Source organism: Acomys minous, assembly GCF_964271855.1.
Source record: "Acomys minous genome assembly, chromosome: 2".
Classification (NCBI taxonomy): domain Eukaryota; kingdom Metazoa; phylum Chordata; class Mammalia; order Rodentia; family Muridae; genus Acomys; species Acomys minous.
The window spans coordinates 45013434-45085522 of NC_140484.1; the positions used below are offsets into that span (position 1 = coordinate 45013434).

The window sequence follows — 72089 nt, forward strand, 5'->3', positions numbered from 1 at the left end:
AATATTTTTTAAAATTAAAAACAAAATCCAAAGGAAAAATGAAGACAGGTGGGATATTTATTAGGCAGAGATAAAGTCCTAAATTCCAATGCAGTTTAAAGGTAGGAAGTCTGGATTTTATTCAAATAGTTGTCTTGGGATTTTTTTAAGGTAGAGAGTTCTATGACAAGACGTAACTAGTAGAAAGGTCAAGGCAGTCATGATTCTACACAAGAGTGGAAGGGGCCGCACTGGATACAGGACAGCTGGCTGAGAGGCTGAAAGAATCAAGGAGACAAACGTCTTCCCAGGGGCAAAGTTGGAGAACAGATAGATTCAGCATCTATGCAGAAGATTTCATAGGGAGGATGTGTGACCCATGGTAGGGAGGTGGCAGCCCAGGCTCCTTCACTGGGAGTGACTTGTGCTGTCATGTGAAGTGTGCACCAGAGAGTCACACATGGGAAGTGGACTATAGCAGCCACACATAAAAGCAGTGCTGTAGTTCTTGAAAGAAATCTGGGATGAAAGGAAACACACTTTAGGTCTTCTGAATGCATATTTAGCAGTGCATTGGACAATTGTAGGAGATTGCTTAGGATGAGTGTGAGCTTAAGGATCGACAAAGAAGCTAGAGGAAGAAGAGAAGAGAAGACAGGAAGAGGGCTGTGGGGACCAGCTGCAGCCTCTGGCACTTGAAAGATCTATAGAAAAAATTCTATAGATGATGAAATCCTATAAAGTGAAGCCCATGTTCCCAGCATCTCCTCAACGGTCACTCACTGCCTCTGGTGCTCACCCATGCTAGCCACACCCACACCATGCCTGAATCTTGTTCTGGACACAGGATGATGCACAAGGCAAGAGTTTGCTCTACAGCTACCCAGAGTAGGTTTCTTATCCTCAGCACCATCGACTCTTTGAGTCAGCCCACCCTTTGTTGAGAAAGGATGTCTTTTACCTGGTAGGCTGTTAAGCTGCAACCCTGACCTATCTATTGGGTTTGAATGGAACCCTTCAACCTAGTAGTAACAACTTCTAACATCTGGAACAAAACCACACACTGGAAACCACTCTTCTCTGTTCTTATGGAAGGACTAGGCACGTAATCAGAAGATTACTACATCATGATCCAGATGTGTCAAGGCACTTAGTTGCAGGTGAGAGACTCCATTCTTAGTGTGTAACCAGAAAAAAGCATCGAGTCGTACTTCTAGAAAGGGGTATCAGGTGGCATCAGAACTCTGGAAGATTGAATCAGAAACACACCCAAGCAGTTCTCAGGGTCACTCTGCAAATGCCAGAGCATCCGAAAGCCCTGTACCCACCACCACTCAGCATGGGGTGTGTCTCAATCTAAGTGTCAGAAAGCATCCACTATACTTTTCCATGCACCTGCACCGACAGGTGCCACATGACTTTCCACTGTTGTCTACTCAGTTTCAAATTTTCCATGGGTGTATCTGGTGTGTAGGCCTGAGGTTTCGCACTTGGGTTTTGGTTTTAGTCTAATGGGAGGCAGCGGTGGCCTTGAAGGTACAATGATGCAACTTTAATCAGGCGTTAAAAATACCTCATCAGTGTCCATCTTATAACTTTGGAAATCATTTTCAATGTCAAATTCACAAATAAATCTCCAATTTTCTTCATGCTAGCCAACTACTACTGGATTTTACTTATCTTCACCCAAATATCCCCAGCCTTCCTACAAATTGACTTTGCTGATTCAACTCTATTCTGCTGTGGTTTTGACTAGTTCATATTTACACTACCCTATAGCCCCATCCTTTTTCCCTCATTTATGCTAGCTTTTGGGTTTTCTCTGAATATGTGTAGTCCAGACATTTGTCTCATCCAAACTCCATCTCTTTCTGGCTTCCTGAGTATTGAAAGAAAGAAATGAAATATATTAAAATCCTATGCTGTGTCAGAGACAGTGGCAAGGACTTTGCATATCTAATCTTGTTCCTAAGCACTGCATACTTGTGAGGGGAGGAACTATAAAACCAGATGACTCAAAAAGTAAAAGAAACAAGAGAAAAAGAGATCAAATAGCAAATGACAAAATGAAAGCCTTTGGGCATCAAACGGCAGTAGCACAAGATGAAAAAGAATCCAGAGATGGAGAGAAAACACTTGTAAGTCACATATTTGATAGGGGCCTAATAAGATAGTTATGAGACTCTTAATGCACAGTGAAAAGGCAAAAACCATGTGCAGAATGCTGAAGGATATAGGTGCATGTTTCTCTAACACAGGTCACGGGAGTTCATGAAAGATACTGAACATCATCAGTCCTCATCAAAATCACAGCAAGGTACCATTTCATACTGACTGGGATTTCCTGTGATAGTAGCTGAAAAGTAAACAGGAAGTTGTGAGTGTTGGTGAGAGTTTAGAACAATTGGCACTCTCATGGACTGTGTGCATACAGACATGAAATTACTGCCACCATTGTGGAAAGCAGTTTTGAGAAACGATATTCCCCATGGACATCAAATAGTCTTACTGTGATGTGTCAATCAGCTTTTTATGTCTGAATGACATTGCTAAGATAGCTTAAAAAGAGAAAAGCTTGCTTTGGCTCAGAGCATTGGGGGTTTCAGGCTAGGTTTGGTTTGACCCATTGCTTTTCAGCCAGTGGCAAGAAAATGTGTGGGAAGAAAACAGAAGGAAAGAGACTCGGTCCTCCAGTCCTATTGGAGGACAGGATCCAATGGCCCAAAGCTCTTCAACATCCCACAGTTTCTCCTTAGCATCATAGGATAGGCCCCAAGTCAATAATGTTGGGACCTTTGAGGGCCCTCTAGATCCAAAATACTGCACTATATAACCACAAAATATCACTGTTGACTATATACTCAAGAAACAACAACAACAACAACAAAATGTCAGTCTACTTAAAGCATGAATGTGGGGTCAGGTAACTGTGTGACTGTGGGAGCTGGCCTGGAACAAGAGTGAGGCTGAGATGGGTCCAAACCCTGCAAATCTAATCCGGGGATTCGCAGGGGTAGGCCTGCTTCCTTTCTGCCCTGGGCCTGCATGCTCCGGTGCAAGTAGTCTTATGGCCCCCATCTCTGCCATCCTTGATAGTGGCAGGTTAAACTTCCAGGTTAAAACTTCATCTCTCCTAATAAGGTCATGTCCAGAAAGCACCTGGAATTCCTCTTCATGCAAAAAGTGTAAATAACCTTTGTCCCCCCCCCCCCCCCATTAAACAAGCTGTGACACTGCAGCTGTCTCCTGAGGTGGCTTTTCTTCCAGGAGCACTTACTGCCAACAAAGAATCTGCATTGTATCCACTCACCCCAGCTAAGCGTCCCAACCTCCAGAGTGGTGCACCATAAGCCTGGATACCCCAAAGGGAGAAGCAGAAATGGGGGTGGCACTTGAACTTAGAACTTTGATTAAAATCACCAAAAGATGACACTGTTTCAGGTGTCTATCAACAAATGATTAGTTAATTAAGATGTGGGATAACCGAACTATAGAATATTACTTAGACACTTAAAGGGATGCAGTAGGAACATCTGCAACATGGGTAAGTGAGTGAGAGACATTGAATGTAAGGAACCAAACACACAGTTCACAGAATTGTGGAATTCATCGTAAGAATTGTTCCAAGTGAGGAAATTCATAGCAACAGAGCTTAGGCTGGAAAGAAGGCAGAATTAGGTGGTTGTAGTTTTGGAGGGATGGGAATGTTTTGGGTCTTTTTGTTTTGTTTTGTTTTACTTTTTTGTTTTTACCCCCTCCCAAGACATAGTTTCTCTGTGTAGCCTTGGCTGTCCTTGACTTGCTTTGTTGACCAGGCTGGCCTTGAACTCACAGAGATCTGCCTGCCTCTGCTTCCCTGAGTGCTGGGATTACAGATGTGTGCCACTGCGCCCAGCTGGGAATGTTTTAAATTAGGTAACAGTAAGGATTGTACTTTGGAATTTACCAGGAAGCCCTGAGCTGTGTCTTTCAAGCAATGAGGTTTAGGTTCTGTGAGTTAAATTGCACTATCTTTCTCAATCTTTAAGGAGAATGCAAAAATCCTCAGCCACTAGACCACCAGAAACATTTTCCAACTGAAAAACAAATAACTATAATTCTAGCCCCAGAACCTCTGTTACAACATGTATGATCACAGGCAAGGTATTTGACCTTGTTGAGCCTGTTTCTCTGTAGGATGAGAGATGTCTTAAGAGTTAAGGTAGAGACCATGCCAAGGACACCTGTGAATGTCTTGATCTACAAGGAGTATTTAGTTCATGACAGTTTAACTAGATTTCTCAGCAGTAACATGAGAGGTATACATATCCTTATTTTATAGATGAAGAAACTGAGCTCATTCAGTTTCAATAAAGGCCTGTGACTACTCAGCTGGAATTCAGAGCACAGCAATCTGATCCCAAATCTTGACTGCTTAGCGCATGCTGCTTTCCTGTGTACTCTCTGTGCTGCTTCCTGTCTGTTTCCCCAACAGCTCACCTGCTGAGCTCTTCAGCCATCCAAGAGCACAAGAGACGTCTTAAGATGTATATAGCTTCTCAGTGTTGACTCTGGACCCCCATGTTGCTGGCCCCAAACTTGGACTTTGGTGGGTGCAGACGAAAGCTTTTCTTCCTAGCTGGACTTTCAAAATGTTTCTGTCTTGCTCAGCACAAGTTTTATTTGCTTATTTTGTTTTCATTTGAATTTATATGCTTAAGGCTACAACTATTCTTTCTTTTGTGGCTTAGACCACTTATACACCAATGCTTCTTGAAGCTGTCATGCAGCTCACATAATCCATCAAACAGGGTCTGATTAATGACCTTACTCCACATTAATACAGAGAAATATTGTGCAACTGGAAGAAAGATAAGGTAAGTCTGTGTGTCTAATCTGTAGTGACAAGTTAATAATATGCATGTTGCGGTCCATTCACACAAAGTATACTCTTCATGCATAGAAGCAGTTGAAAGAGCCACAGAGGAGGTTAGCCTTTGGCTCAGCATCTAATAAGTAGGATTCAAGAGGCATTAGGTAGAGGCGGAACTTTAACTTTTGCATTACATCTTTTTGTTTTTATAATAAAGAGAAATAAATGGAATGTGGCTTTGAGAAGGAAAGTGCGCAGCTAAATGGAAAAGTTTCTCCACTCACAAGGTATCGTTGTTCGTGGGGATGATCTCTTTGACCAATGGGCTTTAAGTATTTTCAATTCCTTTGTGAAGATCTTATGAAATTTCCACCACCTGCTTTTCATGATTTCTCAAGACATGCGGAGAACTCACTTTGTAGCAGGTAATGTGATAAGTACACAGACGGATGTTCTATTCTAGTAGCTAATGACCTTATACAGTCAGTTCAGTTCATCCTTTCCCAAAGGTGAGTTAAAGTAAAATGAAACCCTGACACCGCGCGTTTCTGAAGCTCTTCTGTAGGACCACAGTACATGCTAGCTGAGCAACTGCCCTGAGAAGGTTGCAATGAAAACATGTGCTGTTGCTAATGCAATAGTTCTCAGGTGAACTGAGTACTTCAGAATGGCAATTTCCCGGAATCCACTTAGGGATACATGGGCCTGGTGCGATGGGCTATCCCACTGTCGGAGTTTCTGTGGAGAAGAAGGACTAATGGTGCCTTTGGGACTCACTGCTTGCTTGTATAATTGGTGTCTATACTTGAGAGCATTAAATTTTAGGATAGGTAATTAAATAATTCATCGTTTGATGTTATGGAAGATGCTAACTTCGGAGTACATTTGCATGGCCAAATGCACACTGATGTGGATGTTTTCCCATAGGAAGACGAGGCACTTTAATGTTTCTCGTGTGCCTGGCATAATTCTTGATTATTTACTCCCAAACTAAGTTGCCAAGTTCAGTTTGGAGAAGTCCTTGGGATTTTTGTAAAGGTCAAGCTGTCCATGGACACAGCAGGGGCATCCTTTTGAAAACATAGGAGAGGACTATTTGCCGAGATGACGAGAGACCCTGAAGAGCCCTGATAAAGAAGGTGATGAGCAGCGCTCAGCCAGTGAATGCGGTCTACCCAAGGATAATTTTGTCTGGTGAATTTGTTTATGTATAAAGCCCTACAGAGACAAAACTTCATGTAGCTATATTTTCATAATCTGAATTTCCTTTTGCCTGTTTGTGCAATAGGAAGCCTAGCCATGGTGCAGATGGCATTGTTTCCAGGAGCTGTGTTGCAATTGCAGGTGTCCAGGAGTCTTCTGAGAGATGGACTTACAATTGTTCCGTCTTCTACCTACCTGCTAACTGCTTAGGAGAACAAAAGTGCTAACCAAAATTCATATTACAAATTTTAACTGTTCAGCATCAGCGCTTTCCTGCACAATGAACAAGAGAAGACAGAAAACATCCACGGAGCTGTTATTGAGTTAAATTAATTTGCAGGCCAACATTACATGGCACATCTCATTGGAATTTGGGCTACTTTCTCTTTGGCATGTTTACTTTGCCCTTTATAAAAATACATGGTAGTGATAGCTGGTACGATTTCAAGGGTTAATTGCACAGGTTGGAAGACTGATCCACAGACAATTTCTGAGTTGTGGGTATTTCTTTATTACATACAATTCCTAGTTTACTAGAACAGCTAAAATTGTGTTAACAGGGCAGATCAATATGTTACAGGAAAATTAATTTACACCTGTACCATCTCATTAGTGCACTTATGTTGATATATCCCTCATTAATCAATTAAGCTTGAAAAGACTCAAACAATGCAGCGTGCATTGCTCAGCCTCAGAACTGCTCTCTGGAGTAAAAGCATTTGGAAATGGAAACGACATTGGAGCCACCAGTCCTTTAGAACTGACCTTACCCTAAGATGCTCAATAGGATCAGACAAGTGGTACCATTAATCAGCTTAAAAATTGATCAGTTGGTTTCTCAAGCCAGCCCATAAGCTAATGGGTTTCATTATGACATGTTAGTGAGTATACACCATGCATCTTGCTCACATTTCCCTCCAACATTTCCTGTCCACTAAAAGGCTACACCCAAGGACTTTTTCTCAGCAGTCAGGACACTCAGAGAAGAGAGTGTGGACATGAAGACAAGATTTAAACAAAGAGGATGACTGGGGAGCTCATTGTGGAGTCAGCTCTCTGAGTGCAGTGTCAGCAGGCCTGGGAGAGGTCTGGAGGAGCCTGGTCCAGGAGGAGGGCTGGCTCAGCATCAAAGCAGCTTTCCAACCAATGACCGGGGAGACTCAGGCTGTGACTCATTATACTGGCATTATTTCCTGCTAGGCTGCCTGAATACTGATAAAAAGACAGCTTTGTGTGTAGAAATTAAAGAGTTGTGGTTGTGGAGGCCAAAGTCATTCGGTCAGGAATCTTTTTTTTTTTTTTTTTTTTTTTTTTGGTGGTTCTGGCTGAAGCAGATATGACTTTTTCAGTTTGTGCTCTGAGACTAGAAATTGAGAGAGAAGTGAAGAGATCATGGGGGCTTTAGGGTGTCTGAATGCCAGAACGAGGTGCCCGAAGAGCTAGGTGTCAGGGCCTTGCCTGGTGCACCAAGGGGTGAGTTAATGATGAGATTTATAGGCAGAAGCAGCAGGTTTCAAGCTTCAGGTTCCAGCAGAGAGAAGCAAGTGCGCTCCAGGGCTTTTCATCTGGAAGTAAGCTGGATTTTGCATTAAATATACTTTGGGATTCACTGCTGGGCTTCCAGGAAATTATAGAAGTCTCTAAGCACCTATAAATAAACCAAAGCCAAACCTGGTGTTGAGACCAGAGCAGCGAAGGACATTCAAATAAAAGATGAAGTTCTAAAAAAGAAAGTGCTAGCAACAGCTGATAAGGCGAATTAAGCCTTGGGTTAATGGGAGGGAAGTGAATCTCACTAGTAGTAGCTTTGATAAGACTGGCAACTCAGAAAAGAGAAAGCGGCCCAAGGCAGAGAGCATCCTGCAGCAGAAACAGAGGCAAAGCCACCGATCTGTGTTAACCAAACAGATGGAACTCCTAACCAGAACACACCAAAATAAGCTACCAACGTGAGCATTTTCAGAAAAATAACCTCCAATACACTTGAAGCTAAATACTTCAGTAGAAAATATTATATCTCTAATGAGTTACTAACACATTTTACAAAATTAAATAAGCATTATCAGACCACAGAATAAGAAAGAAACCTCCTTTCAAGTTAAACATGTGAAACAAAACATATGAAGCAAGGATTTGCATTTGCATGTAAGAAAGAACAGCGTGTTTCTCTTTCTGGGCCTGAGTGCTCTCTCTCTCTCTTCTCTCTCTCTCTCTCTCTCTCTCTCTCTCTCTCTCTCTCTCTCTCTCTCTCTCTCCTCTCTCTCCTCTCTCTCCCTCTCTCTCTCTCTCTCTCTCTCTCCAATGCGTGTGTACGTATATATATTTCCAGTTTTAGCTATTTACCTGCAAGTTTTATTTCTCATTGAGCATTTGTACCATGTTTTTTTCTTACCCATTCATCTGTTGCTAGATATCTAGGTTGATTCTATTTCCAAGATATTTTGAACATGGCAGTACCAAATCTGGTTGTGCAAGGGTCCCTGCGGTATGATGTAAAGTCTACAAGGCATGTACCCAGGAGTGGTATAGCTGGGTCATATGTCATTTCTGTTTCTAATCTTATGAGAATCCTACAGATTGTTTCTAATTGTGAAATAGTTCTTTATATGCCTTGTAGAATTCTTCTATGAATTCATCTGGGTCTTGACTGTTTTTATTTGTAGATTTTTTTTATTACTGTTTCAGTCTCCTTGATTGCTGTAAGTCTGCTTAAATTATTAATCTTATCTCGGCTTAACTTTGATAGGATATGTGCATCTACAATGTGTCTGTTTCTAGGTTTTCCAACTTAGTGAAAAACAAGTTTAAAATATATGACCCTGTGATTTTCTGTTCTCTGATATCTGTTGCGATGTCTCCTTATTCATCTAATTTTATTAATTTGGTTTTTTTTCACTTTCATTTGATTAATTTGACTAAGGGTTGGTAAATCTTGTTTATTTTTTTCAGAGAACTAATCCTTTGTTTTCAGTGATACTTTTTATTGTTTACTTACAGTTCACTAATTTCTTCCTTAGTTTTATTATTTCTTCCTGTCTACTGCTTTTGAGTTTGGTTCGTTCTCTGCTCCCCCAACTCCTGAGATGCATTACTAATGATTTATTTGATCTCTTTCTGAATTTTTCAAATATAGGCATTTAGGGCTACAAATTCCTTTCTAAGAAATGTATTTTTATCTCATCACAGAGGTTTTTGCTATATTTTTATTTATTTCAATAATTGTTTTATTTCTGTATTGATTTTTGTCAATATCTATTTATCATTCAGAGGTGTGTTTTTTAATCTCCATGAAACTGTGCATTTAATATCGTTTCATTTGCTATTGATTTCAAGCTACTTATGTTATGGTTAGATATATGGAGTGATTTCAATTCTCCCACATTCACTGTGTCCTGTGGTGGTTTGAATGCGGATGGCCTCCACAGGCTCAAGTAGTTGAATATCTGGTCCCTAGTTGGTGGAACTCTTTTTGGGGGACTATGAGGAGGTGTGGCTTTGTTAGAAGAGGCAAATCATGGGGGCGGTGGGCTTTGCTGTTTCAAAAGCTCATGCTAGGCCCAGTCTAGCTTGCTTTTTGCTTCCAACTGGTGAATTAGATGTGAGCTTTCAGTTAATGCTCCAGCATTGTGCCTGCCTGCCACCATGCTCCCTGTCACGACTGCCGTGAACTTACCCTCTGTAAGCCAACCCACAGTTAAATGCTTTCTTTTACAAGTTGCCTTGGCCATGTTGTCTCTTCACAGCAATAAAAAAGTAACTAATCCGTGTCCCAGCATATCTCATGTCTTCTATTTTAGAGATAATTCCATGCCCTGGTGAGAAGAATGTGTATTGTGTAGTGTTTTGGTGGAATATTCTGTACATATCTGTTAGATCTATTTGGTCTATGTTGTTATTCATCTATGATGTTTCTCTTTACTGTTTTTTTTTTTTTTGAATGATGTGCCCACTGGTGAAAGTCACTATTTCTGCTTTATGCCATGGCTAGGGCTTGCTTTGTAAAACTGGGTACACTACAATTTGGTGTATCATTGTAATGTCCTTTTGATGGCCATTTCTGTGAATAAAATGAAGTGACTTTCTCTTTTCTAAGTAGTTTTATGTTGAAGTTTATTTTGTCAGATTTTAGAGTTGTGATACCTGGTTGTTTATTGGTCCTGTTCGTTTAGAATATTTTCTCCTCTCCTTTCACTCTTAGGCAGCCTCTATCCTTGAACTTTAGATTTGTTCTTTATAGACAACAAGATAGATATTATTTTTCTAATCCAATGGGATTGTGTGTGTGCTTTTTGGGAAACTGTGGTCATTCGTATTCAGAGCTATTATTTGCAGTTTTACAAATTATCAGCGGTTTCTTTGTCCTACTTTATGTACCCATCTTCCTATCTTTTAAGCCATCCCCTTCCGGCAGCTTCTTTGCTGTGCTCATCTCTTCCATCCAGAACATTTATCATCCTATTCTCTGTAGGACTGGCTTAGTGCTCACAACTTTCTTTAGCCTCATTTTATTTTATGTTTTTATTTTGTATTAATAAACAGCAATTTCTTCTCTTTTTAAAACAATATATTTGACTATGCTGTCCCCTTGTACAATTCTTCCCAGATCTTTTCTACTTCCCTACCTACCCAATTTTATGTTCTTTTCCTCTATTAAACAAACAAACAAACAGGGAATACTACTCAGCTATTAAAAACAAGGAAACCTTAAAATTTGCAGGCAAATGGATGGAACTAGAAACGATCATCCTGAGTGAGGTAACCCAGACTCAGGAAGACACGAATGATATATACTCACTTTTAAGTGGATATTAGCCCAACATAGATGTCCTCTGAAAGACCTCACCCAGTGGGGTATGAGGACAAATGCTGGGACTCTCGGCTGGACTCCGGGTGGAGCGCTGAGAATGGTATGGAAGAATAGGGGAAATGGAAGGACGCAGAGGGTTCAAGAGCCCCACAAAGAAAACAGTTAAGGCCTGCAGATATGGACCTACAGGGGCCTGCACAAACTGTTTCACCAACCAGTAAGCCTAGACCCCCTTATTCAGATCTAGCCAATGGATAGCTCATTATCCACAGTTGTGGGGAAAGTGGGGACTGCCTCTGACATGAACTCTGTTGCCCCTTGATCACTTCCCCTTGGTGGAGAGGCCCACCAGGCAGGAACAGGAAGGGGAAGCAGGCTATCTGGATGAGACCTGATAGGCTATGGCCATAACGTGGGGAAAGAGGTCCCTTTCTGTCAGAGGTCTAGGGGAGAGAAATAACATGGAAGTTGGAGGGAGGATGGGAATGGAAAGACACAAGAGAGGGGAAGAACAACAGGGATTTAATTAAAATAAATTATAATAACTTAACATTTTAAAAGAGATTCTTAAAAACAAAAATAAGAAAAACATGAAAAAAAACAAACAAAAAAAACTTACCAAGAAAACACACACACACACACACACACACACACACACACACACACACACACACACACACACACATACACACACACCACCACCACCACCACCACCACCACCACCATCACTACCACCACAAAAAAGAGACTCAAAATACATGTGCAAAATATTGATAAGATTTTGGAAAATGCTTCATTCTCCTTAGTTGTGATACATAGTTTTGCTGGGTAAAATAGTCTAAATTGGCATCTGTGTTCTTTGCAAACTTGAAACATATTGTTCCAAGTTCCTTTGTTTGTTTCACTGAGAAATGTACTGTTGTTTGGATGGGCATATGCTTGTATGTGACTTGGGCCTTCTCTCTTAAGCTTTCAGTACCTTTTCCTCATTCTGTACATTTACAGTTGTAGCTGTGATATGATTTGGGCAGCTTCTTCTCTGGTCCTGTCTAGTTGGTGTTGGGTGTGCTTTGCTTGGGAATAGGTACCCTTTTCTCTAGATTTGTGAGATTTTTTTTTCTACTATTTTATCTAAAGTTCTGGTCTATTTCTGTGAAATGGAATTATTTCCTACTTCTAGCCTGTAATTTATAGATTTGGTGGTTTTATGTTTTTGTTTTTGTTTTCATGGTGTTCTAGATTTCTTACACACATTCCACACATTAAAGAAGATATTATTTGCCATAATTGAATGAGCCAATGCTTCCACTTCATCTTCAAGCTCTGATAGTCTGCCCTCTACACAATCTATTCTTTTGGTGAGGATTTCCACTGACAGTTTTTAATTGGACTTAATACAATTTCCATTTCCAGTTTCTTTTCATTTTGGGTTTCCTCAGTATTTTTCTCTACTGAACTCAATTCTCGTATATGGATGTTTATACTAGGGTATTTGTTTATGTTTTCTTGAATTTCAATCAGTTCATTCCTGTCCTCATCACGTTTTCAGGCGTTTATTAATATTCTCACTGAACTTCTTGAACTCTTTGAGCATGTTTATAATAGATGTTTTTTATTCTGAATCTTGAGTGTTGCATGAGTTGTTCTTGCTGGGGACAATGACTATAGCGTTGGTGACATTTGAGGGGGGGGTCATATTTTCTAGGTTTTTATATTACTGGGACCTAGGTATTTAGAATAGGCTGCTGGCTGTGTCTTTTGATAAAAAGCTTTTCATTGATATAACTTTATAGCCTGCTGGGCTTCAGGTAGTTCAGGGCTTGGTGGTTCAGAGATTGTCCTGCAGGATGGAGCAAAGGAAAGTGAGCCTTTAACCAGGGCCTCCTGCGCAGGTAGAAAGAGTCCTAGGTCAGATGCAACCAGGTGGTTAGAAGAAGAGCTCTGGGGGAGCAGAGCTGAGTGAGTGGGATGCCTTTAGCTAAAAATGTCATTCAAATGTAAATACAGGAAACCTTGAAAGAAGAGATGTGAGAAAGGGGCAAATGACAAGTATGGTTTTTTTTTTTTTAAACTACAACAACAAAACCGAAACCATTAATTTCTAAAAGACAAAAAGTGGCTAGAGGATTTGAAACATTTAAGTAAATCAGAGGAATATAATATCTGAACACAATATGCGATCTGGTGCTGAGTCCTCTTCTCCAGAGGCAACAATAGTCTGTTCGTTTGTTTTTGTTGTTGTTGTTGTTTGTTTAAACAAAGAACCACCACTGGATAAATCTGCAGAGTTGAAATGCAGAACGTAGATTGAAAAAGACTTCCATATTAGTGTTGAATCTGCAAAAGTTGACAACTTTAGTCTATGAATAAATGGGTTTATAAGGAAATTTTGTCTAGGGAATATGCCCCAAAATACTTAGAGGCAAAGGACTATGTCTGATGAAACTCAAAGGTTAATGAAAGCAAGTACTAATTATGTGTATGAATATATAATGTATTAGTTAGCTTTGTCATTGCTGTGACAAAATACCTAATGCAAGTAACTTGGAGTTGGGGATTTATTTTAGCTTAAGGTGTCAAAAGCTTCAGTCTACCATGTTTGGTCTCACGTGCTGGGCAGAAGAACATCATGGTGGTGAAAGTGATGGCAGAGACTTTCTCACTCCTCTACATTAAGGACACAGAGAAGGGATACGGGGAGGGACAGGGCAAGACCTAACTCCCAAAGCCATACCCTTTGTGGCCTACTTTTTCCTGCCAGGTATCATCACTTCCTAAACTTCCTCTCCAAATAGCACCACCAGGAGGAGCCTATTGCAGGACACTCTGGATAACATTTCATGTTCAGCCTGCAACAGGAAGCAAATCTGATGTTTATCAAATGAAAATCAAGTGAAGATACATCGCGGGACTTTTTATATTTTTCTTATAAGTTGGCTATAAGTTTGCAGTTGTTTTTAATTTTCATAGAACTGAAGAAGATGGAGGACTTAAAAAAAACTCCCAAAGGGATGTGGCAGAAGTGTGTGGAGACTGATGAAGTCTGGAAATTGGCTTAAGGCCTGCAGATGTCTCTTGGGGTGATTGATGTTAGACTCTTTTTTTTGGGGGGGGTGGACTGTAATGAGTCTTAAAGGCAAATGCTAATTCACCAGCAACATGGTTGTGAAACCCTCTGATTATTCCTTTAGCTTTGTCTATTCAGTAACTGTGCTAATGCACCCTACCCTACCCTGGATTCCTTCACGTGGATTGCATTCCAGGAAGCCAGCTGCATAGTCACAGCTGTCAGTGCCCTTCTTAGTCTGTAGAGAACTGCCACAGAAGATCTCTTCCAGGATGCTGTGGCTTTCTTTTAATAACTGATTTTTATTGCCTTGATGAAGGTCTTTTGTATCTGCTTTGATAGAGTTTAGAAGCTAGGCAAGCAGCCTTAGGTAATAAATCTACTCTAACGTCCTGTTTCCTGATCCTTGATGTTTTCTGTGATATGCCATGGGCTTCTGGAATTTTCTTCTTCATTTTTGTCTGGGCCAACAGTCTTCGGTGAAGTGAAAAAAACTCTTAGATCCACTCAAACTGACACATCAAAGTCACAGTCTTGGCTTGTTATCCCCAGTTAAGGATTTCATTCTTTATCACCTTCCAGCACTGTAGTCCCTCTACCTTGATATGAACCACTCAATCCATCCCCATACCTTCTCTTTAGGTTGCCATATACAGTGGTGACGAAATTTGCAATATTTTGGCGTGATTCACATCTTCTCATGTTCCACACTTCATAGCACACTCTGGTTGTTGTGAGGGTTGTCATGAGAATCAGCACTCCATCCCCAGGCAACCACTTTGGTTAAATGGTTACAGGCAAGAGGGCACTGACTTCAGTGCAGGAAGAGCATCTACTTGCAAAGAGGGATCTGTGGAACTTAGGACTTTAAAGTCTGGCTGCGTGAGAATTTGTCAATGTGTAGCATTTTCAGTCTTATGAGTTCTATTTTTATTTTTATTTTATCAATAACCCAACTTTAATATCGGAAACATGGAAGGTATGTGAATTCAAGTGTCTTTCCATTCAGCCCCTAGAAAGACTAGATTTCGAGTTTGCTTTTCAGATATCATGGCAATTCTTTACACCAGAGTAAGGGTGATATTTTTGGAACACCTATAGAAGTACTCCAAACTTGTATCCAGATTTTCATCTAGGATTCAAAGTGCTGAGCTCATTATTTTATTTAGTCCGGTTCTCTTGCTTAATTGGAAGCAAGTAGCCAATCCCATTATAGACTTTTATTCCAATGAAAGGTTCCCTGGTGTTGTCATTTGTTTGGAGACCCAAAGCCTTGCCTTCTACAGGCAGTCGGTCCGGTTGTCTTTGGGGAACGACCTGAATAAGTCTTGTCACTAAATACCATGCACACTTCAGCTGTCCTTTTCAAAAATGACCATCTACTGTATGACACAGACTCTTTTGGTCCTAGAGATATTGGAATAAACAAAGTAAAAACAGCCCCTGCTCTTGAGTATCTTGATTCTATAGGAAGGATAGATCAATAAAATGTGTATATATATCTATCTATTCCAATTTCCTGGTAATTGAAGACTTTCATGGGCAGTCACAGACATAGGGGAGGGGAATAGGGTGAAAGCAGAAGGGAGGGAGGAACGGGAGGATAAAGGGATGGGATAACAATTGAGATGTAATGTGAATAAATTAAAAAAAAAGTAAAATAATGTATCTATACATATATATTACAGTTTAAGTAATTTATGCAATTTATCATGAAATGAAATGGGATAAGAAGGACAGACATTGAGTGCAAGGTACTGCTAGTTCTGGAAGTGCAAAGTCTTGCCTCGTGTTTTCCGGGAAAGCTCTTGAGACCAGTGATTAGAAAAATCAGCACCCCCAACTTTGGAGACAAAAACGACTTCAAATGCAAGTACTGACTACTTCTATTTTTGATTCCCCCTCGTAGTATGGTGACTTGTTTGGGAAATGATTCAATAGTTATTTGTAGTTCCTAAATTCTCAGCAGCAGTTGCCTCCTGATATGTGTCACTATATATTCCGAGTTGACATCTGCTATCTGAATCACCAAAATAGTGCCTTGTTTTAAAATTTATCCACGATTGGCTTATGTTTTATCTTACTCGAGGCCATGTTATCACTACATGTGACATCTCTGTATATGTGTTTGTGAAACTGGGATAAAGTTGGCAAAACTTGAGAGAGAGGAAACTCTCTATGAAACATGTTTTTCATTATAGAACAGGAGGCATAAGCACATTTGGAATAGAGAGCAGAGAAGGCAAAGCGATGCCGGAAGAAAGGGATCTCACCAAGCAACGTCGAACCAAGTAGAGAAGTCAGCCGGCTAGGCAACAGCCTTTGCAATCTGGACACATAGACACCTTATTATGGTTGGGTCTCTTTCTAGATTAGAAACCCCCTTTTGAGTAAATCCTCTTCCTATAGGAAGACCTCAGTTTAATGGTTGTTGATAGTGATTTTCATGGTTGTGTTCAAGATGGCATTTTATTTGGGGCTGTTTCACAAACTCAGACTTGACTTGGCAAACTTTCACAGTGCTAGGTCACACTCTGTGATTAGCTCTTTCCAAATTGGCAGCTACTTCAGATAAGATAAAATGATATCAGAATGTAATTATGAAGAATAGCTCATTGTTTCTCAGAGATTTGTGTTTAAAACTTTCACTAATGAATACGGGAATGTCTAGATTATCACGATCTTGAAAAACATTGCTACTTATGTCTATAGTTGGGACAGTTATCAATGAAACGTCTATCATACTTAGCTAATATTTGTTTTCTAAATTGAAACACATGTTAATCCATGTAATACTTCTCCAGACTACTAGGTCCTCCCTACATACTGAGAGATCGTACTGTACCACAGGGCTTCTGTACATGAGCAATAATCACCCGAGTTCAAAACAATCACCATTTCAGGACAACTGTACTCACTTTGTGGATTCCCCAAGCTCTTATTAATGACTTAGACAAGTAAGTTATTGACCATCTCTGCACTGCATGTAAGCCAGAAGCTCAGAATTCACTCCAACTAGGCATACATGGATGGCCAGCATTCTTCTCAGCACAAAGTACTCTGCTTACTATTCAGAAGTGAAAGGGAAGGAAGGACATTCCCTTGTTTGTCTTTGAGCTGTGCTGTCTTTAGAAGATAGGGGACCTAGGTCAGGTGTTTGGCCAACCTAGCATTTGGGGCTGGCTCTCCTACAGCCTGACTGTTCCTTCTCTTCAACTGCTTCCAGTGTCTATTCTATTCATCCTTCTGAGTGAGAATTAAGCATTCTCCCTGGGTCCTCCTTGTTATTGAGTTTCATTATGTCTGTGTATTATGGTGTGGTTATCCTGTATTATTTGGCTAATATCCATTTATAAGTGAGTATATATCATGCATGTCTTTCTGGGTCTGGGTTACCTCATTTAGGATGATCGTTAATTTCTAGTTCCATCCAATTGCCTGCCAATTTCAAGAGGAAAGCTATTATTCACAACTGTAAGTTTTGCCAGTCCACCGATAAGATATAAGATGAAGGAACAGTAAGTATTACGAAGTGTGTGGAGCTTCCTTTCAGAAATTGGCTTTATTGGCAGAGAAAGTCCCTTGATAGCCTTGCAGCACTCCCCTTGTTGAAATAACACAAATTAGCATTTAACCATGGAGGAAGAGCACATGAAGTTACAAGTTATTTAACATTTACATAAAATTACAGAGTAAACTCCAAACAGGTCGCCTCCAAAATGTATAATTACACTCAGTCGTCCTGTCAGCACACATAGAAACAATTTTATTTCCAATCATCTTCTCCTTTTATTAACTCAGGAATGTATCATTAAAATTTCCACTGAACAATGAACCTTAATAGGTGCTAATGCAATTGTGAATTATGGTAATTGTTACTTAAATTAATCTCGGTACTTTCCGTTCCTTATTGCCCTGTGCATAAAGAGTGTGAAAAAGATAATGTTGAAACTGACATTTGTATGAATGGTTTAAAAGGTTTATCTTATTTGATAAAAGCTGTATATGAGAACTTTCTACCTTGAAATGTAGTTTTCTTGGGAAAATGATTTTGTTGCCAGAGAAGTTTATATAATTTTGCCCCGTGTGTCCTGCTCAGATGTGTGCATATTCTTGTTTTGTGTTTTTGCATTTGCCCATTTGAGTAAAATAAAACAAGCTTCTATAACTATTTTATTCATCCTTTGGGGATTTAAGGATTTACTAAATTTATATGCTGTTCTGTTCATAGGCACTGTAGCTTCTTCTCTCCAACTCCCCGGACTCTCTCCACAACACATCCCTCTCCAAACTCCGTGCCCATTTCATCTGTTAATGTCCCACTGATGCCAGCGAGTGATGCCTAGGCTCATGGACAACCTACCAGTGGCCGTGTCCCTAAAGAAAAATGACTTTTTCTCCTTCAACAGGCGTCGACTGTCAATAGTGAAACAACTAGAGATGGGAACATATGAGCATGTTCAGCTGTCCCTCTCCAGTTATATTCTAGCTGGGATACAAGGTAGTAGGTTTCCACAGTGCTCTGTCATACAGCCTTCATTTTGGTAATCCACTCTCCCCCTTTATTTCCCTCAGTCCAATTGTATAGCGGAACCTATGCTTTCCGGCTGAATTGTGTCTATAAACTCATATATTGATGTTCTATCCACCCAGGCCTTCAGTAAGTGGCTGCGTTGAGAGACAGGCCCTTTACATATGCACTTAACCAGGGCTGACATGGGTGGGCCCGCTCTGGTATGACTGGTGTCCTTATAAGCATAAATCTTTAGACAGATACACACAGAGAAAAGGCTGCAGGAGGACATAGGGAAAGACCAGTTTCCCACAAGCCAAGGAAGGAGGACCCAGAGGAAACAAGGCCTGCCACTGTTTGATGTTGGACTTTTGTCTGCAAAGCTGTTGTTCAGGCTGCACTGTAGTATTTTGGCACGAGATCCCCAGGAAACTAACGCGTCCATCCAGACTGGAAGTAAACAAATACCGACTTTCATCTTGTTGCTTTTGCTCATGAATTCTATTGACCTTGGGTATGGCACTGAATCTTTCCATCTGTAATGAGCTCTAGCTTTTGGGGGTTTGTAGTTAAATCACTCAACACCATGTTTTCTCCTAACGGTACTGGTGTTTCTCTGAGAAAACACGTACACACACATACACATACACACACACAGTCACCATTCACAGTCTTCTTATTATCTATGTGGCTATCTAATGCCCTAGCTCTAGACATGGTATATATTACTACTTAGATCTGCCCCCAAAGCAAGACCCCTGCGGCCTTCTCACTGTGGTCCTGCTCACAAGTGAGCACAGGACAATGAGATTACACTTCTGGACTTAATTAGAAACCACTGTGCAATCAGACTCTTCCAGACGCTGATAATGCCTGAGGGTGAGGGTGAAAGTCACAGCTGGCTGAAGCCCCAGCTGACGATCAGGCTGAGAATACAGACGATAAGGACACAGATGGAGGAAACCTACTACTGAGGATGCTGTGTGAGTCTTATCTGAAGCCAGCACTTCCCGGGAACACTGACATTTTAAATAAGCCAACAGATCCCTCCCCTTGGTTTTGCTGTCAAGGCAGTTCGACTTGCATGTCTACCACACCGCTTAGAACCTGGTGTAGTAGAGTGGTTCAAAGCTCCGTCTGGTCCTCTGCAAAATGAACGTGTGTTTAATGGTAGAAGCTATCTTTCCTAATTAAATACTATACAGGACAACAATACTTTTTCTGGTGGTGTGTATATGTGGCAGTCTGAATGAGAGTAAGAAATAAATGTGACCCATTTGATATTCCTTTAATCCTTAAATCCTGGGGGAAACTACTAGGCAGATGATGCAAGGATTTCTGGCAATACAGGAGTTACTGCATTTACACATGTTTGAACACTTGTGGGTCTGAGTGGAGATCAAGGAGGAAGGGAAAAAAATGCACCAACTTGTAGAAAAACATAGACTCGGGGCGGGGGGCGGTGGGAAGGGTCACACAGACAGAAGTCATGGGCTTTTCCCTCCATATGTAGGTGAAACTGCCAATGAGCACAGGTGAGAGCTATTTATAAGGAGATTTAACATCAGAACTTGATGTGATTCCTATCTGGCTCTGGCAGGCTCCAGGCAGATAAATCTATGCTGCATTGGATTCGAAATACTTGTCTAGCGAAGTCTGGGTCAGACTCAAATAACAAAACTCAAGAGAGGAATTTCATCGGAGCCACTAAAATATTGTGCAAATGGATGGAAAGCCCAGGCTCAAGTTGAGTGTTGCATAATTAGTGATCATATTTTTATGGGAAATGTTTTATTAAGCCAATTCTGGAATGAGTATTGACATTTATAATAATCTCCAGTGATTTTTTTTAAAAACCAAGTGTGAAAGAGCCATTGGAAAAATGCTTCTACATTCCGCCCATTCTCAAATGTGTGTAGTTTATAAACAATACTGTGGGTTTTGACACTGAAGAACCACTTCCTATTGAACCCTGGATCAGAGACAGAGAACTTTCGCTCTGGAAAAATGCATCAAAAGTGCTGGCTTATATGTTGAGCCTTTTTAGATTTTTCTGAGCCAAAGTTCTTTAAATTCCAGTTTAGGAGGTAGGCATGGGGGTGCATGCCTTTAATCCCATCACTCGGGGAGGCAGAGGCCCCTGGATGTCTGTGAGTTCGAGGCCAGCTTGGTCTACAGAGCAAGTCTAGGAAAGCCAAGGCTACACAGAGAAACTGTATCTAAACAAACAAACAAATAAATAAAAAAATCCAGTTTCTGTAACTCAGCTAGTCTATTTAATCACCTCTAGTACTGCTGCCTTTGCTTCCAAGGGAGTCAGTTTATCTCTGATTTTGTTCACTTTGTGTAGAATATGAGGAAGACTCCTTTTTTTATTTGACAAAGGTTGATTGGGTACACAGTGTGTATCAAGAACTGCAAAAGATGCTGGCCATACTATGAGAATAAAGACAGTGGGTTTGAAGGCCTAGAATTTATAACCGGATGGGAAGATGTGGCTGTGGGCAAATACTAAGCCAGTAGGACCTCACTACTCCTGGAGGAAGAGACTGGAGTTGGGAAAGGATTCTGGTACCTAAGATGCCCCGATGGCCAGTGCATCTTTGTGAAAAAGCTAAGGCTTCATAGCAAGGGAAACACAGAAGAATTTAGGATTTTGAAGCACATACCATTTTTTTCATTATATTCCACACACAAAGGTAAAGATGTTTCTCAGGCAGGAGATGTATGAGATACCACAATAAAACCCAATAATAATTCCCTAGAACCAGGTGTGGAGGGGAGAAACAGGATAAACTGTGTAGATCCAGCCTGGGACCTTACCTTCATTCAGAACTGTGATACTGTGTGTTGTTCAGCATGGGCATTTTGAAATTTTATTAATTTTGGATACACTAATTTTGGAGTTCTGGAGATACTGCGTGAAGATATTGTTTTCTTGATCATCTTGTCAGCCAGACTAACAGTGAACTCATCCTGCATCCCATACGGGTCTTGAACTTGTGATTGTTTTGCTTCTGTCTTTTGAGTCCCTGAGATTACAGGCTTGTACATCTAGCCTCGCTCTTAGCCACTGAATGTTCTGATGGCACCTTAACCTTTGACTCCTGCGTGAGCACATCACTGACCTCACCTGATCTCAGCCCTGGTCATTTTATAGTTTAACGCATAGAAGATAAGTGCTTTTATGGTAAATATTTGTCATATATCTGCATATGTGCAAGTGCATGTGTATGCTTATGTATGGGTATATTCATAATTACCCCTTTTGCCAGTCGAATCCACGCTGAAAATATTTGAAAAAAAAGCATTGCATCTGTATTTAGCATACACAGACTATTTCTTGTTATTGTTTCCTAGACAATGTCTCCTAAGCAATTTGCATAGCATTTTGTAGGGAGCAAGTGAAGTCCTGAGCGAATACGTATTGCTGAACATGGGAAGAGCAAAGCTTTCCTTGGCTGAGGCTCAGCGGCGTGACGAAGGCTTTCCCTGGCCCAAGTGCTAATGTTGATACTATGTGCAGAAAATGTCCACGCTAGCTTTCTCTCCTTGGATGTTTATGGCGTAAAGAATGCTTCCCTACAGAGGCCACTTCTACCAGGATTAGCTAAACCTGTCTCTTTGATTCATCTATATATCACAGACATCACCTCCTCGTTGAATTGTTTGCAACAATCTGCATGTATATAGTAAACACACTGAAATTTCAGAGTGGAACAGCTTCTCTGTCAGACAACCCAGACCAATGAATTGATCCCAGCTTTTCTGTGTATGCGCAGCACATTTTGTTAGTGTCCATCATTTTAAAAAAAAATCCCCTCATAACTTCAAGTCAGCTTCAAGTAAGGACACGGAAACGTATGCCATTGTGTTAGTAATTGTAAGTCACTTAAAGATAATTTAAAGCATATGGAAGGCTGTTTAAGCTTATACGGGATCACTACATTATTTTACATAAAGGAATCAGAGCACCTACACATCTTAGCAGCTGCAAAACCTCCAGAAAGCAAACTCCTCACGGACACTGAAGGATAGTCAGTAGGCAAGAATTACATGAACACGTGTGCAATGAAAATCTCATGAACCTTTACCGAATACACCAAAGAGTTGGGAGTCTACACAGCATAGACATTGCATCATTTCTGATACAACACCCCAGGGAAAGCCCACAGCATCGTGCCACATATGGTTGTGAAATTTAGTGATTCTCACCTATGTCTTAGGTGCCACAGGAGCTGTGGAGGCTGGCAAGTCTTTAGGCCTTAGATTGAGCCAGTGTGCCTTGCCTTGAGACCACTGTCATTTTCTCTCTTTTATCCTTCACCTGTGATATCTTCTTATCCCTCTGGTTCCTTGTTTCTAAGCTGTTGGATTCCTGCTCTCCCAACGCAGGCCTTTCTCTTTGTTTCATACCTGACCATGATTGCTTGAGTGTATCTGTTTTCCAAGGTATTACTCTACTATCTGGAACATGTGCTGGAAACCTAATTCACGTGTAAAGTGTGTTTGGTTTGGATGACGAACCCATCTTTTCTTCTTGTGATATGGACCTTCTGACCTTCCCTCATAAAACACTCGAGTCCTATTTGCTCCCTTCTGCTCAGCTGTCATTAGTTTGTGTTGACAGTTTTATTGTTTCCTGGTGACCTCTGTCTGTCCACAATTACAATTACTATAGTATGTTCCAGACTATTTTTTCAAAACTAAGTGTGTAAAATAAAAATAAAACAAAAATCCATGTTACAGAGAAAAGTATCCAACTCATAAAATAGAATACATATCATTCACGTAAATGAAAATCATATTTTCATTTATTTCATCAAATTAGGAAATTTGTAACTCTAAGGTGCATGAGAGAACATTTAATGAGTATTAACTTGTTTACCATACAAGAATCTTCAAATTATTTTCACAAGTAAACAAATACTTCATGTAAAAATTTTATAGAAACCCAAATCATCCAAATAAAGGGAACAGAAACAATTCCTAAATAAATGCCTTTAGATTATTGGAAAATGAAAGCTGGTGGGTTTTTACTTAAAATAGCTAGGGTTTTACAAAAGTGTGTATTTATGAAACCTATGCTGGACATATACAGAATGAAGTATGAGTGAGTTTTCAGTCATTGCTGCAGATAGCAGGCTTCAAGTAGATAGGCCCAAAGCACAGTGTGTGGCAGGTTTACACTATCAAATGAAAGATAGAGGGTAAAGGCCATGACATCTATGCAGTTAACACTAACAAGGATACAGTTCAGCTTCTTGCTGAGTGTAATGGTATATGCCTGTAATCCTCAGAACCAGGATGGTTGAGGCTGGACAGTCGCATGTTCAAGGCTGGCCTGAGCTTCAATGACTCTATCTCAAAATAAAATAAAATCCCAAACCAAATAGATAGCATGGCATAGCCACACAATAATACTTAAGGAAATAAGCTTTCTTTGGTTGCATTCTTTGCTATGAGTTCAAGGAATAACAGATTGTTATTCGGTTCTTAATTTGAAAGTGGAGCATAACTATGAAAAGAGAGAAAATTCCAACAGGTTTCTTTAGAGGTTGTGCCAGTTAGTTTTATGTCAACTTGACAAAGGTAAGAGTCTTTTGAGAGATAGGAATCTTAATTGAGAAAATGGCTCCCTAAGATTGGGCTGTAGGGCCTGTAAGGCATTTTTAATTAGTGATTGGTGTGTAACCGCCCAGCCATTGTGGGTGGTTACACTCCTAGACTGGTGGTCCTGGATTCTATAGGAAAGCAGGCTGAGCAAGCCACAAGGAGCAAGTCGGTAAGCAGCACTCCTCCATGGCGTTTACATCACTTCTTGCCTCCAGGTCCCTGCTCTGTTTTAATTCCTGTGCTGACTTCCTTTGGTGATGAACAGTGATATGGAAGTGGAAGCCAAATAAACCCTTTCTTCTACAATTTGCTTTTGGCCATGATATTTTATAATAGCAATAGAAAAACTAAGACAGAGGCCAAAACTTTGGTGCTTACACATGCATGAACTTTGTCTACAGAGCGCATGTTAGGTTCAGGATGAAGGTTTTATTGTTTTTCAAATTCCTTTTATAGATGGGTGGGATTCTTATCTCTTGGGAGAATAGACAAGAAGTTACAAAGTGTCTATTTTGAGAAATATGCCCTTAGCAATTTATCTTTGGATTACTTGATAAGTCTTATGAGTCACATTGTCTCAGACATTATCCCAAGCTTCTTCAGAGGAGTGATGGGAGGCCAAGCTAACATTCTGCTGATGCTGTGGGATTCTGGGTAAGAAGCAAAGTGAGAGGCACCCAGCATTGCTGTCTTTGGCAATTGTGATTCTGAGGCATATTGAAGCAAACACGTGATGCTCCCAACGACAAGCCGATCCAGATAAATGTTAGTCTTGCAGCTTTCAAAGTTTCCAAAGCCAAAGAGAGTGTAAGGATGAAAGATGCACTGAGCTCCTCAGTCAGCTCACACATATTCTCACTGTCTCTTCTTATGGCTTCTAGCTACCAGCAACAAATAGTACAGCCAGCCACCTGAGCCTCCCCATCTGCACATGGGATTTCTGCCACGGGTATGGACTCTGGTTTTCAAAGATGACACTCTTTCCTTACGTAACCTGCTTTCTTTTAACTAACTTGGGAGTGTGGAATGAAATGTGTATTCTTACAATGTCAATTGCAATAGGAATCCACTTTTCCATCTTGATTCATACAGATGAGTCAAAATACTTTAGCTAATCCTGCCACATGGTCATTCACATTACATACCCAGAACCTCTGATGCTGGTGTCAGATTAACACAGAAACTGCTGTCCAAATGAAATTTATTTCTAGCTGGTATTCAAAAAGGTGAACATTATACACATTGCTGATATAACATGGTTTTGATGTGTAGGTACTTGTGAAATAAGAAAGCACATGTAGAGATACTCTACTCTCCACAGGTGTTGATTGTTTCTTTATGGTCAAAGCTTTTCAAACTCTGTCCTTTTGTGTCTTTGGATTGTACAATGCAGTGTTGTCACTTGTAGCCACGCTACTTTTCAGGATTTCTTACCTCACCTAACTGTAACCCAATTCCCATTGCTCAATTCTTACCATATCTTTCTCCCCACTCACCTCCCCAGCTTTGTTCTGCTCTCAGCTTTTCGTAGGATCAACTCTTTTCCAGTCTGTGTATGCAAGATAACATAGTCCTTGTTTTCCTGTGCATGGCTTATCTCACTAAGTGCAATCATCTTTAGTCCAACTGTTGTTCTAAGTGAGAGGAATATATATATATATATATATATATATATATATATATATATATATATATATATATATATATCGTGTGTGTGTGTGTGTGTGTGTGTGTGTGTGTGTGTGTGTGTGAGTGTCTGAATAGCATTCCATCGTTCACATAGAAATAGCTTTTATCTGACCGTTTTGGATTCCAAAGTCGGTTAGTAAAAGTAAAAATTGATGGAAGACCCAACTGACTATGGCAGGAGCCTGGTGAGGTATTGTGCTGTAAAAATCATGGTATAAATTGTCTCATAGTAAACATAATTCAGGCTAAGAATTGAGTGTGAGCTTATATTTGATCATTAGCTAAGGTCTATACAACTTCTCTACCCCCTCCAAGACAGGTTCCTCCCATAGAGCCCAAGTTTCTCTTGAGCTATCCGGCCTCTTTTCTCAGCCTCCATGGTGCTGGGAGTACAAGTGTGTGTCCATCTATCTGGACAGGCTAATTGTATGTCTTCCTATGAACAGTCTTTATATAGGTTTCTGAGGAGTTCAGTAGAAAGAGTCAATCACAGGCCTATAAACAAATTTCCTAAGCCTGGCACTTATACCGCTAGGTTATAGGACCACTTGTCACACAGCAACACTCTCCTGTCTTGTTTCCAGCTAAAGGTGGACAATAAATTCTTTGGGTCCTAAGATTTGCACGGGGCTCGTGAGGAAGGGTGCTGCTTCCCCACATCAGTCGTGGCATCGATGAAGGACACTGGGAAGAGCAGAAACACATTTCGTTGTTCTCTGAAAGGTTCATTTGTCCCACTCTCCTCCTCACCAGCCTCCTACACTGCAGTCAGCCTGTGTCCTCAGCACCATGGTTACTCACAACATCACACTGGTATAATATGACTCCTAACCTGTGCGTACTGCCTCAATCTTTGTGAGTTCATATGTGCATAGATACTGTTGATTTAGAGGGCCTTGGTGTCCTCCATCCTCCTCTGGCTCTTACATTGTTCCTGCTTCCTCTTCCCAGGAATCTCTTGAGCCCTGAGGGAAGAGATTTTATGGATACATCTCACTTAGGGATGTGTGTTCTAAGGTGTCTCACTCGCTACATAATATCTGGCTGTGAGTGTCTCTATTTGTTGGCATCGGCTGCAAGACATGCTGGCTGAGCAAGGCCCTGATCTGTGAGTATAGCAGAACATGACTGATGTTCTTATCATGAAAGAGCAGGACACAGATGTTTCTAGAGAAGATCATGTGTAGACACCAAGGAGAGACTCAGATGAAATTGATCCAACGAGCACCTTTATTCTGAGATTTCTAGCATCCAGAATTGCAGGAAGATGAATGTCTGTTGTTGAATCACCTGGCCTTGTACTTTGTTACACCAGGCCAACCAAGAGAATATGGTGTCATCTACACTACACACATAGCTCTGCTAAAAGTCAGTTAGGCTAACTCTGTTGTGAGCACCTTCTTGCAGATTTGGAGCCCTTTTTTAGCAGAACTAGTTTCCATCCCACCAGACAATCTAAGCTGCATTCTGGACCAAGCTCCATTGAGAGTCATTCCAGCATTAGCATGCCTTGAGAAAATTGCTTTCTGTGTGATGTCTTCAGAACATGGCAAGGAACGTTCAAGAGGGGTCTCAAGAAATACAGTTGTGCATTTACTGAAAAGATCACCACACAGGCCTTTAGAAGGGAAGGCAGGAGGAGAGATCTCTAACAAGGACTGCTTCCTATCAGTTCTTCACAGGATCAGCTAATCCCATGACTAACTTCATCTGTGAGCTCTCCAGCTGGAGAGTTGGACTGCGCTTCTTAAACTTAATGTGAGCAGGAATCATCCAAGGACTCAAACTGAAACTTGTGGAGAGCGAGTCAGGAAAGTGTGATGGGATCTTCATTCGGTCTCCAGCTTGACAGGGCTAAAGCAGGGAGAAGCAACTGCAGGTGAAAGGCCAAGGGGTTCTTTTGTTTTCCTTCCCACTGTGGTTCTTGACTGTAGGAGGAAGTGCGGTAGGTGGGAAGTGTCACTGTTTCCAGTTGTGGGTATTAACTGGTGCAGCTCCCCTGCCTTTGTTTTCTCCCTCACCTCCCGCCTCCTCTAGACCTAGGCTGGTTGAGAAAGCTCTTGTCTGTTACTGTGTGCTATCATCTGCTCCTGAACAGCATTCTCTGTGAGAATGGTAGGCTCTCAAATCAGATGCCCAAATCCAAGGCGGGCAGTAAGGAGATTCAGAAGGGCCACCAGTGCCATCCTTTGTTTAGTTACACATGGCTTGCTGTCTTGGGCTGAGTGGTCCTGTGTGCTGTGTGCTGTTCCTCATAGTCCTCAGTCCTATAGACCTTGGTGGGGCCTATAAATCACTTCTGTTTTGCTGAACAAAAGCTTAATAGAGAGAGAGAGAGAGAGAGAGAGAGAGAGAGAGAGAGAGAGAGAGAGAGAGAGAGTCATAAGCCAAACTAAACATATAGCTTCTTTCTCTTCTTTCTTTCTTTCTTTCTTTCTTTCTTTCTTTCTTTCTTTCTTTCTCCTTTCCCTCGTTCATTTCTTTTTTTTTTCTTTTCTTTTTCTCTTTTTCTTCACCTGCCTGTATCCTTCTGTGTCTCAAGACAAAATTCGGACCTTTAAGCACGTAGCAGACATCACCACGCCTCCTTCCTGCTGTTTCCATTATAGGGTTAAAGCTAACACAGTGTTGGAGAAACCAGTAGTTGTGTTTTTTTATGCATTTCTGACACAACTGAAGCTTGATTTAGCTACTAAGTGATTTAAATGTGTGACTTTCTTTTCTTTTGCTGGTCCTGATTACGCCCTTGCCCCCACTTACACCATAATCAAGTAAGTTTTGGTTTTTTTAAAAGTTGATCTCTACATTATTGTGCAATTGATAGAGAAACTTGCCACCATTGCAGCATCAAGTGAAAATGGAGTTTTCAGAGCACCAGGAGCTCAATGGGCATTGGTCCACCAGCACTGGCTGTTGACAGACTCAATGAGGCAATAAAAACACTCAGGAGCTCCTTTGTCTCTCAAAATATAGGCATGGCCCTTAAGCTTATGGCTGTCTGCTAAGCCCCTACTCTGTATGTCAGATGCTGAATATGACATCAGTCTTCATTTTTATTTTTCTTCCCCAACACATCTCTTTAAGCAGATGGATTCTCTGAGACATGTACTTGGGAATGCAAAACAAATAAAGCACATTAATAATTTAAGATACCGTCTCCACGATAGGCTGCTATATTATAAATGAAAATAAAGACAGATATCAGAAAATAAAAGAAAGAACATGGTTTTGGAGGAGAGACAGAAGAGTAAATAGCAAATTCCAAGCACTCAAAGCTTTTATTTATTTATTTTTCAGTCCTGCCTAGGGAAAAACGTCACTGGAAAAGAGTGTTTTACAAAGCATAGATACCGGGAGAGAACAGGTAGTCTGGGGGGTGGATCTTGAAGCCCCCTAGCTCAAGACATTTGTAGATTCATAGAGATTAGTTTGGCAACTAGTTTAGCTAGTCATCTTTGTCTTGAAAGGGATTTAAGGGCTAGTTAAGGTATATTCTATGATGATTGAATGATTGCAAGTAACTAAAAATTCCTGCTTTGATTTTTTTTCCCTTTCCTTTTATAAAGTTGGTAGAAACAATTCTCTGATATCTTGCTGACCTCAAGCAAATGGGGTAGAGAAAAGACGGAAGGAGAGCAGGGCGTTCTCAGGACTGAGGTCTCAAGGGTAAGTTATTGCATCATTTCTTGTCCTCCATCAAGAGCGAGCAGCTTCCTCCTGTGTCCTGAAAATGGAAGGCTTGCCCCCTGGGAGGCAGCTACCGTCAGAAGGTTGCACACCTCCTGTCTCATTTCAGGATCCCTCCTTTCTGGTTTTGGTGGGAAGAGAGATGAAGGGGGGAGACACAGAGATGGGCCGTGGTGGCTCTGGTGTACGAAATGGAAGATTCCATCGCAGGAGGCCATCAGGAACTGAGCGCTTGCCAGCAGAGAGAAGGATCTCAAGGCAGAAATTTTTCCATCACAGAGTCTATTATTCAGGCTTGTTAGGTATGCACACACAGAGAGAAAAATCCTTGAAGGTTTTGGGAACTTTATAATGGGTTTAATTATGCACTTCTTCTTTGCCTTGGTTTCAAAAAAAAAAAAGTCCCCGTTTAGATGAAAGGTTGTCACCAGCTTGTACCCCACCTCTCTCACAGGTGTAAGCTGTGCCTTCATTCGTTTGCTACCCACAATCTGAGGGTGCGCACACCTCATCTTTTGATTTTTATTTTCCAAATTCTGTCTTTCTATTAGTCTTTTTGTAGGAACAGGAGCACACCATCACTTCAATAAAGGTAGACTGTGATCTGTTCTGGTGGTATGGTTTACAAATGAGAAGTGCTTTTTTGTTTGTTTGTTTGTTTGTTTTTAAAGATGCCTCTCGATGAATCCGTTAGTGATGTGTTGGTTTAAAAGTGAAGAGATGCCAGGGTGGAGCCTCCTTGCCTCCCCAGCACTTCTGCTCCCAATGTACACATACTGTTGATACTCCAGCTCACGGAAAAAAAAAAAAAAAGAACATGAAAATATTTCATTGAGAGATGACAGCTTTAACGAACTTTAAAGGTTAACCCTGGTGCTTGTTAGCATATCTATTCATGTCTCCATCAGTCTATTGAATTACTCAGCTGAACAGGCACACAAAAGCAAAACTTGAAAAAAAAATACCCAGAAAGCCAACATTAATAATTCATAAATACTGGAGGCTTGTGACTGACAATTCCCCCCACGGTGTTGAAGTCTCTTAAGAAGCAAATCCTGATCAGTCCTAAGTTTCTTTAGGAGCTCACTGAACAGCCCTGTCCCAGGATGTTAATATCTCTGTAAGTGGTTAGTGCCCTAGACGTTCTGTAGTGTTTCATGCCCTCGAGCACATGTTCTGTTCCTTTGGATTAGTATAAGGCTTGGCTTTTCATGAGATGTTTAAATGACAGTTGCTGTATTTGAATTTTACAAGCATCCACAGACCACAGAGAACTCCCAATGCAGCCATAATCCCTTGTTGCAAAGGAAATCGGCATTTCTGAACAGATTCCAGATACCAATTATGGCATTAATGAGGATATACAATCATGTCTGCTCATGCAGGATTAGAGGCGACGTTGCTCCTGACAGGGCTGTCCTGCTGCAGAATTCACTATCCTTCTTCCTCCGTGTTTATCAAATTGTACTCATTAGGTCTTTCCGTTAAACATAAAAGCTATCAACATATTTCAGTAGTAACCATTTTCACAGGGGAAAAGAAGGGACACGTGTCGCTGCCTGACAATGAGCTGACCTTAAGCTCCTGCGTAGGAAGAAGGAAAATTCAGTCTGGATGCTGGAAATCTCTGGCCAAGAATTCCCATGGAGGACTAGGGCCATGGCAGCTCATGGGTTGTACTGGAACCAACTAGCTTCCTCACCTGGATTTGCTTAAAGGCAGTTTCTAGGCTGTGGGCTCAAAGCCAATACATTTCCCTTCATGCTTTCAATTTCAGAGTTTTTCACTGATGGAGCTGCTCTCGGGGAGAAAGCAGGGTGGCTTATACATGAGAGGCTTTTTCGGGTTGGGAAAGAGTTTTCTGACACAAGCATTTCCGCTGCTCTCGGAAGCCAACTTTTAAATGTGAAGCCGTGCTGATTGTTCTAGTGTTAAAAATCCGTGCTTGGCTCCCCGCGCTACACTACTGAAAGCTGGCTTATGTTCAGGACACTTAAAGAAATAACTGAATCTCTGTCCTTGATATACAATGAGCATGCTTCCATTTCTTTCAAGTTGCAATTATGGAAACAATCAGAAATTATTACATTAGCCTGAGTTTTTCCTCCATGTGAATCTTAACCTCACAGACCGTTCTTAAGGGATTTCAGCAGCAGGGAGATGTGCGCTGTAAGGTAGATTTGCAGAGACAGGTCTCTGAGCAGCTTAGGGCTTTACTTCTTTAGTTTACGAGTGGGGCCTCAGCCACCTAGTCTGTACCTGTTCTTGGTGAAGCACGCACTTGGTTCAGTGAACGTGGAGAGGCATTATGACAGGTGCGGTTGGAAGCATTGCACGGTTTATTATTGGTATCTACTCAACGGGGTTGGCAGGCGGAACAAGTAAGGCGACATAGATGATACCCAGTAGAATTAGAAGCAAATATTATTATTATTTTCATTTTGAAATAAAACAATCTTCAAAAACCGTGATGTGTTCAAATTTAGACATGGAAGGTGAGTCGGCTGACTTCCTCCTCAGGACCACACCCAGGATACACATTACCTGCGTTCAGTTCTCAAAAGAGAAGTCCTCTCAGCTCACCAGCTACCCAGCTCTTATCAGAGTTAAAGCTGGGCATACAGGCTTTAACTGTATTATATAGCATGCTCAAGGCTCAAAATTTGACCTCTAGTTGTGAAAAAAAATTAAAAGAAAGTTTTATAAATTCCTGACATAATATTTAAACGTGTAGTGCCTTTTAAACATCATTTATTAATTCATTGTATGTAATTATTATAAATTTAGGGATCAACAGCTAATATATATGTTAAATGTTATACAAATATTGACATTTTACTTTTCAGAGCTGTTCTATGACATCAATACTATTAGTATGTGCATTTTTTTTTTTTTACTTGAGAAAACAGAGGCAGCAAACAGTACAGAAATCACCCAGGAAAGCGGTGGTAACGATCCCTCCACTCAGACGGAGGTACAAGTCATACTATTTGAAATGTAAATTTTGCTACCTGACCACTCAACTGAACTAAAACTTCATTTATGCTAAAAGAGGGCTCTGTTTCAAAGTGTTGGTGATGTTAACTTTCCTTGAGGTTCACCTTCAAAGATTGCTGGGAAAACAGCTCAAGGGATTCTGTTGCCTTCGTTGTGGTCTGTACCAGCGCATTTTCCTTTTATCATTTGGTTTTAATGTTTTATGTGATAAATAACAGTCATACAAAACCAAAAGACAGATGTAGTCTAAGGAAATGGCACAGGGTATGGGCTTTCTGCAAGTGGGGTTATATTTGCCTTAGTATGAATGCTGGGACACTGCAGCTTTATTTCAAATCCAAATTTAATTACCGAGGATTTGGTTATAATATTTCTTCACTTTCGTGTACAGAATTTTATTTTTCATTGCATACCCTATGGATATGTTTTCTGGGATCACTAGTCACTTTCTGTGAGTTACAGAGACACATAGTACAAACGGCTCAGTCATTATTACTCTACTTGATAATGCTGATAATTTCAAAACTGATCTTTGAAATTCACAATTCTCCCCTTCTCAACATGCATGCATAGGAAAGAAAATATATTTGTCTCTCTTTTTTTTTTCTTTTGGGATTTGAGGAAGCTTATGACACAGCATACCAAAATGAAAGTGACAAAAAGGAAATAAAATATCTAGAGCAAATAGAAATGATAGCATAATTATATACGTTGCAGGCTCCAACTTTGTTGCTGTAGCTGACTTTTGCATTCTGCTTATCATTACAATAATTCCTTGAGGGCACTAAGTGATGTAATAGAAACTGACGTCAATCACATTTTATGACTGACAGAGCAGTAGATTTTATATGGCTTGACTATATGATGACATTTGACGAAGCTAATAGTGAACATTCTTCTCCCAGGTTTGGCCCCAATGGTGCCAGATAGGAGCCTTTAAGGAAGGCTGTTAAGCTGCTTTAAGAACCAAATGCCTAGAGGAATTAGTGTAGCAGAGAAATATTGGTGAAATGTTTTCTCTATATTACATATTTTGCATGGAGTGTCATTAACTGTTTATCCCAAAAAAAAATCTCGAAATGCAGAGAAGGAGCAAGACAACATAAACATTTACAATTGTCTTTTCTGCTCCTTTCTATCGCCTATATACATAGCTGTTGAGAATCAGTCAGGGCATTTCACCTTAGAAAACGATGAAAGTGTCAAATGCAACGCTTTCTAAAGTGCTTGAATTTTTGTTTCACACGCACACTGAGCGAGGCTCAAAGTACAACCTGTAGCATGAAAGGACACAGTGCAAACAAACTACTGTTTACCCTTAGCCTTAAAGTCATCTTGAGAGGCCTGCAACCAAGGCTGTGGTCTTTAAAGTGCTGCAAGGAAGCAGAGACTAACCCAGTGACCCAAGGAAAATGAACTGGTGGCGGAACAGTCTGCCCTGTTGTAAAGTCCACACTTATTTGGCAACTGGAAAGATGCGTTTTGGTTCCTCATAGAGACCTGTCCATTGTCTCTGGTAGGAAAAAACGAAAAACAGAACAACAACAACAAAGGTGCAACCATTAAAATGACTGGAGAAATTCATCAGCAGAGATAAATTCCGGGGGCCAGCGGGAGAGTGTTGGAAATGATACCCGCTCCTGCACGGTTACTTTCAGCACCAGCTTGAATTTCCTGGGCTTGGAATAACACAGGAGATACAACTCGGTCTGTTTTGCATGTCTGTCTGTGAGGATGTTGCCAGAGAGACTTAGCTGAGTAGAGAAGCATTAGCCTATGGACTGGGACCCAGGACTGAACAGAAATGAAAAAACAAGAAGATATGAGCACAGGCTTCTGTCCTCTGCATCCTGACTGCCGACAAGGCGCCACCGGTGGCTCACACTCCTGCCCCATGTCTTCCTGACACGATGGACCACATCTGTCCTGAAACTACAAGTCAAAACAAACACTCCTTTCTAATTGATTGTGTCAGGTCTACTAGTACCTGTCCTGCTGAAGGAACACGGCCTCCCTCTAAATATTAGTCTCATCTTTTCATGATGAGGCTTTGAGGAGCCCGAGTAGATCAAGTTTTAGGAAACACATGTGGAACAAATGGGATCTAGTGTCTTCAGAAATCACAGAACCAGGCTAGCAAGTACTGAGGCTATTGGAATTATTTTGAGGGTACACATTCAAAACTATTTTGAAACAAATAAGAGAAGTGTAATCTTGGAAGAAAGAAATCAGGAAATCTGAGCAGACAAAGAAGGAAGCAGAGCTGAGCAACATTCCAGAGTGTGCAAGCTCCACCCCTCAGGAGTCAGAAACGAAGTGGGCAGGGTAGTAGTTTATTAGACACAGGGACATGAAGATTACCACACTGGAAGATACGAAAAAGTTTCCAAGAGCATAGACCAGAACAGGCTCAAAGATGGGACCTGTGAGGCCGAGCTTCCCAACTGAGAACAGAGGGGGCCCCTTCCCACCTGTGCTCAGCTGGAGTGGCAGATCCCATGGGAACACACCGAAAGGTGGAGATGACCTTCGGAGAGGAAGCAGGAGTCATGCAGCAGCCCGAGCAAGGCAAGACTATGGACAAACGCGGGACTGGAGCAAATGAGAAACAGCTCAAGTGTTAGCTTTGGATATGGTGACATGGTGTGCACTGTGGGCAGACAGGGTCTTCTAGAAGAACTTCACCAAACGGACACTATTCCTTTTAAGAAAGACTCTGCCCGAGGGAGAAAGGGAAAGGAATGAGGTGTGGGGAGAGGAGGGCAGAAGGAGAGAAGTAGCAAGGACAGACTCTGGCAGCTCCACTGCCCTGACTTGCTCTTGCACACGCTGCCCTTGCTGGAGGGAGGCAACTGTCTCTTGTCATGGGAGCTTGGAGGTAAGCAGAGCAAGGAGTGGAGAGCATTGGACAAAGGGACAAGGGAAAGCCAACCAAACACGGCCGGAAATTCCTGTCTGTGGGACAAACCCAAGGGCAGAAAAAGCACAGGAAGCCCTAGGCAGGAGATAAAAGGGCAGCTGAGCTGGCTGGAGCATATACATATTGCAAAGGGGCAGCTAATGACTTCTTTATTTCTCTTTCCTTTTTGGATGGGTGAGGTTGAGTCGAGGGCCTCACACATGTGAGGGAAGCACTCTGCCTCGGAGCTAGACCCCTGTCCGCATATGAGTGTCCTTATATGCATTTGCACGAATCTGTTTCTGTATTAGATGATGCCATAAAAACGCCATCGAGGAGGAGCACAGTAAGGAATGGCAAGCCCATTTTGCCTTCTTTTTACGTTCATTAACTTAAGTTTTTCATTCGCTGTTATTGGCAAAATTATATTCAACATACTATTAAAATAATAGTTTTATATTTTAAGCTTAATTTGGACATTGTGTGGGTGTTTTTATCTGACTACATGTTCTGAAGTGGAGACGATAAGCAGAATAGTTAGTGCCAGTGAAGGGGCTGTAAGCTTGACTCTCACTCTGTCTTTGAACTGTTAGTGTGAGCTTAGGGGAAGGAAAAAGCTCAACAAAGTCCAAACTGGCTCCAAGAATGGCTTTCCTTCTTAGCCAGCTTTACGTTTTTCACAGGATGGGGGAAAAGCTTTAGTGGCTGCATGCTGTTCTCGGGTAATACTTTTTAGTAATGCAAGAGCTTAGTTGGCTGGGTAACTTGATCACTCTGGAGGGCATGCTATTAGCATAGTGGGAAGGAATCAAAGGAAAAAATAATTTACATTAAGGCCACAGACATGCCATACAATACAATTACTTCAGGTTTTATATCCAAAAAGCTATTATCTTTTTTTTTTTCATTATTTAAGCACTGTGGTATTCTGGTAAGGGGCTTTATGAGAGGCAAGGAATGGATGTGAGCCCAGAAAAACCCCAAGAAATTGTTCTGTGAATGAAAAAGGCCTGATGTTGGGAATAAGTATATATAGATTTTTTTCTTTTTAGCTTTTTCAATGAATTGTGGCTATCTATAGATAATAAATGCCCTCCATTTTACCTTAGTTTTCATCACAGACTTTATTATAGATATGCTATATGCAAAAAGAATACAATCTATTCAAAGTGCGGGAGAACAGTGTCTTCAAATCATTACAGGGTCACTCACTCAGCGTTATTCACTTATATGGGAGAAATCAAGAGCATCCTAGAATTCATATCAGTCAGAACAGGTTTGGTTACGCTGTAGTAACAAAGGAAGCCCTGCATATCAGTGGCTCACCAGGAACAAGGGCTTAAATATCATCCATTGTAGATGTCCTGCAGCAGGGGCTTCACTGCCAACACCCAGCTCCAGGCTGAAGAAGTCTACATCAGGTGTGGGTACCATCTCCAAAACTAGATTTCTAGGGGCTACAGTAGAAAAAAAAAAAGAGAACATGGGGCACTCACCCTGTGTCTAACATGCTAACACCAGAAGTGTCTGTCTGTCACTGTCTGTCAGTTTAGAGCAATCATGTCTCCACCTATTAGTGAGAGGAATGGATGCCAGATCAGAACATGAGCAACAGTCTACTGGCGTGCAGTGGCTGCAGTATGCAAAGCAGGCATGCAAAGCTGATCTGTAAGCTCCGTTTATAACTCAGGTTCTGTCATCCTATGGCGTTTGGTTGTTATTTCATTCTTGTCTTGGTTCTATTTGGTAAATAACCAACTAGAAACAATTCTAAGTTTTAAGTTGAGTCATTGGCACGGAGATAAATCCTCAACTCAAGGATCAGACTGAAATGACCATACGGCTTTTTCATGAAATGGTATCAACATCATGAGGTCCTTTGTTTCCACCAAGAAATTCTTCAATAGTTTACTTATCCTTCTAGGAGCCTGATGTTGTTTTCTGGCTAGAAATAACTGGACCAGGGCAAATAAAATCTTGAAATTTAAGATGGAGACATGTGGTGTGAGTGCTGAGCAATGTATAGTCCTTACAATAATCTAGGCACATATGATGTAAAAATTTTGTTATATGCAAGAAAAAGAGATAATTGATGCTAAGGAGCCTAACACAGTTCCTGTCATGGCTATGGTAGGTGACCAACAAATGATCCTAATGTTCTTTGCAAAGGAAGCAAAATCACTCACTAAGTGAATGTTATATGGTGGGATTCAACAACAATGACATCTTTCTTTCTCTTATACTCATTGGATCTGATTTGCAACTATGAAGCTTGGAAAACTTTAATTCAAAGGCAAATTTAATTCAAATTTAATTAGAGCCTAGGATGTTGCCATGTATCTGAAGTAGCTCACTACAGAACATCACCACCTCCCTTTAATTACCTCCCAAAGTACATCTCACTGATATTTGCTTACTGTTATTTCTTATATTGCTGCCCTACATCATGGGCAGACCAATTGTAATTTTGATTTTTTTTCTATCATTACTGTATCTCCACTGCACAGCTTGAAATGAAGACCTGTATGTTCAAAGGGTGGGAAGTTTAAGATTCTTACTTGGGTAAGCCTGGCAAAAGGGCTAGCTTTGTACAGGAACCCAGATGTAGACCATTTGGAGTCATAGCTCTTGGGTCTTCTTTCCAGACTATCCAGCTATTAAAACTATTTCCCACTCTCCTTTAAGAGAGATTTCAACGTTTGTATAATGTCAGAAGAAAGGGGCTCTGCAAGAGTGTCACTGACAGAAAAACTCAGAATCAGAGATGAGACCCTCATCTATCTCCCTCAGAAACAATAAGGTGAACACAAGGATCAAACTCCAGAAGGACAAAATATCTAGTAAGATGTGGATCAGTCAGTGTTAGGTGACTTTATTGTCCTTGAAGCCCCAGTAAAAGCCACAGTTACACTGACCAGCCCTTACTTGAATGCATTTAGATAACTAATGATACTGATTTTCCATTGGAAATTTGTATAGTGATCTCGTTGCTGTTGGGCACATGCTCCACTGAAACGACTAGGTTGCTTATTATTTTTATTAGGCATAGTCTCAGGCTTAGAGGCAGTGGTCTTGCCTTATTTTAATGCTTCTAAAACAATCACACGGACTCAGTTAGTCATGCAGGTTGGCCTGTGCCTTCTGGTGCCTTTTTAAGACTATAAGGCCTCTGCCCTTTCCGTCTTCTTCCCTGTCGTTGTCTAAAAATCTGACTGGAGAGCTGGCTAACCAGTTGTCAGGCTTGCGTCCTCCATCAGCTGTCCTGTCGTACTGTCTCAGTGCAGTGTGTGCCACGTGCTAGTGGAAATCACCTCCCAAACGAACTACTTGCACACCAATCCCAGTCTCACGGTTTCTTTTGGGGAAGACACACCTGATGACAAACCCAGAGCTTGGTGGTCTGATCAGTACTGGACCAGTACCTGTGCAAAGCTCATCTTAGTGCTGAATTGCCCCATAAGTCAGTATTTCACCCTCATTATCTTCATGTAATACATAAGAAACAACACAAAGAAATAGTTGATAGCAGATCCTGGGGTCCATGAAAACTTCACTTCTTTTCCTCCCCTTAACCAACCTGCTACATTTTGTACCTTCTGGCATCCCATAAGGAAAATATTTAATCTTTCTGTCATCCTACTTTCTAAAAATGGCTTCTCCCATGCACTTCCTTCCTCATTATAATATGTAATAATAAGGTGCTCTTTTTATCAAATTCCCCTAATCTGAGAACTTCTGGAGAAGTACATATTGCCGCTGATGGTAATAACAGACCACCAGCCTTTCCAACATCTTAATGTGTTTCACATTTTCCAAAGAATGACTTGATTGATATGTTTTCTCCACGCTCCCGAGATGCGTGTGCCTCTGTGTGAGAGGCTGAGGCTTTAAGCCTAAGGTTTGCCTTTTGGTGAGTAATGGCGGTAAGCAGAGGAATACGTGACACATTTAGACTGCAAAGCTGCCGGGCTTTTACCATGGCCCAAAGTTTCGGTCCTAGGTACAGTCTCAAAACATCCTACTTTCCTTTACACACAGGTGATTTCTTCTTCCGGGGTCCCCGAGGCAACAGTGATGTCTATCTGTCACAGCCAAGTTGATGGCTCTATGGTTATGGCTTTTTCCCAGCCCTTTCCCCTTCCTGCTTCCTTTTTACCTAACCCCTCCCCTTTTCTGCGTTGGATTCATGCTCTGTTTTAATAGTTTTCTCTGCATTTGTTTGATTGGCGTAGAATTGATCTTTACAAAGCTTAAACTCGAGAGTCTGTTTGTTACGGGCTTGGTCATGGGGTCCTGCATTTTTCTGGGATTCCTCTCTCCTTTTCGCCTTTCCTCTGTTCTTGCACTGCCCTCCTATCTTTCTACCTGCCGCCGTTTCTGCTCACCCATCTGTTTGTTACAGTGACCTCTTGTCTATATTTTACGGCTTTCCAGCCCACTTTCCTACAGTTAAATGAATCATGTTCCTTGTTCTGCTTCCCAGTTCCTGGGGGAGAGAACAGAATTTATCCTGATGACTCGAAGCTGCCATTCCCTGTACTCTGATGGGGGAGGTGGTGATATTTATGTAAAAGAAGTCAATAGTCTTAGAAGGTTCTCTCCGAAGCAGCAAAACTGACTTCCACATTGACTTAAATGTTTTGATTTTATATACGTACATTTTTTCTTTTGTTTTTAAAGACAGGATTTTACTGTCACATAAGCAAGCCCACATGCTGACATTAAAGTGTATGCGATCACAAGCATTTTTATGGATTACTTATGTATATTCAAGGCCAACAGATTCCTCAAATTGTTTAACATTATTTCACTTAATCCTTCTAGTTACCGTGAGCTGTAGATGTAGTTGGTTGTCTCTGGTTTGCAGATGGACAATATGTGGGTCCATAGCTCTGCTAAAGTAAAGGAACTAAATAGTGTTGGATCTCACAGTGGTTCAGTTGTCTAGGCTCGGCTTAGCTTCTGTGCACAAAGCGAAGTAGAGCTACTCAGTAGGAAACCACTTTCAATGCAAGAAGCGTTCTTGGATGTCTCTGCTTTCTCACGAAGAAAGGAATCAAGTGTATGGAGCACGGTTTCGTTTTTTTTTTTTTTTTTTTTTTTTTTTTTTTCTTTCCACATCAGGTCAGCCCAGCCCACTGCAAGTGAAGACCGACCGCTGATACAAAACGATATTTCAAGATGAGCAAGAAAACCCTGTCCATCCCAGAGCAGAGCTCCCTGGGGACAAGGCTCAAAAAGCAATGAAAAGGGAGTAAGTGAATCATGAATGCTTCAGAGCGAGGCTGAGCACTAGAGCCAGGCATTTACAGTGAAGGGCAGAGCTGCCAGAGAGAACTCAGGGAGCATTAGAAAAATGATTACATGCCAGCCTGAAATGAGGCTCCAAGGAGCAAGAGACATCCTCCCACAGAAGGATTTGTGGAATTCTCCCAATTTTCACAGGCATGGCTGTGGAGTTTGTTCGTTCGTTCACTGAGAATTATTGGTTACCTCTGTGATCAGGGACGGTCCCTGAGTTCCTGGTCCAAGTGTTGGAGTGGGATGCTTCTGTTCCCTCTTTCAGTTTCTCTGTGTAGCCTCGCCTCTCACTCCTTTCTTTCTCTCCTTTTGCCTGGTCTACCTTACTCAGGTACCACTTCATTTCTTCTATAGTTATGTTTTTTTAGTCTTTACTCCAACATATCTGTAATACGTTGCTATCTTGCAATGTGCTTTACTTCCGTGTAGGATGCTAGGGTGGGGGTGGGGGTGTTAGGGAATAAGGTACTGCTGAGAAAACGCACCATTCTAAATGGTCATTAGTGACGGTGGCTTTATCTGTCAAGTTGCAGAAGTTTTGCAAATTTCCAGTGTTTCTTTGTGATCCAGTGTCTTGATGAAGGTGACGAGAGAGTGCTGGGTATGACTTCCAGAACCCGTGTGTTCACAGTTTCCATGTGAGAGAGGGTAGGCTTGAAGCACAGTAACATCATACCAGGAAGAGACAGTTCCCTAGAAAGCTTACAAATTTCATGTAGGAAAAAAAATCAAGGAGGCTGCTGAGAAAACCAATTTTGCCAGCGTCTGTTACAACTCAGGGGTCCTATAGATCACTTGTTTGTGCATGGCTCCTAGTTTTTAAAAATTATTCTGTACTTTGGTCTTTTTTCCTGATTAAAGACATGTAAGTAAGGGAACATATGGCTCCCAGGACCCCTGAAACATATTTGACCTTTAGGATCCACATTCCTTTTTAATGATTTATTTTATTGTTTATAATTATGAGTATATATGTGGGGACATGTGCAAATGTGAGTTTGGGTATCCACAGAGTTCAGAAGAGAATGTTGGATGCCCTGGAGCTAGAGAGATGGCCAGCTGTGAGTGCTGCCCGATAAGAGGACTGGCACCAAAATTTGAACCCTCTTCAAGAGTAGGACGTGTTCTTAACTGCTGAGACATTGCTCAAACCTAGGGTCCAAATCTTTATCCTGTGCAGTTATTAAAAATCCAGATAAAGTTACCTACATAGAACGACAGTATATAATAGAATAGACCAAGATGCATCAAAAGCAACTTCAGTTTTACTGCATATTTTGTAATTTGGGGATATGTATTAATAATTTCTTATATTGCTTAGCATTGTGGTCTTAGTATTTCTGGTCTCAATTCATGCAATCTTAGAAGTGCATTAGGGATTCTGAATAACATACCTTATAGTGTAGTTAAAAACTAAAAAAAAAAAAAAAATGAAATCAAGGGATATTTCTAAAATGAATAAAGTATGTTTTATAATAATCATATCAATCAGCTTACATTGCTAGAGTAGTGATTAGAAAATAACTGTGCATGCATGTGCGTGCACGTGTACACACACACACAAACACACACACACACACCCTAAGACAAAAGACAATGAGAAGATGTCATTCTGTTGTAAACCCCAGAAAACCAAGCTCAGTGAGGATCTGCTTTGGTCTGTGTAACTACAGCAAGTCATGGCTTCCCAGAGTGGCTGGGGCAGAGGCTTAGCAGTGGTCTCAGAGAACCCATCTTCTTTCTTCCTATGCCAGTGTACCAAGGAGCAGCTTCATGGTACGGGTGATTTTCTTTGGGGACTTAAGATAGAGGAACTAGGCCCCAATGCTACTAGTTTTCACCCAAGGGCAGATGGAGCCTAAGTAGGGGAACACTTACAGAAACAGAGGAGGAACTTTCTCGTAGTCTATCCTCTTGGCCTGCAACTGTGTCTCGTGCCCACTCCTGTCAATGTCATGAGAGCACTCCAAGGGCCTAGGTTGTTGCCTGTCAGCACACTCTGTTCTTTCCCATTCCACGAGGAGTCTTTGAAAAGTGCGGCTCTTTGCACCCCCCCCTCCCTGCCCAGGCTAAGAGTCAGAGCTTAGGGTGTGGAGCCGGGATAGCAGGATGCTGCAAGTGCTTCCCAGGAGGATTTAGGTAGAGGCTTAGAGTGATCAGGAGTCATCTCTTGATTTGGAATGAGAGCAGCTTGCACTGTGTTAAAGGGTCATGGAGTCAGGAGAAAATAGGGGTTCTGTCAGGCAAGTCGAAGTATGAGATAGATATTTGGTAAGCGTTCTACAGTATTCACTCTAAAGGAAATGTTTTCAGTTTGAAGTTTTACGAGTTATAGATACATGCTCCTTTAATACATCTCTCTAAGGAGCTCTCCACTTGCTTGCTATTGAATGTCCATACAATTTGACCAATGAGTGTACTGCCCTAGTTTTATAAACATTTTAATATTCCCCATACCACTGAGTAGAAAGACCTCAGAGTTTATTGTTCAAATTATAGCACTTTTGCAGGGAAACAGAAGTGGTATTTTTTTTTCCGAAGTGGTGTATTTTTTTAAGGATATTACTGTAGGCATTAGGAGTTAAACCTGTACTGCTTGGACTCACTGACACGGCATTGCCCTACCTATGAGATGCTGTGTCTAAAGACAGAGATAGCCTGAGTGTCTCAACGGCTATCCATGCCTGTTTAAACTGGAGATGTTGGCCATATAAAAATAGGATGGAACTGATCTACTTGGTAATCGATCCAAAGACAGACTAAGAAGAGAAAAACCACACAAGTATCTGGAAAGTTTTACCGGACACTGGAGGCTTCATAAATGAAGGGTGAAAACCATTTTTTTTTTCAGACAGCCATGTAGGGGTTTTATTTGAGGAGAAAGAATACGATCTGATGGAAATAGAAAGAGAGCTGTTTTGTGGGGGAGGGGGAAAGCAGTGTCTTGTTATGTAGCTTAGGCTGGTCTGGAACTTATGATCTTCTTGCTTCACACACTCTAGTTCTGGGATTATAGGCATGGATCTCACTAAAAACGAATTTGATTGGGATTTTACTTTGTTGTTAAGATACAGAGATTTGAGAATCCTGAAATGTTTGATAGGAATATATACATCACATACATACATACATACATACATACATACATACATACAGTATCTGGAATTGTTGCAGGAGGCAGTTTTTTTTTTTAAAGAGGTGGATCAGAAAGTCTTATTTTAATTAATGTGACAACCACAATGTTGAATAATTTTTTTCAGTGTCAGTACAGCATAGTGGTATTTTGCTGGAACTCAGCATATTCATTTACTTCTGTTTTCTTGAGAGTTGATTTAATATTTGTCTTGAGTCATCAAAGTCTTCTCTCTCCCTCCCTCCCTCCCTCTCTCTCTCTCTCTCTCTCTCTCTCTCCTCTCTCTCTCTCTCCCTTTCTCCCTCTTTCGCTCTCTGACACAGCATCTCACCAGTCTTGCAGACTGGCTCCAAACACTCAGTGGGCCTCCTATCCTAGCTTTCTCAGTGTTTGGCATTACAGATGTGAACCACTTCACATCTGGCTGAGGGAAATATTTTTCTTGCAATATTTAGTAACCTGGAGCTGCAAGGTGGCTCAGTGGGTAATGGTGCTTGATGTATGAACCCGATGGTCTGAATTGGATCCCAAAACCCATGTAAGGGTGGACAAGGAGACTGTGATCTGACCTCTACACTTGTGCTGCAGTATGGGCCCACCCTACGTCACACACACACACACACACACACACACACACACACACAAACAATAAATAACTTTTAGAAATGTAATAACTTTTGAGAGGCCAAGTGCTCCCTGCATTTTCCTTCACTGTGTATCAAGTGGCTGTGTCTAGAGTCCTGTGTTCTCACATGGTTGGAGACTTATGAGATAGTAGAAGTGAAAAAAAGAATTGCCATGTGTCCAAGTAGTAATTGACTTTGATTTTTCATTTATCAAACAATTTTAATCCTAAGAATAATATTTCATGTAAAATCCCTTTCTCCTATTAATTCATGTTTTGGTGCTACCTGTTTTTCTAGGATTATCTTGCCATTTTATGGCATTTTGTCTTTCTTTGCCTCATCTCTCAGTTTACTGCAATCATTTAGATCTTACCTGCTTTCCCCTAATTTGAGAAGGAGGTCCAGAACTTTTTATTTTAGGACAAATTTCAGTTTTTAAGACAACTCACTCATTAGCTGGCTCGCCTTCATCTTCCCTGTGCCTGGTGGAGAAACTCGTCCTTTTCTCTCTGATGCAATCATATAATACAGATATTCTAAATCACTGTACCTTGCAGTAAATTTACTATTTTATAGAAAGACATTTGCTCTGACTCCTCATGGCGTTCCCTGTCCTTTGAACTGCTCGGTCTGTTTTATATGCCCTGTTCAGTCTTGCAGAGCCATAGCTAAGCCTGTCAGCAACGGGGAATTGACAGGGCCTCTATCCAGCATGGAATGTGAAGCATTGTTTGAAATGTTTACGCCCAGATGAAGGGTAAACAGTAGCTCGTGGTTTCCTTTCACTCGTTCACAAGCTCCCCATCTATGGGGCTTGGGCAGAAGATAGAGCAGAAACTGGAGATCCAAGTCAGAGGCAGTTTCACCTGGGAACTTTGCCCAGAATCTCTGTTTTCGCATTTGGCATGTGTCTAGGATTTTTCTGGGGCACAGTCCCCGCCGTTACCTGGCAGAGCCTCACTCTTTAAGATCTGATGGCATCACGGCCCTTATTCCTCACCAAATGTGGTGGCTGTCAGGACCAATTTTAACCAATTGGCGTGCCAACACGCAGAACCCAGGCTTGATGCCCACTGCAGTGTGATAAGTGCTGTAGGCATCCCTGGGGGCGGGGGTGTAGGGGGAGCTTCAGGTTTCTCCTTCTTGGTCTCCTCTCTTTTCGTGCTCCCCGACCCCCACCCCTCCCGACCCCTGTCTCCTGTGAATCTCTTCTTCTTTAGAACTATTAGTTCCCTAAGATAGGCTCCAAGTAAGCACCTGGTTAGAAAAAGACAGAGAGGAGGCCAGGCCCAGAAGGGTGGTGGGGCCAGAGGTGACAGGTGTGAGGTTCGCTTTGGTGCTGTCTAGTTTTACTCTCCTGCGTTTCCTTGCATCTACTGAGGTATGTGATCTTAGACTCTCCGAGGTAGAAAGCTGCAATGTTATAGAACATCTGAAGTAGCTGGAGTGCTGCCTGGCCCCGGATCTCAGTTTTATGAGTATAAGAACAAAGCCTGAAAAGGAAGTGCCAATGTACCTTTCTATAATTTTTGAGCACCTATTTTATGCAAATTGCTCTGTATGACTGTGCTGCTGCGTAGGATAGAAAAAGAGTACAAGGGAGGAATGAACTACCTAATTAGGCAGAAAGACTTTCACAAAAATAGTTAACATTTATCCAGCGCTCAGCACACCCTAGGTACTTCCTTTAGCACTTTGTGAGCATTAGCTGGAACGATCTTTACAATAATCCTAGGATTGGGAAACTATTATTTTCCTTCTTCTATCAATGGGGAACGGAGGCTTAAAGGAGGCTAGGGAACTTGTCAGCACCACACAGGGAGCCAGTGGCAGTGCCAAAACTGCCGGGCTGTAAGGCTTATCATTAACTTCATTTTAAATACGCTCTATCGCCTCCCACAGGAGAGACGGAGCGTTTGTCTCTGGTTGGGCCATGTGAGGTTCAGTCTCCTTAAGCTTGTGTGTCTAGAAGGATACCACGTCCCCCCAAGGCTCCTGGGCTTGGAGGGTGGGCCTTCAAGTACTGAGCGTTCAGAGAGGCAATACACCACAAGGGCTAGTTCTAGGGGCTAGTAGCTGGGCTACCAGGGGAGAGATGGCACAGCCAGCTTCACTGGAATTGAGCAATTCTCTATGCTGTTCAATCCAGGTGGCCACCTGGTCCCCGATACTGCTGGGTCTTAAGCATCTGTTTCCTCCTTCTCCCTAGCTTGCTATTTGCAGTCAGAGTCGATGAAGGCTCTATTCACCTGTGTTTGCAGGAAGACTGAGAGGTCCCTTGTCTGCTTTTAAACCGTTTGCCTATGACAGCATATGAATAACAAGATGGGGGAGCAACTCTGATGTAGCTTCTGAGGCGCCATGCCACTTCAGCATCATTTGTTGCCTTTCCCTTTCTCTCTAGGATAGTAACGATTGCCTACTGGCGCTGATCTTTTCCAAGAAACATAAATGGGTCACTTATTAGCTTTTGGGGTAATTTATCCAAGTGGATTTGAAACATTTTGCACAGTCCTAACGTAAACATACCATAAAACTCGTGGCATAAACACAGAAATCACATTAAAGGGAACTTCAGAGAAAAAGGCTGATTCAACAGCAGTTTACTTTTTGTGTTGGTATTAGAATTTAATATGATGTCATTTTTAACGACTGTAAAATTTAAAAAGTTGTTAACTCTTCAGGTTCCTTTAGCAGTAGTATACAGAGAAAAGGGGAACAGTTGCTTGCTCCTAAGTAAAGTGTTATCTGAGGTGAATTTAAGACAATATAGACATAGGTGATAAAATCAGAATGGATAGTGCCCTTCTGAGAGTGATATACTGAATACAGTATTTAGGAGCACAGAATCTCAAGCTAAAGCCTGATTTCAAAGCTCCAGTTTTCAGATATCACATGTACCTAGGTAAGTAACTTTGAACTTCAGGTTTCTCTCCATTACATGGGGACAGGAGTCCTGCTCCAGGTTCTTGTGATCGTTAAATAGGTATAGACACAGCATGGGGTGGAATCAGCCGGGATAATAATTTATGAACATCTGTGTGGGCAGGGGTTCAACACACCTCTGTGTGCATGTCTGCTGGTCGGACGCTTTACCATTGTCCTTGTATGTTTGGACATAAGAGAACTAGATCCCTGGGAGCTGGAAGCTCCAAGGGTCAAAATGGAAATAGAGACTGGTAACACAGGTTCAAACTCAGATCTGGCAGGGACTTCCTAATACATGGTACAAACAGTCTTAGTGCTCGGAAAGTCTCCGAAGAGTTTTGTTGTTTTTAATCCGTCACTGGTTTTCTTGTTGAAGTTCAGATTTTTTTTTAAAAAGAGGGAAACAAGAAGGAGACTTTCACTGTCTCCGACTTATTCCGTCTGCCCCCTGAGGACCTAACCCTTACACTGTCCCTCAGAAGACCTGCAACGTTTCCCCAGCTTGCCTGCCTGTGTCTCATCCTTTCCCTTATATTTTTGATACATCCTTTCTTTTAGATGTTTTACATCAAAAGCCCTATTTTCTTGCAGTTCTTTTCCAGAGAGAATTTTCCTTCAGCTGTAGGATATTGAAGGAACTAGAGTGCAGTCACAGAGATCTTCCAACAGTAGAAGTTTCTGCCTGGTGGAACATTGTTGAGAGAGTGTTAAGATTTTCCTCTACTTGTTGCTCAGTCATCATCAGAGAAGCATCCTCCTGCAGCAGATGAGAACAAACACGGAGACCCACAGCCAGATTTTATTCAAAGACTTGAGAGATCTTGGGCCATTCAGCTTGAAAAGGGATGTCTCCATCAAACACCTCTCCTCAGAGCTCAGGGAAACCTGTAGAAAAGGAGGCAGAAAGATTGTAAGAGCCAAAGGGGATGGAAGACACCAGAACAAGGCCATCTAAAGCAACATGATCAAAGCTCATATGAGCTCACAGAGACGGCGGCAGCATGCACAGGGATTGGATGGGTCTGCACCAGGCGCTTTGAATCTATATGATGGCTTCTAGTCTAGTGTTTTAGTGGGATTCTTGAGTGTGTGAATGAGTGTGTCTCTGTTTCTTGTGTCTCCTTTTGGGCTCTTTTCCTTATGTTTGTTTGTTTCGTCCAACACCAATGTGTTAGTTTATATCATATCATATTATATATTATCATTTCTTAGCAGCCTGTTTGTTTTCTAATTAAAGAAAGAAAGTGGTTTGGAACGGAAGATGAGGCAGTAAGGAATTAGAAGGATTAGAGTGTAATTGGTCTTTTGCTATGGGAGGGCAGGTGGTGAGGAACTGGCTTTAGTAGAGCATGAGCAGTCTTTTGCTACTTTGTTGGTTTTTCTTTCTTCTACTCTTCTCCACCCTTTTTTCTACCCTTTCAATGACCTAACACTAGATAAGAGAGAAAAAAGGAGAGGGCAGGAAAGAGACCTCTGAATAAAGTCAAGGGTTAGAAAGCGGGCAACATTATCATTACACTACTTCCTGCTGATTAAGGGTGTTGAGCTTCTTGGGGCAAGTTTGATCTTCATCAGAATATCGAATTTCTTGTTGTTGTTTCTTCTTTGTGCATGACTGCTTAACAAACCATGACCAACAACCAACAACAACTCACCGGCTTCTGAGGGCCCTAGCATTTATATATTCTATTAAAAGTTATCAGAATTCCAAACATCACACAATTGCAGAAACCATCTGCAGTTGGCCAAACCATCCCTCTGCTAGAGCATGAGGCCAATCAGTTAGCTATTGTGAAGCAGGCCCATATCCCTACACTTGGGATTATCACAAAAACATATTCTTATATTTTTGTTTGCAAAGAAACCAAAATTCCAAAATTCTCACTACTGTAGAAGGAGGGGAAAGCATAATCAGGGTACATTATGTGAGAAAAAAATCTATTTTCAGTAAAAGGAAAAGAGAAAGATTTTTCTGCACTAAATTGTGCCATGAGATGAGATCACCTATATTAGGGTTGCTTACTCTCAGGAACATTGGTACTTTTGGACAGATAGAGGTTCCTGGCATTGCTAAGTATTCTGTAAGTGTGTGTGTGTGTGTGTGTGTGTGTGTGTGTGTGTGTGTGTGTGTGCGTGCGTGCGTGCGTGCATGATTAACTCTGGTTAGGAACTGCCATTCTACACAGAAGTTAAGATCATACAAACTGCACCTCATCTGGTAGGAATGGTTTCCATTTAGGCTGTTATTAATTCTGCATCTTGCTAGAAATGCAAATGCTAAAAGGTAAACACATTTGTTTTTGGTTGTTAAGATTCTTTGACTTTCTAGTCCCACATATCTATAAACATCAGCCCTGCTTTTTAAAAATATGTACATTGTAGTGGAAAAAAACATAGCTCTTTGGGCCAGATGCCCAGACTGGAGACTGACTCTGCTGATGACACACAGGCTTGGGCAAAATACTTTCATGAATCCCAATGTTTGTATTTGTAAAACAGGACTGCACAGAACCACACATTCTTCACCAGAGTTCTGGAAAACAGGCTTTGATTTCCACCGTGGTTCCCAGAGGGAGAGTTGAGGGAGTACAGCAGAGTGAACACATTGTCTCCCACGAGCATACCCAAGGCTTATCAGGAATGGAAGAATAGCTTAGGCTCTTGATGATTTTAGGGATGAGACTCAACCAAATTTGCACCAGACCCTGGACTAGCTCTACTAGGAAAGGGGTACTCTACCTGTACCAGCCCCAGGAAGAGTCCTGAAGGTTTCTTCCACGGCACCCATGACTTGGAATGTAGGAGAAGAAACTTGCTGTGAGAACACGTGAACCATAGTGTTTGACCCCACTGAAACCCTGACATTTTGGTCTAGTTGGACCTCAACTAGTTTCAATGTCAATTTTCATACTTTATTGCTTTCCTTTAAATAACCTTTAGGCTTTTTGTTTTGTTTTGTGTCCATGGTTTTGATATAATTTATAAAGGCTGGACAATATTTAAGGGAAGAAAAGCCATGGAGATCTTTCCAGACTGGAGGAAATGTGGAGAGTCCATAGCTTACAGCGTCTTAGGACTGCAACCATCAGGAAATCCACCTGCACTCTTCTCTGACCCCCATCAAAACCAACGCCTTGAGTGTGCTTCAAAAACATTCTTCCACTGAGCTGCATCTCTAACGTCAACTAATTCACTCTGTTTCTCCTGCGTTCTCCCTCCTCCCTCTCTCCTCTTTTTGTAAGGATAATGTAACTGTATTCAACAAGCACCCGAGGCTGGCAGCTAATTTCTTCATCCTGATGGGATCTACTAGGTGCTGGGGAGTAAGTGTGTGGCTTCAAGAGACCTCAAGGAATATGAAGCTCCCTGGTTGCTTCTCCTGGCCAGATATACAGACAAACCCTTGTGTGGGCAGGGGCTTGAACTTGGGACTTCTTAGAGAATTCTAGGGTTCCAAGCCAAAGCATCCATGCAGCAAACTACAGAGGACAAGGCTCATGCAACGCCCACTCTCTTCGTTCTTCCTGAGACTGCCCTGTCCAGAGCATGAAGTGGGAATAACGTGAAGTCAAGAGACTGGTAATGAACCCTGAAAATTGTCTGTCACCAATCAGCAAACACCCTCTACCCTGACTTGGTGCATGGATGCTCCTGTGACTAATTTGCCACATCTTTTTGTAATAACAAGGGATTTTAAAGGTGTTTATCCCATCCGCAGCTTTTTAAAGCAGTGAGTTCATTTAAATAATTACCTAGTCATTTAGTTAATGCATTCTTTTTTAAACTTGACTAACTACAGCGTATGTGCTTTTGATGGAAAAAGAGCCCCCTTTATGTAATAGCACTGTTTTTCCCCCCACAAAATAAATGCAACACAATTATTTTACTGCAGAGAAATTAGCTCATTTGCAAATGCCACCTCAGAACACAAGAAGAATGGCATTTATTGAAGCACTAATAACGGCACCATGTTAGAATAATTTTATGCTGACGGGTCCACAATCACTCAACATTTTAAGAGCTGTCATCACACCAGCATGAGCTGCATGCAAAAGTACAAATTTATGCTGTGACATCATGGCACTGAGTGTAATTGGAATAAAATCACCGGCTTCTCTTTGGCATTTGCTGGTATTTCTGAGCCCTTCCTTGCACATCCATGGTGGATTCTTGGTCCTGAACCGGCATATTCTGTGAACAGAGGATGGGCCAGGGTCATGCAGATGGGCCGTTCATATACTTCTGGAGGACACTTTCCAGTGGGTGTTCAATGACCTGTGCTGTGACTGAACAGAAGGCTACAGAGCTGCAAGAACCACAAATCAGCCAAAGACACTCTTTAGATATGGATAATTAAGCAACTGTTACCATACAATGGCTGAGGACCTCACATCAGTTTTAGCAAGTTAATAAATTCCAGCCATGGTCCATGCTTAAGTGCTGCGCTTGAGAGAACCAGAACATCCACCCAGGTTTTCTATAACATTTTACTCTTATTGGAGATAAGGGGTGGGGTGGGGGTGGAGGTGGTTCCTTCTGAGAGAAACAACACCTAACAAGAGGTGACAGTGATCATGGAGAAAGGGCACAAATGCCCCTGTCATATTTAGACATGGCGCAGTGCTTGAAATCTCACAGTTCTTGCCACTTTGAAGATAATCAGATGTGCTCTGCCCTGAGGATGGAGGTGTTGATGTGCGGCTTTTCAGATCTGAGCTGAACTCTGTAATTGGGAACTGTGCTTGGGCACACAGGTGTGTGCTGCTGTCTGTCAAAGATTTGAGGGGAGGTGCGTGGGCACATTTCTGCAAAAACACATCTCAGTGTTCCCCCTCCGTAGTGCTGAAAGCGTGGAAATGAGGGCGACTGCAGCCCCCATGACTGGGGAGTGTCTGTCTTACTAAGCTTGATGAGAGAGTTAACTTGGATGTAGCGAGGAAATATAATTAGGGGCCAGATAATTGGTAAACATAACACATTTGTGTTAAGGGATGGCAGAGTATGGGGGTTATTTACTTTGGAGGATACAGATCCTGATAACGACATCCAAAATCCTAATGATCAGCTCTTGTGAATATGTTACCTTATATGGCAAGTGGGACCTTGTGAATGTAATTAGGAGTCCTGAAATGGGCAAATTATCTAAGTTATCCGTATGGGTCTAATGCAATATGAAGGTTATTATGACAAAAGAGGAGGGATGAAGAGGCAGCCAGAAGCAGAGAATGAAGTGATGTGGCAGCTGGCTTTGGAGATGGAAGGAACCAAAGAATGGGGGCAGTGTCTAGGATCCTGATAACGCCTCGACACAGACACCTCCCTGGGGCTTGCGAAGGAAGCGAGCCTTGCCCAGGTCCTGATTTGGGCTCCAGGAGACATCTCAGACTTCTGGGCTCCAGAATCATAAAGTAATGAATATGTCTGATTTTATGACATAAATGTGTGGTAATTTGTTGAAGCAGCAATAGAAAACTAATGTAATCATAGTCTTTAAAAATTAATTAGTATGTTAAATGGACTGAACTAGGGTATTTTTTGTTTGATGAGTTTTTTGGTTTCCATAGGAACCACAAAAATGCCTAAAAATCTTATACTTCCCATGCTGATTTATGAAATCACAGAAGCCCTTTTCATCAGGAGGAAGGTGCCCAAAGTAGGTTGTAGGCTGTATAGACCAGGAGTGTGGGAAATGCTCTCTTGGTTTAATTCTCTTCCTAACTGGTGGATTTAGCTACATTGCTTGTGGTTGGCTCTCCTAATGGTGAACCTTGTATAGACATCAATAACTTGTAGTTCCTTTACTTATATTTACTGAAGAGCTACAGAGAGAGCCCTAGGCAGGCCATCAAGAGGCCCTTTTGGTACAAGTGGGCCAGGCTGGTTTATTCTAGCTGGGAGAGCCTGGCCAGAAGGTTCTGTTGTTTTCCAAAACCAGACCTGTGCCATGGGAAGGTCTGCAGGCCAAATGCAGAATTGTGAAATCCAGTCCCAATGGATATATCTGTAAAACATTCCTGAAACTAAGGCTCAGGGAACATTTTGGAAGAAGAGACAGAAAGACTGTAAGAGCCAAGGATCAGGAAGTTTTCTCTGATACTGTGTCTCTTTGAAATGTCCGAAGCTATACCCATAAAGTCTCACCAACATGACGAGGCAGCTAAATACAAGCCGAACAAGGACAACAACAATATGTATGCCAAAGTGAACAGGAAAAGCCCACAAGGCCTCAACCCCACACACAAAGAACTACAGGCAGCTAAGGATGCTAAGAGTGCGAAACACTTCTCCAGGGAAGAGCACACTGTTTGGTTATTCAATATAAAATTATACACACACACACACACACACACACACACACACACACACACACATACATACATATACATATATGCATATAACAACAATGAATGAAGAAAAGAATTCGAAAGAGATGAAGGAGAATTATATGAGAGGCTTTAGAGAGAGGAAAGGAAAGGGAGAGGGAGTAATATAATTATATTATAATCTCCAAAAGAAAGAAAACTGAAGAAAGAAAAAGAAAGAGAGGAAGAAAGAAAGAACAAAACTAAGAAAGAAAGAAAAAGAAGATGATTTGCAGAGCCTTAGGCATGCCATCAAGAGACGCCAGTCCTGCTCTAACTGGCAGAGATAGCTAGAAGACTCTCTTGTCCTCTAAGAGCAGGCCAGTGCCTGCAGCTACTGGGTACAAAGGGAACTTTCTCCCAGGGTTCTTACCAGCTATGGAATCTGGACAAACTCCCTCTGAAATTTCTGTCTAAGACTAGTCCTTTGGTCATTATGCCTAAAGTCCCAGTCATGTTAATGAAGAAGCCACCTTATGATTCTGAACTCTTTTGGTCACCTACCACCATTTAAGTCTTGTGAAGTCAGGCTACAGAAATCACAGGGTCTGGTAATCATCCCCTACTCCCTACCTAGAGCCCTGACTCAGAGAATCCATGAGCACCACAAGACGATTTATGATTTATGCTACCAAATGTGGTGACCTGGTAAATTGCAACAAAATATTGCTGCATGGGATCACCAACCACTGTCAGACACGACGCAAAGAAAAAGAGTGCTGAGACCATAGCCACTCAGGTCACTGAGTGGAAGAGGCAAATTCATCTGTCTAGTGCATATGTACACTCGAATACTCATTTAGAAATAAAATCATTTCACCACAATCAGTTTTTAAAGGCTAAGGATAGAATAACCCTAAGAAATCAACTTCTCAGAGTATGTACACAGAAGGAGTGCCTAGGCAGAAGTTTTGATAATTTACAGTATTTCACAAAATGAGCAGAATAAACACCTTTCTCTGCTGAACGCCTGTCTGAGCTGATGCAGTGTGGGAGGAGATGAGGTCAAGTTTCGACTGTGGTTGTCAGATCTCCATGAAGATCATTTACCATTCTTTGCCTCAGATTCCTTTGTGAAGTTAGAAATTTTACACACACACACACACACACACACACACACACACACACACACACACATTTGTCAACTTCTGACACCACCATGATCTGAATGCTGGATGTAGTGAGAAGTAGATCCTCAGTGACATATTTCTTAGGGATGTTTTGACTTTTTTTTTTAATGCCATTTTTTGGTGGCCATTGCAGATGGCCAATGCCTCTGTTGTGGTGGATTCTCAGCCACCTCAGTTCTCCATGTTTCTGCTGCTGCTTCTGAAACTGACTCTTCCTGTCTCAGCTTTCTTCCCTCCAAATGTGTTTTCTTTGTCAAATGATGATGAAGTCTTTTCTACAAAGTAAAGCTCTTTTTGTGTCTGTCCAAGTCACTTGGGAGACCCAGATTTCTGAATGAGACCATACTTGGGAGATTTGATTATGTCCACCCCTCACACCAAAAGTTCATATAATCTAGTGACTTACTTTGAGGAAAATAATATGTCAGGCAAGTGAGACGGGAAAGAGAACTGGCTGCCAACTCTGAGAACCTAAGTGTTGCTGCTGGTCCATCATGGTAAGAGATAACCTATCCTACAAGTTTTCCTTTGATCTTTACATGCACATGGTATAGCATGCAACCCTACATGAAATAAATACATAAATGTTAAATAATAATAGCAGTAATATGACACTCTAGATAGATTTCAGTGAGCAGTTGAAAATTTCATTAGAGTGAGAAAAGATCTAAAACAAATTATCAGAGGATGAGGGCTGCTGGGCCTTCTGCTGCCATTTTAGGTAACTGCATAGAAATGACTCTGTGAAATTGTTTTCTCTTACAGCCTGGCCTTTCTTACCTTCCAGAACACTCTCCAATTCTCTACGAATATCAACAATATCACGTTTGAGAATAAACCTCCAGTGAGCGAGTACATTTTGCTGGCAGGTAAAGGTAACAACTGACATCCATAGGCACATCCCTCATGCAGAGAGCTGTGCTGTGAGTGGATCCAAAGGCTTATCCTTTCCGCAATCATTTGTTGCCCAGGAGCAGGAGCCTGGGAGGAAAAGCAAAGCATCCCCGGTGTGACTCTGTGATTCTGTATGGATGAGTCATAAAAATAATTGCAATAGACATTTAGAATCATTCAGACCTTATTCACAGGTGAGGAAAATTCCATAAAACATTAAACACGAATCTGTGGCAATGCCACGAAACTTCATCAAGACAGAGAAATATCAGAGCCCGAGAGACAGCTCAGATGTTAAAGTGCACCCACTGTTTTTTCAGAGAACTTAGACTTAGTTTCCAGTATACCCACATAGTGGCTCACAACTGCCTTTAACTCCAGTTCCAGGAGACCTGGCACCTTTTCCTGGCCTTTGCTGGCACCAGGCCTGTACTTGTAGATACCTACAGGTTGGCAAAACATTCATACACATTAGTAAATTAGAGAAATGTGAATGACACAGCTATCGGCATTCTAATAAAGTAGTAAATTCTGACCCACAAGGTCATATGCTGCTGAAACTTCTTTTTTCATCTTTTTAAATGAAAAATTCAAAGCTTAGGGGTGTACTCTGCAGGTAGAATGCTATCTAGAGCTTTCCAAGCTAGGACTGAACCCTAAGCATGGAGTAGAAACTGCAGAAAATTCTACCTTGTCACAGTGGAATTGAGGTCTTCTCGTTAACTGAGATGAACAGCATCAGGACACACTATGAAGGACATTTTGTTATTTTAAAGAAGCATCAATTACATGTATTAAGAACTTTTATGAGGTTTCAGACAGACTGCCAAGTAGTTTAATGTCCCAATTAAAACCGGTATGTCAACTTTGTAAAGATCTAGTCACTTAACTTATATGTTAAGACTTCTTTTGTTTTTTGTTTTGGAATTTGTGTCCTTTAAAAAATTTTAAAAATGTATTATAATTTGTTCAGCTTACATCGCAGTTGTTATCCCCTTGCTTGTATCTTCCTCTTTCCATTCTTACAATACTTTAAGCACCTTTTGAAAGGCAAATGAAGCAAGGGATAGGTAGCATTTGGCATAGCCAGATTTCAGCTCCAGAGTCAAAGCTCCCAAAAAGGCTCAAGTCATAATGAAAGCACAGCCAGAGCTAAGGAGAGGCCTCAAGTGTGGACTGTTAACTCTTTAATGGAGCACACAGGGAAAGGGCCCGCAAAGAACTCTGTCCTCACAGATGGTTCTTTAGTAAGTTCTCCTCAAGCTTAACTCATCTACATTGCTATTTATTTTAACACTTGCTTCACATTTTTGCCTTTGTTTAAACCATTAAAAGCGATTCCCCATATTTGATGCATCAGTCAGGGTCCCACTGGGGAATGGACCCCACTCGGATGTTTAAACAAGGACATTCAGAAGACGAGGCTGCTTTCAGATATGTCACTGGAGGAGGCTGTGGGCTGGAGACACAGTCCCATACTGTCCCCTACAGCAGCTTTGATCTCGCAGAGATGCCTATTCAGGTAAGGCTTGATTCTTTACTCTACCACAGGAAAGAATTTCTCCTCCCATATTTCCATAACTGCCTTTCTGTACTGCCCTGGTGAGTCCTTAAAACATAGCATCACATGATCAATGTTGGGGGCACCCAGAGAGTAGCAGCTGTGAAAATTCCTCAGTGATTAAAAGGCAGTAGATTCAAGGAGTCTTTCCAGACTCCCGTGACACCTGTCAACATGAAGGGTGAGCAAAGCAAACAATTTCTGCCAATTACTGAGCATGTAAACCTGAGTGCTTATTTAAGAAAGCCTGTGCTTACGACTCCAGGATAAATACAAACTTTGATGGAGCTGAAATTTAAGCAATATAAGGACAATAGGAAAAATATCATAGAATCACAACTCATAACTGCTGGGTTTTCTGTGAGGACACAGGGAGCAGCCTATATAACCTAAGGTGAATTCTCACTAGCTTTATAGAAAATGTGGCCTGACTCCCCATGCATACCCTCTGCTTCCCAGCTCTGTGGGAGGTTTGCAAGCTGAACACAGTCAGCTGACTCATGGGAATTTTCATTGTTTTCTTACATCAATAATAGTATATGAGATTTGCTATAATGTAGCTATTTCTTCTAGGCCTGACATGACTATCTGCCTTCATGGAGCAGCAACTGGTGGTGTCCTGTCAAATATCTAGGACTCTGTTAACAAGAAGGAAATAAAGCAATACAATGACAGGCTACGGTAATGGCAGTGGGCTGTTAATGTTCTCTTCTAGAAGATAGTGGATAGTCATGTGATCCTCACCTGCAATTCTAGCCACCACTCTAGCCGGGAGCCTAGATGTTCATAACTAGCGTGAGTGCTGGAATATATAGGAGATGGAAATAGACTCATCCTGTGTTTGAGCCATTCATGTTCTTATAAGTAACTTGACTGAGTTTCCAAAGTGGGCTTGGATGAAACTTTTTTGACATTGATATACACACGTACACACACGTACACACACACACACACACACACACACACACACATACAGAGAGAGAGAGAGAGAGAGAGAGAGAGAGAGAGAGAGAGACAGAGAGAGACAGACAGACAGAGAGAGACAGAGACAGAGAGACAGAGAGAGACACAGAAAGAAAGACAGACAGAGAGACACAGAGAGAAAGAGAGACAGAGAGAGAAGGAAGAGAAAGAGGAGGTGAGAGAGAGAAGGAAGAAAAAGAGGGAGAGAGAGAGAGAGAGAGAGAGAGAGAGAGAGAGAGAGAGAGAGAGAGAGAGAGAGCTGGGGAGGGGGGACAGGGAGGGAAAGGGAGAGGGAGAAGGAGAAAAAAAAAGGATTTTCCAAAGTGGACTTGGATGAACCATTCTTTTGACGTTGATGTACACACACACACACACACACACACACACACACACACACACACAGAGTTAATGCTTTAAAATTTTCTACATTAATGTTTCTTTTAAATCTTTCCTCTTATCATGCTTGTAGATCAACTTCATTTTCTAGCTTATAATGTGCATATGTACTATAGTATGGCTATATCAATGTTAATTCAGCCAGGCTTTGGGAAACATGCTATATGGGGGTTTCTACTCTTTTTCCACTATTAAAAACTACCACAAGGAACATCTTGCTATACATTTAGTATACATTGTATACAAGCAAGCCAGTGCAAGCATTTTTTGCAGGTCTCCAAGTCTAAATGACAGGTCAAAGATCACACACTTCTCTAATTAGGATGTGCAGTCGGTGAAGTACCTTATGAAAAGGTTATGTTAATTTCTGTTGCAGCCACCCTTTATCAGAGTTCCTGTTTTCTGAAACTCTCTCCAACATTAAAGTACTAACAGCCATTTACCTCTTCACCAGATGATAAATAAAAATGATAGCTCCTTGATGCTGTGATTTGCATTTTTAAAGTGAGGTTGGAAATTTTCTTCCTGAGCTTATTGGCCGTCAACTGTGACAAGGTGCTAATCGCTAATTGAAGATAGGTGTTCTCATCTATTTCCTGTCTTATGCCAGGGATACCATCAGCACACACTCTGTCTTAGGTGGTGCAGGGGGTGGGGTGGGGGGAATGTGTGCCTTCCTCCTGACACTTTACTGCCATCTACCAGAAAAAACTGTCATTATGCATAAGTAAATCCCAGAAAACTATGGGATTAACAATGCTCTGCAAAGCTGTGCAGGGCTGGACCAAGACATCTGTACTGCCAGCCCTATGGGCTTCCTTTTTAAGTCCCAGCCAAGATAGTGGCTGTCTCCTCTCTAGCTTTCATTCATTGTAAAACGGTTCTCTGATGCAGTTCCACTGTCCTAGTTCTTAACTCCCCTGTGCTGTCTTGGTCTTCTCTTTCTGGTTCATTTCCTCTGTCTCTGAACTTGACTCTTTCTCTGTACATTTTCCTGTAAAGCGTGAGATGCCAAGTCCAGGACACTTTCTTTGAGCACTGGGCCATTTCATTACTTACTGGTTTTGGAGAATATTGTAATCCCTCTGGGTTGTGCTCTCTCTCTCTCTCTCTCTCTCTCTCTCTCTCTCTCTCTCTCTCTCATGTGGTGTGTGTGTGTGTGTGTGTGTGTGTGTGTGTGTGTGTGTGTGTGTAAAATCTACTGGGCTTTTGAGATAGATTCAGGGCATTTTTCTTAGCTCTTTAGATGTGTGAATTTATATCTAAACTCAATTACTAAATGAGTTAGCTACTAATTAAGACTTCTACAACCATTACCTAATTAGTAGTGATTTCAGAGGTATTGGATAAAGGTTGGAGATTAATGAAGAAAGAGCTGACAAATATTCACTTTCAGTTTAGGGAAAATTCATAGTTCTTTTTAAATAAGGGAGGACAGTGGGTTTACTTAAGCAGAAACATAATAGAGTTGTTTAAAACCACTGGGCAAAGTCTACGAGGTGCCCTGCAAGAGGTTTGCAGCAATTTGAGCCCTTTTAGCTTCAGAATAAACTGAGGAGGCTCACAGAAGACCTTTCCTCATGAGGTCCCTGTTGACCTCTCCTTAAAAGTGTACAAAGTTCATGGTTCCCCAGTTCCACTGAGCAAATGTCACAAGCCTTTACTAGAACCCAGAACAACAGCAAGTTAATCATGGGACTCTGTGAAAACACTCTAGATGTAAGTGTGTATTAGTGCAGTGGGGCCCGGGGAAGCATGAGGAGCTTATTATATGCAGTAGAATGTACTAGAATTTCAAAATCACACTGATGACTTATTTCCAAGATGGAGAAGTTGCACATTAGAGTGTATAAGGCAAGTGACTCACAGCCACACCGTGGCACACCCTATGCCCAAAAGGATGCTCTTCACCATAAATTTCAGAGTCAAAGTCTCTGGCACTAGCACCTCAGCACATCAGGGAGACCACTTTATCCACATGCTGGGCTTTCTCTCAAGTTCTCTCTTATTTGACACTGAAGGACCCTCCTCTAAGTTTCTTATCTAAGCCTAGCATTTTTCTTTCCTAGTTGGTACCTTCACTGACTCAGAGGATGCGAGAATGGCCTGGGTGGGATGCCTTTGCTAGGCAAGCAACAGTCCTGTGCCCACCCAGGAAGATTTACAGTGTAATATATGCTCTAAGTAGAGCTTTGACAAGGAAGATGGCCTGCAGCCAATATCCCAACCCAAACAATTGTCAGATGACTAGGGAAAGAAAAATAAACGTTGTACAAGTGGTGACTCAATAGCTATTTCAGGGCAGAAGAAGGCTTCTTTTATAGCTGTTTCAACAGTGTACTTGAACTAGCAGGATCTGCCCACTCCTGACCCCAAACACCTGGGCTTCAATGCTAAAAGGTTTAGTCAACCCAGTGCTCCTGGCATGTGTCACCAAGCCCTTGGCACCAGCATCAGTTGGGGCAGAATCCCAAGCATCTGCCTCCCCATCCCATGCTACCCAAGCTGTATGCACACAACTCAATCCTTGTATTTTTCTCCCTACCCAGCAATGTCTCCCGAGATTACAGGGTATTTTTGTGACAAATATTTCTTTCTTTGACCAAGTACTCTGCATTCATTCACACATTGTAGCTGAAATCTTTACTTTTCTTAAATTGAAAACCCTAAATAAACAACTTGTGTTTCGCTCTCCCTCAGCCTGAGTGGTGGGGATTTGGGTCAAGTGGCCTCTTTCTATGCTCACATTGTCTCCTGTTTTTATGTACCTATAGGGATAGAGTTATTGCAGTGTATACATGCTGCATCGGGACCATCTATCTATCAGGATAGAGACAACCTGAGAAATTTTGGTTTCCTGGATAACAAATTTGCTCTAAAATTTTTTTCTGCTTTCTTTCATGTCTTTTATTTTCTCCATTTCTTTCTCTTGTTTTTTTCTTGTTTTCCACATAAATATTTTCCTTGTATCCTAGAACACTGCAAACCCAATAGCAGAAATAAATCTTACAAATGTGTATTTCCCTTTTTGTTATCCTCTCAAGGAATATGTTTTTTCCTCATGAAGAAGGCCTTGTGAACTTTTTTTTTTGTTTATGACAGGTGTCATGCCTATTTCAAAGTTTTCAGGCTTTCAGCTGACTGTGTTTTTCTGCTGCTGAGTGTGAAACAGTTGGGAATGGTAAAAACACAGAATCTATTGAATTAGAATGTGATCCTAAACTCATATCATGTTGGCCCGCAACAGAAATTTTAGACTCCAGATGCCAGTGAGCAACTGTGCATCTTATCTCTTCTTTCTACTGCATGTGCATGATTAGCCTGATGCTTGGTCCTAGAAGAGCTGAGCTAAGACCACAGTGCTCTTGGGTGCAGAGCAAGCGTTACTGCTCAGGCATTTTTTTTTTTTGTTGATACATGATTTGACACCATTTTTTCTTTATTCTTCTTCAATTTTCACCAACCTCACCTCACATTTTCTGACCTACATGATTCTGTGCTGAAGGAAATGAGGGTGGAGACATAGGGAGAGTGGAGTCAGGAGGACAGAGTGCTTGCAGAAAGGAGAGAAACCATGGGAGTGGCATCTCTGAGACAAGATTCATGACAGGGTATGCTCTTGGGAAGATATGGGGTGACTCTGGTTAAGGCTTCTGGTAGTAGGGATCATGGTGTCTGAAGAGGCCTTCCTCTAACTAGACAAGACTCTTAGTGGAGGGAGGAGAACACCAACCCATCCATAAAAACCTTGGCCCGAAATTTACCCTGCCTACAAGATGTGCAGGAATAAAGATAGAGCAGTGATTGAGGGACTATCCAACCAGTTTTTGGCATAACCTGAGACTCACCCAATGGGAGAGAGATAAGCCCTGATGCTATTAATGATATTCTGCTATGCTCACGAACAGGAGCCTAGCAGAGCTCTTCTTTGAGTGCTTCCACCCAGCAGTGGATCAAAACAGGTGCTAGAACTCACAGCCAAACACTGGGAGGAGCACAGGGAATCTTGTGGAAGAGTGAGGTGGGGGGTGGGGTGGGAGAGTGAACAGAAGGACCTGGAGGAGATAAGAGCTCCATAAGAAGTCAACAAAGTGAACTGACCTGAGCCAGGGGGTTTGCAGAGACTGATGCACCAACCAAGGACCATGCATAGAATCGATCTAGGCTCTCTACACATACATAGCCAATGGAGAACTGGTCTTCATGTGGGCCCCCTAGAAAGGCCAGAAGGGTCTGTCTTTGACATGGACTCTGTTGCTGGTTTTTCAATTATTTCCCCCTGATGGGACTGCCTCACCAGGTCACAAGGGAAGAAGATATTCTCAGTCCTGATGGGACTGGATGTGCTAGTGATGGTTGATAAGAGGGAGGCCCCTTATTTAAGGAGTAGGAGAAGGGTGACAAGAGGAAAAGGAAGGGAGGTGGGACTTGGAGGAGAGGACAGAAGGGGTTGTGATTGGGATGTTAAGTTAATGAATATATAAATTAAAAAAAAAAGAAATATGGGAAACATAATCAACATGTAAAAGCCCTTAAAGAGACAAATAAATGAGACAAATAAATCTCTTAAAGAAATACAGGAAAACACAATTGAAACAGGTGATAGGAATAAATAAAACTGTTTAAGACCTGAAAACAGAAATAGAAGCAATAAAGAAAACAAACTGAGGAATCCTGGAGATGAAAAACCTAAGGAAGAGAACAGGAACAACAAACGCAAGCTTCACCAACAGAATTCAAGAGCTGGAAGAATCTCATGCATAGAAGATACAATAGAAGACATTGATACATCAGTCTAAGAAAATGTTAAATCTAAAAAGTTTCTGACACAAAACACCCAAGAAATCTGAGATACTATGAAAATACCTAACCTAAGAATAATAGAAACAGAGAAAGGTGAAGAGTATCAACTCCAAGACCCAGAAAATATTTCCAACAAAATCAAAGAAGAGAATTTCCCCAACCTAAAGAAAGCATGCCTACAGAACACCAATTAGATTGGATCAGAAAAGAAAATCCTCCCATCACATAATAATCAAAACTCTAAATCTACAGATCAAAGAAAGAATATTAAAAGCTGCAAGGGAAAAGGACAATTAACTTACAAAGGCAGACCTATCAGAGTTATACTCCACTTCTCAACAGAATCTTTAAAAGTTAGAAGGGCTTGGGCAGATGTCTTGTGGCCTTTAAGGGACCGCAAATGCCAACCTAGATTACTATACCCAGAAAAACTCAAGATATTCCAAGACAAACCGAAATTTAAACAATATCTATCCAGACATACAGCCCTACATAAAATGCTAGAAGAAAAACTCCAACCCAAGGAGATTAACAACATTCAAGAAAATACAGGAAATAAATAATTCTACACCAGCCAAAACAAAATAAGGGAAGTGTGTGCACAAGCGCCACACACACACACACACACACACACACACACACACCATCACCACCCCCATCAAAATAACAGGATTTAATAATCATTGGTCATTAGTACTTCCCAACATCAATGGACTCAATTACCCAATAAAAAGACATAGGCTAATAGAATGGATGCAAAAATAATATCCATCATTCTGTTGCATACAAGAAACACAATTCAGAAACAAACATAAACATTACCTCAGAGTCAAGGGGTGAAGAAAAGGTATTCCAAGCAATCGGTCCCATAAAGCAAGCTGAAGCAGCTGTTCTAATATCTAATAAAAAATATTTTTAACTAAAATTAATCAAAAGACATGGGAAGGACACTTCATCCTCATCAAAGGAAAAAAATCTACCAAGATAATGTCTCAATTCTGAACTTTTATGTCCCAAATGCTAGGGCACCCACATTCATAAAAGAAACATTACTAAAGACTAAATTACATATTGGACCCTACACATTAATAGTGGGGCACTTCAATACCCCACTCTCACCACTGGACAGGCCATCAAGACAGAAACTAAAGAGAGAAACAATGAAACTTACTAATGCAATGAATCAAATGGTCCTAACAGATATCTACAGAGCATTCCATCTAAACACAAAAGAATATATTGTCTTCTCAACACCTCACAGCACCTTCTCCAAATTGACCAAATAGTCACAAAGCAAAACTCAGCAAATACAAGAAAATTGAAATAATCCCTTGTATCTCATCAGTCCACTATGGATTTGAGCTGGACTTCAACGACAGAAACAATAGAAAACCTACAAACTCATAGAAACTGAACAATCTCTACTCCGTGACCACTGGGTCAAGGAGGAGATAAAGTAAGAAATTAAAGACTTCTAGAATTCAATGAAAATGAAGACACAACATACCCAAACATATGCGACACAGTGAAAGAACTGCTAAGAGGAATCTTCATAGTACCAAGAGTCTTCATAAAGAAATTGGAAAGTTCTCATAACTGGCAAGAGGAACCTGTGACTGTCCAGGCAGTCAGCTCTGTCTGTTCTGTCTATACTTTTGGAAGTTGCTTGCCTGCACTTCCTTCAAATTAGGTAGTATTTCCTTCTGGGAGTCTCTGATGGGGTTAAAGACTACATAGCCACAGTGCTACTATTTTTTTTAAAAACTCTAGACACTAAGATAAGACTGAGTAAGATAAAATACATAGTGAAATAATTTCTCCAAGATTGTCAAATACAAATGGACTGGTCCTTATAAATGTGACTTTTACTGGATAATTTTCATAATTATTTTCATTGTATATAGTTTATTATATTTAATAGAAAAGGGGGGATAAACCTATTTCTTTTATGATCCCAAGTGTGGGATGGAGAAGAGGGCAGAATGTTTACTAGTTAGATTTGAGAAAGCAGGATATTTTTCCACTTAGATGTCGAACTACTTGATGTGGGAGCTTGGTGAAAACCATCTTTAAACAGACTGAGAGGACGCCCAAAACAGGAGAGGTTTGGCTGTTTATCCTTTCACTTCAAGATGCTCATAAAGAGAACTGCTCCAGGGAAAGTTCAAAAGGCTTTGGACTCCAGCTGAGGCTTAAGGTTCCAGCTGCTGCTCCTGGTTCCAACAGCAACTTTGGTAGAATTGCTGGTCTGCTGAAATCCTGCTGACTATGCCAGGAGAACCAGCCTACACGTAGGTGACACAGTGAAGAACTGCTAAGAGGAATGTTTATAGCACTAAGAGCCGTCATAAAGAAATTGGAAAGGTCTCATAACTGGCAACTTACAAGCACATCTGAAACTTCTAGAACAAAAAGAAGCAAACACATCCAAGAAGAGTAGATGGCAGGAAACAAACAAACTCAGGGCTGAAATCAATAAGTTAGAAACAAAGAGAACAATATAAAAAAATCAACAAAATGAAGAACTAGTACTTTGAGAAAATCAACTAGATAAACACATGTTTAATCAAACTAACCAAAATGCAGAGAGCTGGTATCCAAATTAACAAATCAGTAAGGAAAAAGGGGACCTGACAACAGATACTGACAAAATTTAAAGAATCATTAGATCTTACTTCAAAAACTGTGCTCCAGAAAATTGTCAAATCTAAAAGAAAGGGATGATTTTCTTGATAGGTACCACTTACCAACATTAAATCAAAATTAGGTAAACAATTTACCTATAATATCTAAGGAAATAAAAGCAGTCATCAAAAGTCTCCCAAACAACAAAAACAACAAACAACCCCCAGGGCTAGATGATTTTAGCACACAATTCTACCAGACTTTCACAGAAGAGCTAATATCAATATTCCTCAAACTACTCCACAAAATAGAAACAGAAGTGACATTGCCAAACTCATTCTATGAGACCACAGTCACCCTGATACCTAAATAATACAAAGACTTAAAAAAGAAAGAGAATTTCAGACCAATTTCCCTTATGAACATTGGTGCAAAAATACTCAGTAAAATATTAACAAATGGAATCTGAGAATACATCAAAGCCATCATCCACTAAGATCAAGTAGACTTCACCCCAGGGATACAGGAATGGTTCCACATATGAAAATCCATCAATATAATCCACCATATAAATAAACTGAAAGAAAAAAACTCCACATTATCATTTCATTAGATGCTGAAAAGGCCTTTGACAAAATCCAACACTGGTTCATGTTTAAAGTTTTGGAGAGATCAGGGATACAAGGCACATACCTAAAAACAATAAAGGCAATAGACAGAAACCCTATAGCCAACATTAAACTAAATGGAGAGAAACTTAAGGCAATTTCACTAAAACCAGGGACAAGAAAAGGCTTCCCACTCTCCATATCTCTTCAATATAGTACTTGAAGTTCTCGCCAGAGCAATATGACAACTAAAGTAGATCAAGGGTACACAAATTGGAAAGGGAGAAGTCAAAGTATCACTATTTGCAGATGATATGATAATATATGATGTGATAGCAACCCCCAAAATTCCACCAGAGCACACCTATAGCTGATAAAAAAACTTCATCAAAGTGGCTGGATACAAAATTAACTTTTAAAAAGTCAGTAACTTTCCTTTACACAAGTGATAAAGAGGCTGAGAGAGAAATCAGGGAAACAACACCCTTCACAATAGCCACAAATAACAAAATATCTTGATGTTACTCTATTGAAGCAAGTGAAAGACTTGTATGACAAGAACTTCAAGTCTTTGAAGAAAGACATTGATGAAAATATCAGAAGGTGGAAAGATCTCCTATGCTCATGGAGAATTAACATAGTAAAAATGACCATATTATGAAGAGCAATCTGTAGATTCAATGGGATCCTTATCAAAATAGCAACACAATTCTTATGGACCTTGAAAGAAGAATCCTGAACTTCATATGGAAAAAATAAAACCCAGGATAACTAAAATGATCCTGTACAACAAAAGAACTTCTGGATGTATCACCACCGCTGACTTCAAGCTGTACTATAGAGCAATAGTAATAAAAACTGCATGGTCTTGGCATCAAAACAGATAGGTTGCTCAATTGAAAGGGATTAAAGACCTAGAAATAAACCCACACACTTATGGAATCTGATTTTTGACAAAGAAGTTAAAACCATACAATGGAAAAAAGAAAGTATCTTCAACAAATGGTAAGGGTCTAATTGGATGGCTACATGTAGAAGAATGTAAATAGATACATACTTATCACCTTGCACAAAACTCAAGTCCAAGTGCATCAAAGACCTAAACATAAAACTAGATACAATAACTCTATTAGAAGAGAAAGTGAGAAATAGCCTTGAACTCATTGGTAAAGAAGACAACTTCCTGAACAGAACACCAACATCTCAAGTACTAAGATCGACAATTAACAAATGGGACCTCATGAAACTGAGAAACTTTTGCAAGACAAAAAACACTGTCAATAGGACAAAACATCACCCTACAGAATGAGAAAAGATCTTCACTGACCCTACATCTGACAAAAGGCTAATATCCAAACTATATAAAGAACTCAAGAAATTAAGTACCAACATATCAAATAGCCCAACTAAAAATGGGGTAAAGAGCTAAACAGGGAATTCTCCACAGAGGAGTTACTAATGGCTGAAAAGGACTTAAAGACATGTTCAAAGGCTTCCAGGGTCTATTCTATTTGTCCTTCTGAATGGGAATTGAGTGTCCTGCCTTGCGTCCTCCTTGTTATTTAGCTTTTTTAGGTCTATGGATTGTAATATGGTTATCCTGTAATATATAGCTAATATCCTCTTAAAAGTGAGTTTATATAGTGTGTTTCCCTGGAAGTGGTTGAAGAGAGAGAACAAGATGGGAGCCTACTATAGATGTGCTCTGAAAGACTCCTCTCAGCAGGGGATTGAAGCAGATGCTGAAACTAACAGCCAAACTTTGGGCAGAGTACAGGAAGTCTTATGCAAGAGTTGGGGAATAGAAGGACCTGTAGGGGACAGGAGCTCCACAAGAAGACCAACATAGCCAAAAAATGTGGGCCCAGGGGACCTGCAGAGACTGATGCACCAAAACAAGGACCATGCATGGAGAGGACGTAGACCCTCTCCTCAGATGTAGCCAATGGGCAGGTCAGTCTCCATGTGCATCCCCAGTAAGGGAAGAAGGACCGTCTCTGCCATGGACTCTGCTGCCTGCTCTTTGATCACTTCTCTTTGGTGCGGCTCCTTTATCAGGCCACAGAGGAAGAAGATGAAGGCAATCCTGATGAGACTTGATTGACCAGGGGTCAGTTTGTAGGAGAGGAGCATTCCCACTCTCTTAGGACTAGGGGAGGGGCATGAGGGGAACAGGGAAGGAGGATGGGACTGGAAGGAGACAAGTGAGGTGGCTACAATCAGGATGTAAAGTGAATAAATAAAAAAATAAATTAAAAAATGTTCAATGTTCTTAGTCATCAGGAAAATGCAAATCAAATAGACTCTGGGATTCCATCTTACCACCAGTCAGAATGGCCAATATCAAAACCTCAAGTGACAGCACATGCTGCCGAGGATATGGGGCAAGGAGAACACTCCTTTTTTTTTAATACACTTCTCTCAAAATGAGAGCTCATCGTTTTCATCATTTATTGATACTTTGCCATGTTATTGAGCTACAGGGGTCTATTGGATGTCTACACTTTTTAACAGCTTAAGATCAAACAATAGTAATAGGTATTTTTGTTTGTTTGTTTTTTGCCCTCCCATCGTGGCACACAACTTGATTTTCTAATAGTACCAAATCAGTCTGATGAAGAAGTGATACCAATGGAGCTGGTACAATTGATGTTGACTTCCTGAGTCTGTTGTTGAAAAAAAAAAAGTGTAGAAAGAGTTTCCAATGGCTCCCCATCTTACGCACAGTTATCAAAATTTCCCTTTTAGCTTTTAAGGCCTATGCTGATTGTATCTTTTCTGATATTTGGAAGACTGCACAGGGTAGTGGCATATGCTGTAAGGAAAGCAGCATTTACTTAACCATGATGTGACTTTTCATATTCCAGCTACAGAAACTTAATTTTGCTGTTGTATTAAGTAACATTAGGCTTGTGTGTGTGTGTGTGTGTGTGTGTGTGTGTGTGTGTGTGTGTGTGTGTGTGTGTGTGTGTGTTTATAAATTCACAGGAAATAAGAATATAAGTTTTTTTAATGCACATTGATAAATTCAATGGTTAAGAAATTTCTATCAGGAGATAATAGTTTGCCTTATAGCAGGCAAGGAGCTATAGAAATCAGAACACTGAGAAATTATGTCAAAAAGTTTCATAGGGAGTATAGAAGTGGAAAAGCTTTAGCACATTTCAGGACTATCTGATGCACAGCAGAGGGAAATGCTCACTGTCCTTCAAAGATGCCTTTCCTTGAGTCTTTTTAGATACCATCAGGCTCCTTTTAGCACCGTAAGTAGTGGTGGACACACACTGCTGTAATCTTATTTGTTTTTTCTATATACCAAACTGACCATATGTTTTCAAAATATATTAGGGAATTAAGACAGGCAGGATATGCTGTGGACAGCGAGCTACTCTGGTGAAAGATTTTGAATAGCTCTGCTGATCTATTTCAGAATATCGCAGGAGTTTCTACAAAGCTTAGTGGTAAAGGGAAGTCAAAGTGGGTTCTGTGAAAATGAGAAGACCAGAGGAATGTGTGGAAAATCCAAGTGTATTTGAATTTATTTTCATAACTCACAGCATTTTCTGTAAGTGAAAGCAATCCAGCTATGAATTTGTCTCGTAGTGTACACCAAGCTTCCTGTGGAAATTGAGAAAATTTGGTTAGTCCACGCAGAAGTTGAAGGCTTTTTTCAAGAATCGTACATTTTCTGAGAGGCCTACTTTCTTTTGCTCAAATCTCTTCCACTGTCTTCTTCCTACTTTTAATGAAGAACGTTTTTTTTTTTTTTCCCTGAAATGTTCTCTTTGGTTCATACTAACCTACAAGGGTTGATTTTCACTAGTGATGCCTGTACAGAGCACTTCTTGGCAGTAGCTCCTTATTGAAATTTTGAGTAATGCAAAGGTAGGGTTTGGGGTTGGGGGTGCAGGAGACACAGAGCTTCACAATGCAGCACTATGTATTAGTGTATTCAGAGTGGGACACTGACATTCCTCTTGTAGAATGTTTGGAAAGGTAAACAGTGAGTTAATTCTTTACTTAGCTGTTTCCATGCTGGAGCTCAGACTCCCTGTTCACTAGGGTACTCCTTCTTGACATGTTCCTAATAGCTCATCTCCGAGTCAGTAAGGAGCCCATGAGTCTCAGAAGTTTGAGTCTCCTCTGTTACTCTCTCTGTGTCTAGATCAAAATCAAAGTAGTTAATATGGCATTCTTTCAAACAAAGACAGATTTTCAGAGCCAAGTACAGTGTTTTGAAGTGATGAATGTAACTAATTAAAGATACTTTGTGTTAACTCATCAATCCCCTAGTTCATGGCCAATTCTGTGACTTAACATTGCTATTCTTGATATTTCATCTACAGAACAATGTGTGTGTGTGTGTGTGTGTGTGTGTGTGTGTGTGTGTGTGTATATATATATATCATGTATCTGATCTCTTCATTGACCTTATTAATCCCCTCAAATATATAACATTTCACCTCTTTTCGGTATAGATAATTATATTTAACAATAACAGAATGAGTCTTTTTTAATCATCTACCTCTTTTTGTCTACTTCCTGAATTATGGTAAAGCTATTGGAAAAATATGCTTCTAGTTTTCTGTTTTATTTTTTAAATCCTTAAAGAACAAGTGGATAGTGAATGTTACTGAAGTAGTTGAACAATTAAATTGTTAAGTATTTTATCTTTTCCTTATTACTACATTTGAATATTTGAAAATTCCCAATCTTATGCTTCAATTCCTGGGATAATCACCAGAATACCTATTTAGTCATGGTAGTGAAATCATTTGTACAAATAATTTTAGTACAAACTTAATTGGCAAATTAACTTAATTGGTAAGTGGGCTTATTTTTACACTCTTTGTATTTAGTTTTAGCTTAGGGTTTTTGAGCTCATGAAAAAAGTTCAACCTACCAAAGAAAAGACCCAAACCAATCCTGTGTAGTTTCCATAGCATAGGAAGAAGGGAATGATCTGTTTGATGAAAAAAGATCCATGTAATTTGCAAAGAAACTTAGTTGTTATGTTTTTTCCTAGGAGCTGCAATTGCATAAATAGTCTTGAGGCCTTTTGGCAAGCACTGTATTGCTGACCTACATCACTAGCCTGTGGCTGAAATACTTTTAAGAGTAAATTTTAGGTAAAACTTTTCATAATTTCCTTTGATAATAAGTCTTCACTTATTTTACTTTTTAATTGTATCATTCTAGGTAACTCAATATATTCTTTTCATGTTAATCAAAATATTCATTCAAGATGGGCTTACTCTCAGAATCAGAAAACATTTTTTTTGTTTCTCTGCTTGTATTTTAATATCTACCATACAAACACAGGCTGCATTTATTATTTGCCATGTTTCACTTGATTTTGTTTATTTGTATTTCTACATTTTTGTTTCATTGTTTTCTAAATACTTGAATTTATTTAATTATACTAGAAAACATTTTTACTGTCCATCCTT

The 72089-nt window shown here is 40.9% G+C and overlaps 1 long non-coding RNA gene across 1 annotated transcript; it reads left to right on the top strand.

Annotated features, from left to right (window-relative positions):
• The first annotated feature begins 26692 nt into the window (after positions 1–26692).
• On the top strand, positions 26693–57919 carry LOC311588330. The gene is made up of 6 exons (XR_014776156.1): positions 26693–26834; positions 27399–27605; positions 29293–29392; positions 55555–55658; positions 57044–57205; positions 57818–57919. It is a non-coding gene; the product is annotated as an uncharacterized lncRNA (long non-coding RNA).
• Positions 57920–72089: the final 14170 nt, after the last annotated feature.